The sequence below is a fragment of the Felis catus genome, chromosome A1 (assembly GCF_018350175.1).
Source record: "Felis catus isolate Fca126 chromosome A1, F.catus_Fca126_mat1.0, whole genome shotgun sequence".
Lineage (NCBI taxonomy): Eukaryota > Metazoa > Chordata > Mammalia > Carnivora > Felidae > Felis > Felis catus.
The window spans coordinates 165,188,920-165,261,008 of record NC_058368.1 but is presented as its reverse complement, the minus strand read 5'-3'; the positions used below and the strand labels follow the sequence as shown (position 1 = coordinate 165,261,008).

Sequence of the window (72,089 nt, the reverse complement as noted above, 5' to 3'; positions counted from 1 at the left end):
CGTATAGGGTCAACTGATATTTTTAAGGGTGCCAAGAATGCACAACGGAGAAGGGATACATAGACTCCAATAAATGGTAGTAGGAAATTTGTAGATCCACATGTAAAGGAAAGATATTAATCCCTTATCTTTCACCATACCCCAAAATCAATTCAATATGGATTAAAGATTTAAACATAAGAGCTGAAACTTTAAAACTCCTAGAAGAAAATTGAGGGAAAAAAACTCTCTGACAGTGGTCTTCGCAATAATTTTATGGATATGACACCTAAGACCCAGGCAAAAAACAAAACAAAACAAAACAAAACAAACAAACAAAATGCAAGTGTAATTAAATCAAACAAAAAGGCTTCGCACTGCAAAGGAAACAATGGAAGGAATGAAAGGGTGATCTACAGAATGGAAGAAAATATTTGCAAACTATATATCTGATAAGGTTTTTATTTCCAAAATATATAAGGAACTCTGACAACTCTATAGCAAAAGCACTAATGACCTGATTAAAGTATGGGTAAGGAGTTGAATAAACATTTCTCAGAGTAGACCTACAAATGGCTAATAAGTATGTGAAAAGATACTTTGAATACTAATCATCAGGGAAATGAAAATCAAAACCAACAGGATATCATTTCACACCAACTAGGATAGTTGATATTAACAAAGGTAAGACATCAAGTATTGGTCAGGTTGTGGCAAAATTTGAACTCTTGTACACACAGAGGAGGGGAGGTGATGTAAAGACAGACTCAAAGATTGGAGTGATGTGGCTACAAACCAAGGAATGCTAAGAATTTCCAGCAGTCACCAGAAACAAGCAGAGTTATGGAACAGATTCTCCCTCAGCCTCTAGAATGAACCAACTATGTCAGTGCTTTGACTTCAAACTTCTAGTCTCCAGAAACATGAGAAAATAAATTTCTGTTGTTTTAAGCCACCAAGTTTGTGCTTGTTATAGCAGCCTCAGGAAACTAACAAGAGCCCTTAGCATCATCCTTGTAAGAGATAAATTCCTTGAGTAATAGTAAAATAGTCATCCACAAAGTTAAAAATCTCTAAAAGCTGACACTATAATGTGAATATTAAAAACTGTTTTGCTACTTAACAAAAGTGACCTAACAATGACCAAAACTGATAAGCAACAATTTGGAAGTCAAAACTACCACATCCATCCATTGCAGGAAAGAAAAAGTTTAACCTATTCTTCCTATAAAGTTCATGTCTACATGGTAACTATTGATGTTATAAATAGTGACCAAATTACACACAGGGAAATAGGCCCTCATTGTATGCCTGCTTGTATACATATACAAATATATAAGCATATACATGCTTGAGAATATGCTTATACACTCAGAAGCATAATTATGTGTATATATATGTATATAGTAATATATTAAAAAGATGTTTAATACATTAACAAGATATTTAGGAACTTCAGAAATTGGCATGTCCCTTTCTACTGTTGTGTAACATAATTTCATATTATTTCTTTTAATTATCTCAGTAAGTAGAGATATATTTGTTTTCTTCATTATCATCTGCATTCATTATGTAAACATAATACATACATAATACATTTAGGGAATTTCTCTTTATGCTTTAACTTTCTTCCCATAACTAAGCAACATTCCTGAAAAAAAGGATAAAATTAAAGAAAAAACAAACAAACAAAAAAGAATATATATGGATCCAATGTCCCAAGCTTCTAAGTGCTGAGTCTCTCAAAGCTTTGATTTAATATGGAGGTCAGAGTTGGGCCACAGTCTTAAAAAGGCAGCACAGATATGTTATTTATAGACCCTTGGTGTTGGAACTGCTTTTCAAAGTAACCTAAAGGTGCATTTCTTGAACAATAAGTCCCATGTATAAATTAGTTGAACTCAGAATCAGAACTCTCAACATTACTGGAGAGGAACTTCCAGAAGCCCAAGTATAGAATGTTCACAGTGCTTTGCCTATAATAAAGCATTGCCTAAGAAATTTTAGTTTACTGAACTAATGATGTATTGAAAATAATAAGCTACCAATCTGGGAAATAGTTGTATTCTTGATGGTTCTTAGAGACTGCCACTATGTACCACAGATATCAGTCTCACAAACATGTGAACATCCTCTAGGTGGCAGATATCCTCACAATTTTAAATTTTACTTAATGTTAATTTCCTTAGATTTATTTTAAGTTAACAGTAGGACAATTTACTTAGGACAGTGTGGATTACAATTTTAAGATAGGCCCATTTTGGACAGTATATTGAAATGACACTCAGGTAGACAATTTATCTAGGAGATAATTTAGGAAACAGTTAACAGTCCCACCTACCCAGCAGAACAGAGAGAAAAAGTGTGGGGTGGGGGAAAGATGGAGAGATGGTTAAATATATGAACATATTCTAAATCAGACTATCTATGAGTGGTATAAGAAATAAAATATTTTTTATAAACTCCCTGAGTTACTGCGACATAGCCAGGTAGTTAGTTTGGCAGCACTCTGTGAGGTGATGTTAACATGCTGATGATAGAGATATTAATTCCTTAAAACTGGCACTAAACATGAAAATTTAATGGAAAGACTGAATGAAATTACTTAACAGTGTTCCCGAGCCTATCATCCTCTTCTCCCTCCCAGAGATCACACTGACACCTGACTGCCAGAATCACCCTTCCCAACATCCAGCTTGTTAAGATTTGGCCCTTCTGCACAACTGCTGTTTTTGGTCCTACAAATTGGAGATAAATAGTCACTGGTAGGTATCTATTGTTTTAAAGTTGATTTATTTGTTGACAAAATGTTTTTGTATATTATTTTGTTTAAAATGATTAAAGTACAAAATTCAACCACTAATAAAGCAGACCTATGTCATGAACCCATTTATCATTTAAGTGTGAATTATCACCAAAAGCCATTGCATATGTGATTATGAAATACTACTGAGAAATAAGTTGGCTATTCTTGCGCTGCAAGACTAATGAAGGGTAGCATATCCCCAAGCCACTAAACATGCCAAACCACTTATCTGGCACTTGTATCTGCTCCTTCTTAGCTTTGGTCACTATCCCTAACCCACTGCTGTAACTTCTAATACTTGGTTAAAAACAACACAACAACTGGGGTGCCTGGGTGGCGCAGTCGGTTAAGCGTCTGACTTCAGCCAGGTCAGGATCTCGCGGTCCGTGAGTTCGAGCCCCGCGTCGGGCTCTGGGCTGATGGCTCAGAGCCTGGAGCCTGTTTCCGATTCTGTGTCTCCCTCTCTCTCTGCCCCTGCCCCGTTCATGCTCTGTCTCTCTCTGTCCCAAAAAAATAAGTAAATGTTGAAAAAAAATTTAAAAAACAACACAACAACAAGAGGGCCAATAATGCCTTCTTCCTTATTAAAAAAAGTTTTTAAGTAATAGAAATTTGCATTTTGAAGTTTACAAAATTTCAGGGTATATTCTAACTACGGAGAATCTACTTTATTGTAAATCTCTTGTATTGGATAGCCATAGAGTAGATGACATTTTTTGTTGAGAAATTTTAATAATCTTTATAATAATGTTTAGAGTTTATAATAAATATAAGCTGGGACCTAGTTTATACCAAGTCTTCTCTGAGGAGTGATATTAAACTAGAGATAATAAGAAAAAATGAGGAGACAGCATTATACATAGATGGAAAAGCAAAGGTTATCAGTCAGAATTGCTGTTGAGTAACAGTATTAAAATATTGAAAATATTATAAATGTTAACTTATTTTTTTCAGATACTACATAGTTTGTGGGTAGGAAATAAATGGAATGGGTTCTTCATACATGTTCAAAAATTGTACGGAACTTAGGTATTCATGATTTGCAGTCTTTTCCCCATGGTGGTCATTTTCCTCACACATTCCAAACATGTAAAGGGCTGAGGGAAAGAAGGTGGAAGCATGAACCAGTTGTATTTTTTTTATAAGTAGATGGATCCACCAGGTTTCTACATCCACACCTTTGGTTAGTATTCTGTTACATGTTTATTCATAACAGCAAAGGTGGTTACAAACACAAATACCATCTACTTAGGATGGTAGGACCTTAAGAAGAAACCATTATCAGTTGGAGACAAAAAATATCTGCATTTTCTCTACTGAAAGTATATTGTGGGTAAATTTGTGAGTCACCATTCCTCATCCTTCTTATCCTCTGTTGTTGATTCAAGTTCCTCTCTCCTTTCATTCAAATCAACATGCTGATATGTCCTGTTATCATTAATAGTTTTAAATTATACTGCATTGTTGTCCAAGATCCTCTGCCAAACTCTGCCTAGTAAACATGTTCAAAAGTATTGTCTTCATTTTCTGGATCCACCATTTCTCTTCCCTTTTTCTCTTCTAACATTTCTCCACCAATTAACTTAGCTTCCTCTCCAGCATTTCACTGAAATTACTCTTGCCAAGATCACAAAGACCTCATGTTACCATATCCACTGGATTCACTCCTATCATTTCAGTGAGAGGGAAACAGAGTTTGACTGAGTTGGCCACTTTGTTCTTAAAATTTTCTTTTCTGAGCTTCCTTTACAATAAACCTTTTTTAAAAATATAATTTATTGTCAAGTTAGCTAACATACAGTGTATACAGTGTGTTCTTGGCTTCAGGAGTAGATTCCTATGATTCATCACTTACATACCACACTCAGTGCTCATCCCAATAAGTGCCCTCCTCAATGCCCATAACCCATTTTCCCCCCTCCCGTGCCCCCCCATCAAAGCTCAGTTTGTTCTCTTAGGATTTGCCTCTCTCTCTGTTTGAAACTATTTTTTTTCCCATCTTCTTCCTCTGTGGTCTTCTGTTAAGTTTCTCAAATTCCACATATGAGTGAAAACATATCTGGCTTTCTCTGACTGATTTCACTTAGCATAATACCCTCCAGTTCTGTCCACATTGCTGCAAATGGCAAGATTTCATTCTTTCTCATTGCCAAGTAGTATGCCATTGTATACATAAATCACAACTTCTTTATCCATTCATCAGTTGATGGGCATTCAGGCTCTTTCCATAATTTGGCTATTGTTGAAAGTGCTGCTATAAACTTTGGAGTACATGTGCCCCTATGAATCAGCACTCCTGTATTATTTGGATAAATTCCTAGTTGTCTTATTGCTGGGTTGTAGGGTAATTCTATTTTAAAATTTTGAGGAACCTCCACACTGTTTTCCAGAGTGGCTGCACCAGTTTGCATTCCCACCAACAGTGCAAGAGGGTTCCCATAATTGTTTATTTTAGGCAGCATTCCATAAACCTGACCCTTATGAGTGGAATGGCTCAGTGCTACCCAGTAGGGAGCCTAACTCTTATCTCTTTTTTCTATTTTCTTTCATCTATTCATGTAGTATTAAATCTCAGCTGAAGGCCGGTTAATCCCAAGTGTCTTTTCTACTGAATCATTGACTAACATATCTAACTGGTTACATGTTCCTTTGGTGTACCATTTTTCACAACTTTGGCAAATGCTCTTAGTTTTACCGCCAGACTGCATATTCTCATACAGCTGTAGATCTGCCATTCTCATTCCATATGTTAAGTCATATCACATTCACTTTTAATTATCAACTATTTCCTCAAAATTCTTTGGTGAGTTCTCTTTACAAGCTTTTGCGCACCTGCTCCTACCATCTCTTAAGAATTCTTGATATGTGGTAATTCCATAAGCCAATCCAAGGATGCACATGTACCAGAACAAAATATCTAAATCAATATTTTCAATAATTACATATAATTACATACAAAATTACATACAAAAATTACATACAATAATTTGATATTAGTGACCAACTGTAAAAGAAAAATCATTTTTTGTTTTGGAAGACATTGTGTTTATCTCAACATGTTTCTTACCTACTAGTTTTAATCCAAGACTAAAAATAATTTTTAAAAAATTACAGTATCCCAACATAAATTAGTAAAACAAACAAGGTTGAAAAAATAATTCGGAAGAGCAAGGGAACAGTGGAGTAGGAAAATGGGGATTTCATCTTCTACCACAAACATGGCAAGACAACAATACTGTATTATATCTTATGCAATTCACTCTGAAGTCTAGAAGAATAGATCTTTCACAGCTAAAGATATATGGGAAGAGCCACAGCAAGAAGGGCAGGAGGAAACACAATTGGAAACAAAAATCTTAGTGTGGAAACTCATAAACAGGAGGGATATCACAGGTGCAGAGGTTTTCCTTGAGGAAAGAGAGGATCAAGTCCCAAACCTGGAGACCTGCACAAGAAAGATGTTCTCCCATAAAATCTGGCTTTGAAAATCAGTAGACATTAACTCTGGGACAGCCAAAGGGCTATAGGAAACAGAGACTGTTCTTAAAGGGTCAGCATGCTGTATTATTTTGTCCAAGACTCAGCACAGAAGCATAGGGGAAGGGAAGAAAAAATAAATTATAAGCAGAGAGGGAGGCAAACCATAAGAGACTCCTAAATACAGAGAGCATTCTGAGGGTTGATGGGGATGGGGGGTTGGAGGGGTGAAGAAAATGGGTGATGGACATGGAGGAGAGAACTTGTTGGGATGAACACTTGGTGTTGTATATAAGTGATGAATCACAGGAATCTACTCCCAAAGCCAAGCCTACGCTGTATACATTCTATATTAGCTAACTTGACAATAAGTTAATTTAAAAAAAGGAATACGAAACAACAAAAACAAAAGCAACAGTTTTAAAAATGTCTGGGTTATACACGGGGTAGATTTACTAACTAATTTTGGAGTGTGTATTGGAGAGGCAGGGATCTGTAGGAGCTTTCTTTAGGAACAGTTCCTGGTGGGTGCAATTATTCTTACCTTTCTCAACGTAGTTGACCAGATGTTTGCAAGAGCCATTCTGAGATCCTCTGATCAACCTTGCTAGTGCCACCCACCCCATCCAGCATTCTTGCACCTGACAAGCATCCTTCCAAAGTGATTCCCACTTCATCACACAGAAAGGAAGCCTTGGTCAAGACCTGTATCCCCCCAAAAAACTCCTGCCCTGCCTTACCCAGGAGGAAGCTTCAGTCATGACTAGGTCCCCTCCAAAGCAACTTCTTCATCCCCAGCTCATCAATACCAACTAGAGTTGGGCCTGTTAGCTAAACACACTGAGGGCAGCTCTGCTTCCAAGTGCATTCACACTAGTTGCAGCCACTCACTACAGCCAGCTGGGCTGGAGGCCAGCCCAAATCATAATATACCCAGAACAGTTATAGTTCAGTCACAACAGGAAGGCTCATGAAGTCCACAGTGGGGGATACACTGGAGCACCTGTTACTGATGGCTAGTGGAGTTTGCACTATTGGGTCCCATGTGATGCCTTCTAAATAAGACCACTATTTTCAAGACCAGGAGATGTAAGTGACTAACCTAATACATAGGAACACATACAGAGTTACACAAAAAGACAAGACAGAGGAATATGTTCCAAATAAAAGACAAAACCTCAGTGGGGAGGGGGGGGGAACTACATAAAACCGAGATAATCAGTCTACCTAATAGTACAAAATAATGGTCATAAAGATACTTGCCAGACTTGAAAGAACAGTAGATGAACTCAGAATTTTAATAAAGAGAAAGAAAATTAAAAAAAATAGAATCAGAGCTGAGGAATAAAATAACTGTAATGAAAAAACTACATTAGAGGAATCAACAATAGATTCAGAAGAATGGGTCAGTGATCCAGAAAACAGAGAAGTGGAATGTATCCAACTTAAACAGCAGAAAGAATAAAGAATTTCCAAAAAATGAAGACAGATTAAGAGACAACTGGGACAACATCAAGCACATTAATGTTTGCATTACAGAAGTTCCAGAAGAAGAGAGAGATAGGAGCAGAAAACCTAAATAAAGAAATAATGGCTGAAAACTTCCCTAACATGTGGAAAGAAACAAACATCTGGGTCTAGGAAACACAGAGAGCCCTATACAAGATGTACCAAAGGAGGTGTACATCCAGACATATAACAATTAAATTTTCAAAAATTAAAGATAAACAAAATCTTAAAAGTAATAAGAGAAAAGCAAACATACAAAGGAAAACCCAGGAGGCTATCAGGTGATTTTTTTGCAGTAACTTCAGGTCAGAATACATGATATATGCAAAGGGCTGTTTACTTGGCAATCAAAAAGAATGAAATCTTGCCATTTGCAACTATGTGGATGGAACTAGAGGATATTATGCTAGGGGAAATTAGAGAAAAAGTTATCATATGACTTCACTCATATAAGGACTTTATGATAAAAAACAGATGAACATAAGGGAAGGGAAGCAAAAATAATATAAAAACAGGGAGGGGTACAAAACATAAGAGACTCTTAAATATAGAGAACAAACAGAGGGTTACTGGAGGGGTTGTGTGAGGGGGGATGGGCTAAATGGGTAAGGAGTATTAGGGAATCTACTCCGAAATCATTGTTGCACTATATGCTAACTAACTTGGATGTACATTAAAAATAAATAAATTATAAAAGAAAAAAAAGGCTTAAAGGAAAGAACCTACAACCCCAAATACTCTACCTCATAAGATAATCATTCAGAATTGAAGGAAAGATAGAGTCCCAGACAAACAAAATTTAAAGGAGTTGGTCACCACTAAACAAGTCTTATAAGAAATGTTATTGGGGGGGGGATGCCTGGGTGGCTCAGTTGGTTGAGCGTCCTACTTCAGCTCAGGTCATGATCTCAGGGTCTGTGAGTTCAAGCCCTGCGTCGGGCTCTGTGCTGACAACTCAGAGCCTGGAGCCTGCTTTGGATTCTGTGTCTCCCTCTCTCTCTCTGCCCCTCCCCCGCTCATGCTCTGTCTCTCTCTGTCAAAAATAATAAACATTAAAAAAATTAAGAAAAAAGAAATGTTATAGGGGCTTCTTTAAGCAGAAAATAAAAGGGAGCAAGTAGAAGTAAAAAAATCATAAGAGGAAAAAATTCACTGTAAAAGCAAACATATAGGTAGATCAATTGCTTATCAAGCTAGTATGAGGGTTAAAAGTCAAAAGTAGTAAAATGAATTATATCTACAACAATTAGTCAAGGGATATACCAAATAAAAATATGTAAAGTATGAGGTCATATACATAAAATGGGGAGGGCGAATAAATGTACTGTTTTTAGAATGTGTTTGAACTTCAACAACCATCAACCTAATATACAGACTGCTATACACATAGGTTATGATATATGATCCTCACTGAAACCAAAAATCAAAAACCTGTAATAGATACATAAAACAGAATGGCAAAGGAATCCAATCAGAACATTAAAGAAAGTCATCAAATGATAAGGGAAAAGAGAAAGAGAAGAAGAAACAGAGGAAAATTACAAAAACAACTAGAAAACAATAAAATGGCAGTAAGTACATACTGATCAATAAATACTTTAAATGTAAATGTACTAAAGGTTCCAATCAAAAGACTTAGAGCGATTGAATGGATGAAAAATAAGACCCATCTATGTGCTGTCTACGAAAGACTCACTTCAGACCTAAAGACATACAAACTAGAAGTGAAGGCATGAAAAATGATACTCCATGCAAAAGGAAAAATATACGGTTCAATACTTACATCACACAAAATAGACTTTAAAACAAGTATTGTAACAAAAGACAAAGAAGGGCATTGCATAATGATAAAGGGATAATCAAAAAAAAGGATCTTAAAGTTGTAAATACTTATGCACCCAACATAAGACCACCTAAATATAAAAAACAAATATTAACAGACATAAAGTGAGAAACTGCAATAATACAGTAACCCTAGGGGACTTCAACACCTCACTTACATCAATGAATAGACCATCCAGGCAGAAAATTAATGAGAAAACAGTGGCTTTGAGTGACACAATAGACCAAATGAACTTTACACACACACACACACACACACACACACACACACACACACACACAAACACACAGAACAATCCATCTGAAAGCAAGAAAATACACATATTTTTTCAAGTGCACATAGAACATTCTCCAGTTAGATCCCATATTAGGTCACAAAACAAGTTCAGTAATTTAAGAATGAAATCATTCTAGGCATTTTTTCTGGCCACAATGTTATCAAACTAAAAATCAATCTCAAGAAAAAAAAACTTGAAAAAACATAAACACATGGGGCTCAACAACATATTACCAAACAATCAGTAAGTGGATGAAGAAACTGAAGAAATCAAAAAATACCTTGAAAAATGAAAATGGAAAACAATTGTTCAAAATCTTTGGGACAGACTAAAAACAGATCAAACAGGGAAGTTTATATAACATTGGTCTATTTCAAGAAACTAGAAAAATCTCAAACAATCTAATAGCTAAAGGACTAGACAAAGAAAAAAAAGCCCAAAGTTAGTAGATGGAAGGAAATAATAAAGATCAGGGCAGAAATAAAAGAAATAGATGCTAAAAACAAAACAAGCAAACAACCAAAAACAATAGAAAAGATCGATAAAAAGAACTGGTTTTTTGAGAAGATAAAACTGAAAAACCTTTAGTAAGACTCTTCAAGAAAAAAAGAGGATGCAAATAAATAAAATCAGAAGTGAAAGAGATGTTACAACTGATAATTCAGAAATACTACTTATAAAATTTTAAGGATAAGAAACTACTACAAAAAATTATCTACCAACAAACTGGACAACCTAGAAGAAATAGACAAATTCCTAGAAATATACAATCTTTCATGACTGATTCAGGAAGAAATAGAAAATCTGAACAGATAAGTAACTTAACAAAATTGAATCAGTAATCAATAAACTCCCAAAAAACTAAACTCCCGGACCAGACAGCTTCACACGTGAATTCTACCCAACACTTAAGAGTTAATACTTGTAATTCTCAAACTATTCCAAAAAAAGGAAAGAAAATAAAAAGAGAAGACAGTTATGCTTCCAGATTGATTCAACAGTTAGCATTACCCTGATACCAACACGAGATACATATAAAAAAAGAAAATTACAGACAATATCCCTGAAAATAAGATCCAAGAATCCTTATCAGAATATTAGCAAGCTGAATATAACAATACATAAAAAGATTATTCACCAGATCAAGTGGGATTTATTCCAGGGATGCAAGGATGGTTCATTAGCTATAAAGCAATCAATGTGAGAATGTGATATGCCACATTAAAAATATGAAGGATAAAAACTACAATACTGTCTCGATAGATGCAGAAAACGCATTTGACAAAATTCAACCTCTCTTCATAATAAAAACTCTCAAGAAAGTGGGCTTAGAGGGAACATACCTCAACATAATAAAGGCCATATATGACAAACCCACACTGAACATATTTAATGGAAAAAAGTTTTACTTTTCCTCTAAGATTAGGAACAAGATGTATGTCTACTCTTGCCACTTTTATTCAACATAGCACTGGATTTTCTGTCCACAGCAATAAGACAAGATAAAGAAATAAAAGTCATCCAAATTGGTAAGGAAAAAATAAAACTTCCAGTTGTAGATGACTTGATTATATATATAGAAAATCCCAAAGACTACACTGAAAACTATTAGTACTAATAAATTCAGTAAAGTTGCAGGATACAAAATTCATCTACAGAAAACTGTTGCATTTCTATATACTAACAACAAAATAGGAGAAAGAGAAATTAAGAAAATCATCCTATTTACAATCATGCCACACACACACACACACACACACACACACGCACACAACTGTAAGAAAAAAATTTAAGCAAAGAGGTGAGAGACCTGTACTCTGAAAACTTTAAGACATCAATGAAAGAAAGTGAGTGTAATACAATAAATAAAAAAAAAGATATGTATGTTCATGGATTGGAAAAATTAATATTGTTAAAATAACCATACCTGCCAAAGTAATGTACAGTTTCAATGCAATCCCTTTTAAAATACCAATAATATTTTTCAAAGAACTAGAACAAATAATCCTAAAATTTGTGTGAAACCACAAAGACCTCAAATAGCCAAAGCAATGTTGAGAAAGAATAAAACTGGAAATATCACAAGCCCAGGCTTCAAACTATACTACAAATCTATAGTAATCAAAACAATATGGTACTGGCATAGAAATAGACACAAAGATAATAGAGCAATATAGAAAGCCCAGAAATAAACCCATGCTTACATGGTCAACTAATCTGTGACACATGAGGCAAAATTATGCTTGGAAAAAGGGATCTATTTACTAAGTGGTGCTGGAAAAACCAGACCCCTACATACAACAGAATGTAAATGGAAAACTTTCTTGTACTATATATACAAAAATAAATTAAAATGAGTTAAAGACCTAAATAAAAGACCAGAAACTGTAAAGTTCCTAAAACAAAATCTAGGCCATAAACTCTTAGTAATATTTTTCTGAGATTGTCCCCTCAGGCAAGAGAAACAGAAGCAAAAATAAACAAATGGGACTATATCTAACTGATTTGTTTTTGCATAGGGAAGGAAACCATCAAAATGGAAAGAAATCCTACTGAATTTCTGCCAATTATATATCTGATATTTGCCAATTATATATCTCATAAAGGGTTAATATCCAAAATATATATGAATAACTCATGCAACTCAGCACTAAAATGAAAAAACTCTGCTTAAAAAATGGAGAGAGGATCTGAATAGACATTTTCCAAAAAAGACATTCAGATATCTAAGAAACACATGAAAAGATGTGCAAATCAGTAATTCTCAGAGAAATACAAGTCAAAACCACAAGGATATCACCGTACACCTGTCAGAATGGCTGCTATCAAAAAGACAAGAAATAACAAGTGCTGGCAAGGATGTGGAGAAAAGACAACCCTCATGCATTGTTGATGGCAGTGTGAAATATTGCAGCCATGGTGGAAAACAGCAAGGAGGGTCCTCAGAAGTTAAAAATGGAAGTGCCATACAATCAAGTAATAACACTTCTGGGTGTTTACCTGAAGAAAATGAACACACTAATTAAAAAAGATATATGCACCCTTTTGTTTACTGAGGAATTATTTACATTAGCCAAGATATGGAAGCACCCTTAGTCTCCATCAGTAGATGAATGGATAAAGAAGTCTTTTTACAGATAGATACACACACCACAGTGGAATATTTCTCAGTCATACAAAAGAATGAAATCTTGCCATTTGCAACAACAGGGTGAACCTAAAGGATATTATGTTAAGTGAAATAAGTCACACAGAGAAAGACAAATACCATGTGATTTCACTTGTATGTGGAATATTGAAAACAAACGAACAAACAAAACAAAATGGAAACATACTCATAAATACAGAAAACAAAGTGATAATTTCCAGAAGGGAGAGGATGAGGGGATGATCAAAATAAGTGGTGGGTATTAAGAAAGACAAAACTCTAGCTATAAAAAAGTCACAGGAATGAAAAGTTTAGCATACAAAATATAGTCAATAATATTATAATAACCTTGTACGGTGACAGTTATTATGGTGAGCATTTCATAATGTATAATTGTCAAATCACTATGTTGCACACTTGAAATTAATAAAATGTATGTCAACTATATTCAATTTAAAAATTAATTTTCAGATAAAATTAGAAATTAAAAATATGAGGACACAATTTTGCAATTTAGCTGTATTTTATAAATGAAATTTATCATTGGATACTAAGGACCAGGTAGTCTTCTGGTATTTTATGTGTGTCTAATTTAATCTCTACAACAATGCTTATAAAATTGGCACTATGTCTATCATTTTCCAAGACATTGTATTAGAGGATAAAATCAACTGCCCAAATTTTAATAGCTGTTAGGTTGTGGGCTTGGGTTTAAATCCCAAGATCTTGGGGGTGCCTGCGTGGCTCAGTCATTAAACACCTGACTTAGGCTCAGGTCATGATCTCACAGGTGGTGAGTTCCAGCCCCGCGTCAGGATCTGTGCTTACAGCTCAGAGCCTGGAGCCTGCTTTGGATTCTATGTCTCCCTTTCTCTCTGCCCCTCCCCTGCTTGTGTGTGCTCTGTCTCTCTCAAAAGTAAATAAATAAACTTAAAAAAATCCCAGTATCTTGGAGCCAGGATGCACACTTTAATTTTTTTCAATGTATTATATTACATTGATTTTAAGATTATATTTTTTGTTATTTTGAAATATTTCTTAACGTATTTTTACATTTACTTAATTTATCATTTAATTATATATCTTTCCTTTTTAAAATTGTATACCACATATTGAACTTCCTTATGTCATATGATCTCATAATTTATATTCAGTAAATATAGTGAAACTGTTTAAACAAGACAGGTATTTATTTCTCTCCCCAATAAACTAAGGTGCAGTGAGAAGTCCTGGGCTTGTGACAAGGTTCTTATTCAGAGACCTAGATTCCTTTCCTCTTTCTGGTCCATCATGTTAAGGCACAGAAGTCAACTCAGTGTGGAAGAGAACTACCAGAGCACCAGTTCTAAACATCAGGTAGCAAAGAGGGCACAAGGGCAAAAGGGTATAGTACTAACAGAATAATTTTTGACGTAGTTCTATCATCTGCTTGGCCACAAAACAGTCTGGGAAACTTTAGGTTTTTTTTTTTAATGTAAGTATGTTGCTACCCAAAATACAATAAAGGCTCTTTAAATAGGAAATAAAGGGAGAATAGATATTCAGTAGAAAATCAATTGCTGAGATACAGTCAGATACATCTGGCTAACAACAAGATCCTTTAATAATTTTCCTGCTTTTCAGCTGGAGATACTCACTGCTGGGAACATGATTGATTTTCCAGTAATTGTGAAAATAATTGTGAATACCAGTCATACCAACTTAATTTTGTTGAATTATAATGCACAACCTATCTGTTAATACATAGTAAATTTTATTCCATTCCAATAGTCTACAGGGCATTATTAGATAAATATCAAGTGACAGAGGAAAATATTTCCTCTGAAGCACTAGACTCTTTCAAATGTAATTTTAAATATTTGGAAAACTGCATTTTCTTTTCTCATTTATGACTGATCCTTAAGGAAGAAAAGCAGACTTGCCATTTCAACCAAGACACTATGAATACTTCATAACAGTTTAATCATTAATTATACCCAACTTCCCCTTGAAATACATAAAACACCTCCAGTTTTACAAATGGGATTGCTGAAGTTAAGGAAGGGCCCATTCTTCGTTGGAAAATTCACTCCATTATTATTAATCCTGAAAATGTTCTTGTTAGTAGATGAACTACATAAGAGACTTTCTAATTACCCTAAGTTCCATTAAAGTATTTTAATGCTTCATTAAAGCTGATGGATGGTACACACCTTTGATTATTCAGGTGCTGATTAGTTGTAAAAAACACTCACACCACCAAAGTGTCAGCTAAATAGAATTCACATCTTATGATATGTTCAGGCTGAGCCTGCAAGGAATAGATAAAGTCGGTCTTAGGAGCTCTCTTGGGCATTATTTAAGAACTATTTTTATCATCATATTTTGTTTTACTATTTCCATTAATGTCTGGAAATTTAAACTAGAGAAACTATAAAAAGGCAGTTCTTTGAACTTGAAAAATATATGAATAAAAAAGGCGAAGAACAATGAAACTAAGAATTATAGTGTTATTTTTTTACTTGCTGTAAGCATTCTAAAACACAAAATTGGCATGTCTCCACCAAAGACTCCATTTTACTACTGGAAAGAAATACCTCCTGTTAATTGGCAACATGATCAAAATAAAATAGAGGTAAGAAAAGAAAAAAAAACATGACTATGAAATTTAGTCTGTAAATCAAAACCTTTTCATGAGTATATTCCTCAGAGTCTAATAAGTTGGAATTCCATAGCAACTAGCAATCAATGAATGATACACAATTAAGGATCAGATTATGAAACATCTCCAGCTTCATTGTGCAGTGGGCTTCCCTACTGTTTTTGTCTCCTTGAGATACATGCATGGTATCTTTGCCTTTGTTACACCTTATCTGTTGGACAATTCCAATATTCAATGCTTTTCCCTAATATGTATTGCTTAACTTTAAATGCTCAATATTATCAGTGATACTCATTTTAAATAGATTCATGCATTAAAAAAGGAGTATATCCACATCACTTTGGGGAACATCCTGTGTCACAATGGCTCAAATGTGCCTCAAAGTCATCAGGGATTCTGAGAATTCTCTTTTCTTTTTGATCTTATGAAGAGCTTGTTATCTCTGCAGTGTTTGTGAAGTTTGCACCATTGAAGGGCTCCATGAAATTGCTCATTTATAGCAGCTTACTGTATGGTAGTGTATTGGGAACTAAGTTCTAATGACACAATTTTCAACAACAGTTGTAGCTCAAAAAATTATTTCATTGCTTTAGAACCCACAGAAGACGGGATGTCTCTAAGCAACATGTTTCTAAGATAGCCTGGAATTTAAATATATATATATATATATATATATATATATATATATATATATATATATATATACACACACACACACACACATTATATACATATTATATATATTATATATAATATATACATTATATATTATATATTATATATTATTTTATATATATTATCATATAAGAATATGTTATAAAGTCATTAAGATGGAATTTGAGAGAAGAGTTGAGAGTTGAGAGAAGAGTTGAGAGTTGAGAGAAGAGTAAGAATAGTGGTTAAAAGCATGGGTATAACCATGGATTCTGGATCCAGGGTGGCTGGGTTTGAAACCCAGCTCCACTACTTATTAGCTGTACAGAATTTCTTCCCCCTTCCCAGCCTTACTGAGGTATAATTGAAAAATGTAAGATGTTTAAAGTGTGCAATGGGAAGATTTGATATACGTTATATATTATGAAAGATCACTCCATTGAGTTAATTAACACATCCATCACCTCACCTATTTGCTCTTTTTTTTCCTTCTTGGGAAAAATATTTAGGTTCTACTCTCAGCAAATTTCCATTATGCAATACAGTATTATCAACAGTAGTCATCATGTTATGCATTAAATTCTCAAAGCATATTCATAATTGGAGTTTGAAACCTTTTACCAACCTCTTCCTATTTGTACCACCAACCATCCTGTAGCAACCACTGTTCTACTCTGTTTCCATGAGTCTGACTTTTCTTTTCACTACACATATAAATATTATGCAGTATTTGTCATTCTCCATCTGCTGTCTTTCCCTTAGCATAATGCCCTGCAGATTCATTCATTTTGTTACAAATGACAGGGTTTCCTTCTTTTTCAAGGAAGATTATTCCATTGCCTATATGTTATACCATACCATATTATCTTGATCCATTCATCAACTGACAAATACTTACGTTGATGGCATAACTAAGTGATTGTGAATAATGCCACAGTGAACATGAGAATTCAGATGTCTCTTCAAGATAATAGTTTAGGTTCCTCTGGTTATATACTCAGAAATGGTATATATCTCAGAAGTGGGTGGATTATAAAGTAGTTCTATTTTTAATTTAAGAACTTCTAAATTGCTTTCCTGATTTCTTGAACACTCAATAGTGGACTGACAGTTACTTTTCTGACCTTGCCAACAAGTTTTAAGTCTGTATTTCTTGATATGAAAAACCTTCCTCTTTGAAATGCCTGCAATGGCTTCTGTTTTCCTAAGTGAATCCTGCTTGAAATCCACAAAGTACAATGCTGTGCACACCAACAAAATATATAGATTTAAAATACTAGAATGGGTTGGAGATATCTGAAACTGGAATGACATAAATGTAATTTAAATTCAAATATGACTCTAAAAACCATTCTCCATTACCCACCAAAGGGATTTTTTGTTGATATTTCTAGCTACTTACTATTTTATGGTAATTAAAAAATAGATACTTAAAATGCAAGTAGAAAATACATTTTCTTGTAGCCAATGATAAATGTATTACATATTAAAAAAAAACTCTTACCTGAATTAAGTTTAAAAATGTACCAAGGCTTCTCCCATAGGGCTAAATACCCAACAGGTGGCCAGGGCACTACCAAAATTTGGAGGAATCTATAAAGAGGATATTTTACTCTAATCACCGATATCATAATTCATCTAAAACTTGTGTGTGTACATACATAATATTATATATATGCACATATATATCTATATGAAATATACATGTGTATATTGTTTTATAAATGTAATATATATATTACGTAATATTGAATATGATGTAATGTAATATTGAATATTATGTAATGTAATGTAATAATGTAATATATATAAATGTAACATATATATATAATGTAATATTGAATATGAATACCCTGTGTTTCCAGAGTCTGGCCATAACCAACAAAATGTCTCTTTAGAGAAAGGATTCTAGAGAAGAGTAAGGAGATGAGAGAATGGGAGAAGACAGAAAGGTACCAGCTGCGTGTAGAATGAATCATCTGTGTGATCCATAAAGATTCATTTTGTTCTATCCCAGAATATTTATGTGATTGGACTCTGTCTGTGTGTGTGGGGGGGGGGGGGTGAGAGAGAGAGAGAGTGAGAGAGAAAGTAACAAGAGCGAACCCACGAAACCTGTGCACATGCCAAAGAATAGTAGGAGTAAATTTTGCTTTCACACTAATTCAGGCAAAAGTTAGTTGGCTTGTGAGAACGCAAATGTCAGAAGCACAGAATAGTTTGAAAACATGCCCTTAGGAATCTGCAGATACTGAGGAGAGTGCTTTGGACTTCTTTAGATCACGGAATTCAGGTCAGTTTACCTGGACTTTTCACATGAATATTTACATGGTTACACATCTCTAAGCTAGACCTGAAGCCTGGCCAAAGTACCAGTAACAAACTTTTTCCCCCCACTCTACATCATTAGTTGGCATAAATGTTATCGCTTGTTATTCTCATAAATCATTGTAGAAATATAAGTAGTAGTATTACCCTGGTATTGATCTTTTAGTTTATAATTAACTATATATTTTTCCTTTAAGTCACTTGATAATCCTGTAATGAAGTTTAACCTCAATTTAAAAGGATGATACAGAGTCTTTTGTTAAACTACCTGCTTCAGATTAAGAAAGTAAATGGTAGAGGAATTACAATCACCTTGCTCTTTTTACTGTAACTCAGTGTTTCATTTTTTCTGTATTAAGGGGGTGAATTGAAAGGTTTTTTATTCACAAAAAAGAAATATAGGGGGTGTAAATACACAATTTATATTTTCACTCTGTCAAAAAAATGACTCTTTTGATGGCAGTCATTTAAGTCACTGACAACCAAGTTGGTGTTTTTGTTTTATTATATTTCATGGTCAGTCGTTATTAAAATTGTTCACTAAAATAGGGTTTCGAATATAATTCCATGTTTTGTCTCATGCAAGAAAAATTCCATCTCACATTCTGACACAAACATATTTCTCTTCTCAAAAGACCAGAAAATTAAACCCCAAGACCTCAGACAAAATATGCAGCAATGTTTTTGAAATCTGTAAGTGGTTTTGTAAAGTGAGATTTATAAGTTTAATATTTTTATGTCCTCATTTTCATAAACTTCTAGAGTAAATATTCCATCAAGGGGATTTTTTAAAATGAATTCACAAATGCTACTTTTCTGTTTGCCCTTTCCTAGAGTGAAGGTATTTTACTCAGAAGATTGGTACTCTTGCAAATAGTACTTTTAACTGCCATATTATCAATGATAATACATATTAAGACAGTTTGTTTTGATAGTTGTTTCTAAGTTGTTTTTAAGATTTCTATTTTTAGATAATTGTTAAGTTGAAAGAAATGTTACAAAAATTATACAGTTTTCCTATAGTATGGTTTCACCATCTTCAAATGTTAAAAACTTATAAAACCCTAGAATAATCATCAAAATCTAGAAACTTGCTTCTCTTGGTGCTAGAGTAATACATAGTTAATCTAACCTTTAAGTACACAATCTTGGAACTTTATCACAAATAATACCAGATAAATAATAAAGTTTAAATCAAGTTGTTACTTGGTTGTGTTTTTCTTTTAATCTTTAGTTTATGACTAATTTATTTATCACACAGCACCTGATAGGACACAGGATATGGAAAATAAAAATTTCTCTTTCTGTGTAAAATAAAAAATATATTCCCTATTTATTTATTTATTTATTTATTTATTTATTTATTTATTTATTTATTTATTTTAATTTAACTTCCTGTTAAAATATTTAACATAGTCTGAACAAGCAGCTAATTTAGGTGGTCCGCTCTTTTGATCACATCTCTTGGATGAGATACCTTGGAGAATTTCTCCAGATAAATTCCCCAAAGTGAGAACTATTAATGTCTTGGAAGCAATTTTGTATGAAACTGTTTTCCTCCACTGTGTGAAGTTTATCAGTTCATCACTGAATATATACACTCTAGATATTCCTGTCCAGTAATACATATTTGTGAACAATTATAATGAACACATATGTTGGATCACTACAATAAAAAGTAGACCTGTTATAATTTTATTTTTAATTTGATGAATAAGTTGCCTGAATATTATGAAGAAGTCACTGTAGAAAATATTCATTCATCTGAATAATTTTGCACTATACTAGATACCTTCCATTCACTCTTCCAGACTTCGCTCTAAATGCAGTACCTATTTTGTGAGTATATGGACAATGACCTTGGGGTCTGTTGCTCTATGGCTTCTGGGAGATGGAGGTAGCCAGTGGGAAGCACAGGGGAAAAAATGAGACATAGGAAAGTAAACTCAAAGTAATCCCTTGACTTCTGTGAAGGGTTGCTAAAACTGGCTGCTTTTGTTTAAAGGATGGCCTTGACTTAGCTCCCTCTCTCTAGGTGCAAATAACTATTGCTGTCCTCCAGCCCTGTTCAGGTTTAATATATCAAAGCTTACAATTCTTAGTAACCCTATGACAGTGCACTGTCCATATTTTGCAGTCTGTGTGTTTGTGTGTCTATGGAGATAAAGAGAAAAAGAGAGACAAAGAAATACAAGAAGAAATAGAAACAGAGACAAAGGTACATGTAGAGTTTTCAGAATCAAAGCTCTAAGTTTCATGACCTCAGATAATAGAGATAAGAGCATAAACAAGATAGGCCAAGAAAGGAAGAAAATCTGATCAAAACCAGTGGCTCCTGAGCTAGTTTAAAATAGTAACAACAAAAAAAGAGGCATTGGACAGGTATAGGACCTTGAAAAAAATAGGTGAATTAGGTGATATTTCACTTTTTTATTCCTGTCTCTATTTCTTGGTTGTGGTACACATCTCCTCAAGACCAGACTGCATTCCTATAACTCTCTTCTACCTCCAGTAATCCAGGACTTGCTTCTTAATGAGGTCCCATTCCAAAGTGTAACCTCGGTAAATCACATTCTCATTATTTTCCTACTTTCCCAAATCAAGTTATTTACCCCAATGTGTGTCAATATCGCAACTTTTTAACTTATTGCTAAATTTAAGGACATATTTCTGTAATTTGACCTATAAGTAAAATTATCTTTAAAATATGCTAGTGTTTAACACGCTATCAATAAATTCAACTCCCTCCCAATTAACATGATTATATTTCAGCAATAATTTTCTAAAGACCTAAACCATGGATGATGAAAATCTCAGGCCCTGGATGTGAATTGAATAGAAGGACTGAGGGGGTAGAGTGCTACATTCAAAATGGAAATAACCTAGGAGTACAGCATCCTAGGTATGTATTCTAAATTATAAAGTATTTGATAAAAGCAAATATACCTCAGCTACCACGGTCTTGAAATCCACATTGGCAAAATGAGATGGCCTTTAGGGAAGTTCTCTTGTAAATATATAGTTAATTTCTATGCAGATTAGAATGTCCTGTCATCCTTGAAATCATCTTTCTGTTCTTAATATCTATGTCTATCTAGCCTTGATGGTCTCTGCCCTCAGATGATTTTGCATCAGGAAGGAGTAATTCTCTTTCTGCAAAAATTTTTCATGCTCTTTGGCTAAATAGTTAATCTGAAGTGGAAATCTTGGAAGAACATCCTGGGGTCAGTGGTAACTGCTGAATAAAGGATGGCAAAATAGGATTTGGAAGAAGGAAAGGGACTGTTGATTAGGATACAAAAGCTCAATTCAATTTTGGATTATGCGCTATCAGTTCTACTCTGCAAGTAATTTCTACTCTGAAGAAATTCTACACATATTAGTCAAACTGGTAAGAAAAAAATTATGTGAAGGCCAAAAATTTATGGGGAAGAAAAAGCAACAGGAAAAATACCAGTGAGGTTGAAAAGCGAAATTTGAAGTTATATCATATCTAGAATAAAGATATTCATAGAACATGGTAATATGGTAACTATTGATAATAGGCCCCATTAAGACCTACGATGACAGATCTCCAAGTTATGTAAGTAAGGAACAGGTATAGAATCAGGTTGAAAAATACATTTAAGTAAAAAATATTCAAAGGAAAAAATATATAAATATAGAGTGAATGCTCAGGATATGAATGCTAGACAGTCCAAGAACAATTAAAATCACTGTACACAGTAAGAACTTAATAAAAATCAGTTTAATTTGTTGAGAAATTCCATGAGTACTTCTAACAGTCAAATGATGATCCTTGTGGTCCCATTATGAGAAAACCAAGGGTAGTATATTGAGAAAGCCTATTTTCATATCTGGCTAGACTATATCATTTGGGATTATCAGTGCCAGTGGCTAGTCTATCTTTTGCATAAAGGGGAACACAATTCATCATCTATTATTCCAAGAAAATAAGTTTTGGGGTTCTTTTTTTTTTTTGCTTCTCTGTTGTTTATTTTGCCTATTAGAGGATGTGGTTCCAAAAGAGCTCATCTTGTTTCCAAGAGCCTGCCCTAGTTTGTGTGCCCTCTTATCTGAATTTCTTACTTTCTGACTCAGAGGAGTAGAGAAGTGTTGGTAGAAAACAAAGTATCCTTACTGTATGTCTATCATATGTTCTGCACTAAGTACTATCTAAATACTTAGTATCTAAATACTTATCTAAATACTTAGTATCTAAATACTTATCTAAATGTCTATCTAAATACTTATCTAAATACTTAGTATCTAAATACTTATCTAAATGTCTATCATATGTTCTGCACTAAGCACTATCTAAATACTTAGTATCTAAATACTAAATACTATCTAAATACACATCCTCTTCTTTCACACATGCATGTGTGCACACATGCATGTGTGCATACACACACACATACACACACACACACTTTTCACACATAACAGTACATGATTCAAAAGTATGGTAATTTGTCTAAAGTTACCTAACAAGTAAATATGGACCTAAGATTTGAATTCAGGTTCTTCCACAGCACATTTGTAATAGGGAAATTAGGATACAAATCACATGTTTGTAATCTACTATGATATTATTTTCAAGTAAATGGGCTATTCTTTTTAATATGTCCAGCAGGGTAATTTTCATATGGTCACTTCTGTTAATACCTGTCATTCTATATATGTGCTACTGTTACATTCCACATTAAAATTTTTAAAAAGTTCATGTGTTTATATTTGTCTATTAGAAAAGGATAGTTAGGAACCAGCTCAGTATAAAAATGTGGGCCTATCGGTCTAACTGGCAAGACACCATATGTTTCTGTAGATGGTTGTTATAGCTTAAAAACACATCTTCCTAGTAATAAAACCTTTATCAGACATTTACATTCCTCTTAAAGTTCAATATTTTTAACTTTCAATGAGTTTCAGAGATGTACTCCTTAATATAAATCAACGTTTTGACTGGAAAAATCTTCAAAATGCTTTTCTCACCACACTAAAGATTATTTCATTTATAATATAAATGACATGCCATCAATAAGGAAGGCTGAGTTGGCAAAGACAGGCCTCAGTCCCAGTACAAAAACATATGTTACTGCTTTATCGCACAATTCATCAAAATGAATTGATTTTAATTTTTTTTCTCCCATCACTGCCTTTTTTCATGCTTCATTGAATCTCCTTTTCCTTTCCCTTAACTACATTTTGCAGTTTTCATTACTTTGTGTTCATGTTCAAATATGTAAGAAGATTAGTCATAAGTTTAAAAATCAACTCCATGTTCAATTAACATTTGCTTTTCCCCTTCCATTTGCATCTGCCAGGCTTTAGCAAGAGGGACTTGAGAGGAAAGGAAGAGTGGACTCTTTTCTGAGATGACTCCTCCCCTAAGTTCTTCTCTTCTTCCTTTTCCTTCTCTGTTTTCTGGGTTTCTGCTCCTCAAGCATGTTCATGTGCGAAGGAGGAATAGATCTGAGAGGCAAGTACCTTCTTCATATGTGTTTGTCCACTGCCATAGACAGTGCTATTGTTTCTCCTTTTGTTAAGACAGGCTTGGTATCTGTGTTTTCTGTGAGTCAGGGAACAGGAAGTAGTTTATCAAATGGAGAACACATGTGAATATTTCAGGGGACCCTGCAGGCAAAGGACCCTCTGAACAATTTCCTGGTATAAGAAATCCAATCCGGCATGATCTCTTCAATTCCACAACTGTCTATACCACAGCCTCTTTACTCATCAGCTGGCCTCTTGTGTGGTGGATCATAAGAGATTTCAAAGGTTACTCTTTCAATGGGGTTGAAGATGAGAATTCCTCACCTTCAGCATTCTAAGCAAGCATAATGCTGGCTATTCCATAGCTTTTCCATATCCACATTCTCCATTCCAATGATCATTTTTTTTTCCAAGTTCAAATAATAAGCCCAGAAGATATATCAGTCAATGGGGTGTATAAACAAACATCCAGTCAGGGAAAGACAGGCCAGTCATAGTTCTCTTTAATAATACAAGATAATTATTGCCTATTTATCCTCAGTTATAAATTCTAGCAGTCAATTTTGACATAATAAGGAAAATCTAACTCAATATGACATGAAACATAGAATCAATATAAAATCACTTTTTTAAAGAAATAAAAGAAACTCTGTAATGCTAGAAGCCAAAGGGAAGAAAAAGACAGAATTATATATATATATATATATATATATATATATATATATATATATATATATATATATATATATATATTTATATACACACACACATACATGTAATTAAACCTTTGTGGCCTACAGAGATATAATTAGAAATATATACTAGGGTTTTAAATGCTATCTAGAAGGGAAGATTTAGCATTAGGTCCCACAGAAACAGGAAGCTAGAACAAAGTCCTGCTTTGCTCAAAGATTAGAAACCAGGATATTTGATCTACACTTGAAGTCATGGGAGGAAAGTCAGTCATGAGAAACAGAAAATTAGAACCTTTATCACCCATGGATAGTAGATCTGGAATTATATTTCTACTTGGGCATAGGCATCTAACACCATTATAAAATAAAAACTTCTAACATGTCCAAACTCAGTTGATATGGGGCGTCTGGGTGGCTCAGTCAGTCAAGCATCTGACTTCGGCTCAGGTAATGATCTCATGGTTTGTGAGTTTGAGCCCGGTGTCAGTCTCTGTGCTGACAGCTCAGAGCCTGGAGTCTGCTTCAGATTCTATGTCTGTCTGTCTGTCTGTCTGTCTCTCTCTCTCTCTCTCTCTCTCTCTCTCTCTCCCCTACCCCTGCCTGTGCTCTGCCTCTCTCTCTCAAAAATGAAGAAATGTCAAAACAAAACAACACAAAAACTCAGTTGATAACTTAGAATAATGTAAGCTGGAGATGCAAAACTGATTCTAAAGGAATGTTTCCAGATATAAGGCCTATGAAACTCTCTACAGGAGGAAACACCAAAACAACAAAGACGCTGTCCCTCAAAGATAAGCTCAAAAGTAAAAGGCCACCTGATAAGGAAATAAGCTACCATAAAGGAGAGCACTTGTTATAAACAGGAGAGTTAGCACTTTCAGAAAATAAATATAACAGCAAACCTAAAGGAGATCATGAAAGAAGTATTTAAACATAACCAAAAATATAAAAAGACATAAAATCATAAATACTATTTGTTTGTAGATAATATAAAAAATTTGAAGAAATAACTCAATATAACTTCTAAGATGAAAAAAATATGGTAATTTTTAAAATTTAAAAGTAGCTTTAAAATTATATAGTTTTATACAACAGATTTGAGGTAATACACCCTATAATGCCATACTGGGATTTTAAAAGGAGGAAAATATGTATGATATATTGAAAGTGCTAAGGACATAGTAATAAAATCCAGAGGAAAAAGAGAGAAAGAAGTGTAGCAATATTGTAAGACATACATGAGTGTTTTCTAGGTTTAGGGAGAATGCTAAATCCTTACATTGACTGTGCACCCAGTTTTCAAATGTTATAAAAATCCAGTCCTTACCCGTACACACCATAGTAAGAATGAACATTAAATTGAGAGAAAATAAAAATAATGCCGAAAGGGTGACAAGTGACTTTTCATTAATATAAATACCTGAAGACAAGTAACAAGAAACAATAACATGTTTGAACAGCTGAGGGAAAATCTAGCTAGCTGTCATTAGATTTCTGTGTTCATCTAGATTGTCAAAGAATAAGAAAAAATAAATAAATAAAGAGGGATGCCTGGATGGCTCAGTCAGTTAAGCAGCCCACTCAGTCCAGGACATGATCTCACGGTTTGGTTTGTGAGTTTAAGCCCCTAATCCATCTCTGTGTTGACACCTCGGAACCTGGAGCCTGCTTCATATTCTGTGTCTCCCTCTTTCACTGCTCATCTCTCTCTCTCTCTCTCTCTCTCTCTCTCAAAAATAAACATTAAAAAAATTTTAAAAAAATAAAAAAGAGCTTCTATATTACACTCAGAATTTCATTAAAAAAACTTAAGGCAAAAATTTCAAGAAAACAAAAGGAAAAAAATCACACTCGAGAAAAATAACAAGTTAAGAAATTAGTAAATATATTCACTAATGCATTACCCATTTGCTGAAAAATTAATAAAGAGGAGTTAAAAATTAGGTCAGAAATAATACACCACACAAAAGATAATACTAAATACCAAAGGAGAAGATCTGAGATAAGATATTTAATGGTTCTTGCATTGTTTAAAGGTAACAAGTGTATTGATCAACTAATTTTATTGCAGTCAAGTATGGACATTAGTAATTTATAAAGAACAAATAAAAACTGAAATAGCTAATTTTTTTTAAAGGAAGAGAAATAAAGAGAAATAAAGAAAACCTCATGCATACAGAGGAAGGTAAGACCTGGAAGAAATACAAACCAAAATGGTACACAAAGGAAACACAAAATAAAAAGTCTAACTGTGTAAGAAATAACAATACATTTAAGAAACTTGAACTTACCTGTTAATAAAGTCACAGATTAGATTTTTAAATATGGTGCTGATTGATATATTAGGAGAAGTTTAAGGGCCCAGAGAATGAATGATTCTTAATGAGGTTAGTAAGTAGAGTACAATGGAAATGAAGAGTGAGAACTACATGCATAGTTGAATTTAGGTAATAAGAGGTTTGAATTTAAGATATCAGACTAGAAGAGTTGACAGTGATTAAGATATTCATATATGGCCACAGAATGTGAATAATATGAGGATCAAGAACTCAAAAGGTTAGAATATAGGGACATTTGTCTACGTGGAGCTTTTAATTCACCCGGACTAATTCCCACTATGGGGCTAGTAGGGTGGAGTTTATCTTTAGGTGATGAAGTTGAGTCTAATAGTTTGAATGGAGGGAGGTTTTGTTTGTGGATTACCTCCAACTAAAACATTACCCTATGCTTTATCTATATATCAGAAGTAGTTCTACTTACAGACTAGATCAGAAGTAGTTCTACTTACAGACTAGATCATCAGATGATCCACATCAGCTGGTATATAATAAAAAGTAAAGACAATAGGAAAAAACAAACAAGATCAGTTGATGCTTTCTTAATTTGGAGGCAATAATAAGAGTATAGGTATGGACTAGAAGTATTCTACTTTAGTTGATTAAAACATGTAAATCATTCTCCTTATGTATACATTGTGTATTTTGTCTTCACTGCAGACTTAAAAATTTATTTGTTAAATATAGCTGCTTTTTTCTGTTCATATCACAGTAGATTTATCTGAACTTTGGCATGCAGAATGCATGAGGCATATTCTAAATATTTTAAATAATTCATGATGCATGGGAGCACAGCATAGAATGTATGAGGCACACAAGTGTTTTCACTTCCAAAAATTACACTGATTTTGCAGACGTTAATAGAGGACTTTTATTTTCCTTCTACATCATGAACTTCACTTTATATGTCCCTATGCTTCATTTAATTCAATGGTGTTTACTTTTTTTTTCAAATACATGAAAGCCTCATATTTGATCTCTCAAGGAAAAAGAAACTTGTCTATATTGATATATAATAGTGACATTTTATACGAATTCTTTGGTGGTGGGATTTCAATGGTGGTACATGTAGTGGAATCAATAAAGGGCAGAAAAAAGATTCCTTTAGCAAACATGACAAGGAAATGGTAAAAATGTATATCGTAAAGTAGATCTTATCCTTGATGTCATGAACTCCTGCCATATGGAGGTGATGGACTATTGACATAATAAATCTTTGATTGAAGAGGTCAAAACACTTGAAAAAAGCTCCAAAATCTATTTGCCACTGATAGCAAAGACGTTCTAAGACTATGATATGTTACTCTTAGGCTGATGTGTAAAACTTTCTAACAGTAAGCCAACCTTCATGAATCATCTCAAATAATGTTTAAGTTTATTTTATAACACAATCATAGACAATAAATTACAGGTAAGAATTTTGGAAATGTATTATAATGGATTTAAAGAAAGCACCATGCATGGGTATAACGGAGAAAATATTCACATCAACAATATGTGCTTGTGTTGAATCTACTGGCTGCTGTTTTCTTCCACCGAAAAGGAAACCAAACCAAACCAAACAAACAAAGAAACAAACATCAGGGTTAAGAAAATTCCCAAGGAGTATGAAGGACACAATGGGAAAGGCTGTAGAAACAACTAGTACGCTTTAGTCCTAAAAATGGTAAATTATTAAGTATATCAGTTATTTGACTTATTTTCTGATATTTTTCAATAGTTACTGATATCTTTAACCAAAAGAACAAATCAGAGAATTTTGTGAAATAGTTCCATCACTTATATTTAAAAAAAAATGGAAAAAAGGAGAGTACAAAATGAACAGAATAAAAAATAATTCAATGTAATCATGTATGGGGAAAATGGAAACATAAAGGATATTAAAAAGAAAAGTGGCATGTAGAAAAATTTCTAAAATCAAGAAGTGATGGAATACACAGTTGAGAATCTAAGAAACACCAAAATCAGGTGACTTTTTTTCATCATCTCAATCCTGTATCATGTTTCAATTCAATACCTAATTAACACTGCTTATGTAAACATACCATTTAGTAACTCATTCACCAAAAATGCTTTTTAAAAATCTCCAAGAAGGCCAATAAAAATATTTAGAAAAAAATGAAAAATTTGTTATATTTAAAAACAGTCACCTCTTTCTATGCAAGGGTTGGCTGAAAATGGGATAAGGAAAAACGGTGTAAAGGATTTTTTGGAAGACTGCCAAGAGGGAAGATCCTGAGCTCACCTTATCCTACACATGCACCAAGGCTGCAACTACACATAGTGCAACACACTCAGAGAACAACCTCAAAATTAGCAGAGCAGTCTTCCACAGCTAAAGATAGAAAGAAAAGGCCACACTGAGAAAGGTAGGAGGTCCTGAGATTGCAGTTGGGGAGCAAACCCTCTGTGCAGGAAACCACAGCAGGAGGGATATCACAGGCACTGAGGTCCTCCTTGAGGAGTGAGAGGTTCAAGCCCTGCATTGGGCACCCCTCACCATGGGGATCTGCATGAGGAAAGTGAGTCCTCAGGATATCAGGCTTTGAAAATTAGTGGAATTAATTCCAGAAGTTTTAAAAACCAGTGGGGCTTAACTCCAGGAGCGCCAGAGGGTTGCAGTAAACAAAATCTGCTCTGAACAAGCCCATGAACAAAATCACTCACCCTGAGATCCAGGACAAAAGCAGCCATTCAAAAAGTGCCTGGGCTATATCTATTCACTAATTTTAGGCCATGTGCTGGAGGCATGGAGATCTGTAGGAAATTTTTCTGAAAATGTTAGAGCTGGTAAGCACCACTTTTGGTTGCCCTCCTTCAAACCAGCTGTCTGGACACTGAAGGAGGCCAGTTTTGATGTTCTCATCTACTTGCTAATACTGCTTACTCTGCCCAAATGTTCCCCTACAGAATTTCTCCACCACCCTGCCAACCCTAGCAGGCACCCTCACAAAGCAGCTTTTACCACCTTACACCCAGTGGGTAGCCTTTGTCAAGACACGTATTTTCACTAAATCAACTCCAGCCCCAGGGAACGGGGCAGGCCCTGACCAACAGCACACCTACAATAGTCACAGTTGCACCAGGAGCTAGCACCGCCCATGAACAAGACAGCAGCAGCTGCAGCCAGACCTCATAGTCAGCCACGCCAAAGAGTAGCCCCTTTCACTAGTGTGCTCACCTTAGTTGTGGCTGGTGTTTGCAGCCAGCCAGACTGGGGCTCACTCTTTCCCACCAGTGTACTCACAGCAGATGTGGCCCAGTCACAGTAAGAAAGCATATGCAGCCATGGAAGGAGACACCCCTGGAGTGCCTGGTTCTGGTGACCAGTAAGCACTGTTCTACTAGGTGTGACAAGACGCCTTCTATGTAAGGCCATTACTTTCAAAAACAGGGGATATAACTGATCTACCTAATACAAAGAAACAGAGCCAGACAAAATTAGCGAACAGAAAAATATGTTCCAAATGAATGAACAAGACAAAATCTCAGAAAAAGAAACAAATTAGAGAGATGCAATCTACCTAAAAAAAGAGTGAAAGTAATGGCATAAAGATTTCACCAGACTTTTAAAAAATTTTTTTTAAGTTTATTTATTTATTTTTGAGAGAGAGTGAGAGAGAATGAGTATGAGCAGGGGGGGGGGGGGCGGTGCAGAGAGAGAGGGAGAGAGAGAAAATCCCAAGCAGGCTCCACACTGTCAGCACAGAGCCCAATGCAGGGCTTGAACCCATGAACCATGAGATCATGACCAGAGCTGAAATCAAGGTCAGATGCTTAATCAACTGAACCATCCAAGTGCCCCTTTTTACGAGAGTTTAGAGCAGAGTAGATAAGGTCAGTAAGAACTTCAAAAAAGAGAAAATATAAAAAAGAAACATTCAGAACTGAAGAATAAAATAACTTAAATGAAAAATACAAAAGGGAATTAACAGCAGATTACAGGATATAGAAGAATGGATAGAAAATTAGGAAAACTAGAGGAAATCAAGGTCAGCAACATAAATAAATAAATAAATTAATTAATTAATTAATAAAATGAGGATATATAGAGAAACCTCTGCACCATTAGGTATAACATTCATATTATAAGGGTTTCAGAAGAAAAGAGAAAAAGATAGAAAACTTACTTGAAGAAGATAATGGTTTGGGGCACCTGGGTGGCTCAGTCATTTAAGCATCTAACTTCTACTCAGGTCATGATCTTGCAGTTCCTGAGTTCAAGCCCCATGTCGCGCTCTGTGCTAACAGCTCAGAGCCTGGAGCCTGCTTCAGATTCTGGGTCTCCCTCTCTCTCTTCCCTTCCTCTGCTCATGCTCCCTCTGTCTCAAAAATAAATAAACATTAAAAAATTTAAAAAAAAAGAAAAGAAAAATAATGGCTGAAAACTCCTAACCTGGGGAAGGAAACAGACATCCAAATCCAGGGATCCCAAAGAGCCCCAAAGGTGAACCAAAAAAGGTCTATAATAAGACACAGAATAATTAAAATGTAAAAAATTATAAATAGTATCTTTAAGGTAGCAAGAGAAAAGCAACTATTTGAATATAAAGTAAAGCCCATAAGGCTATCAGATGACTATTCCATGGAAACGTTGCAGTCCAGAAGGGAGTTGTATGATATATTCAAAGTGCTGAAAGGAAAAAAACCTATAATCAAGAATACTTTACCTGGAAAGTTATTCAAAATTGAAGGATAGATAAAGAATTTCCCAAACAAAAGTTAAAGCAGTTCATCACCACTAAACTAGCCTTAAATATATATGTATGTATACATATATATACACATATATATATATATATATATACATATATATATATATATGTCAAAGGGACGTCTTTTAAGTGATAAAGGAAAAGCTACAAATATAACTAAGAAAATTATGAAAAAAATATTTTTACCAGTGAAAGCACACCATGATAAAAGTGGTAAATCAATCACTGACAAAGCTAAGATGAAGGTCAAAACATTAAGGTAGTAAAATCAATTATGCCACAAAGATTAGTTAAGGATATATAAAACTAAGAGATATACAATATGAGTTCAAATACATGAAATGTGGAGGGAGTAAAAATATATACTATATATAGTGTTGCATAGTGTGTGTGTGTGTGTGTGTGTGTGTGTGTGTGTTGTGTGTGTGTGTGTGTGTGTGTATAGTGTTGTATAGGAACCTTATGGTAACAACTAACCAAACACCTAAAATAGATACACAAAAAATAAAAAAGAATGGAATCCAAGAATAACACTACAGAAGGTCATCAAATCATAAGCGGGGGGAAAAAAAACCACAAGAAAGAAACAGAACTACAAAAACAACAAAATGGCAATACATACTTGTCAATAATTACTTTAAATTTAAATGGACCAAATGCTCCAATGAAAGGCTGTATAATGACTGAATCAATAAAGAAAGCAGCACCCATCTACATGTTGCCTGTAAGAGATTCATTCCAGATTCAGACTTAAAAAAAACATACAGACCTAGAATGAAGGGATGGAAAAGATAACCCATGCAAATGGAAGCAAAGGGGGAAAAATAGGATAGCAACACTTAATTCAGACAAAATAGAGTTTAAAACAAAGACGGTGGGGAATCTGGGTGGCTCAGGTCTGATCTCACCGTTTGTGACTTTAGGCCACACATCGGGCTCTATGCTGACAGCTCAGAGCCTGGTGCCTACTTCAGATGCTGTATCTCCCTCTCTCTCTGACCCTCACCCACTTGCAATCTGTGTCTTTCTCTCTCAAAAATAAATAAACATCAAAAAAATTTAAAAACAAAGACTGTAAAAAGAGACAAAGAAAGGCATTACATAATGAAAAAGGGATCAAAAGAAGATACAACAACTGTAAAAACTCATGCACTCAATACAGAAGCACCTAAATATATAAAGCAAATATCAACTTACATAAAAGACTTCGGCAGTACCACAATAACAGTAGGGTACCTGAACACCTCATTCACATCAATGTATACATCACCCAGATATAAAATCAGTAAGGAAACAGTGGCTTTGATTCATTAGATATGATGGACTTTACAGGTATATAAAAAACATTACATCTAAACAAAGCAAAATATACATTCTTTACAAGTGCACATGGAACATTCTCCAGGATAGACCACATGTTAGGCCACAAAGTTCAGTAATTTAAGAAAAATGACATCATGCATCTTTTTAGGACAAAATGGTATAAAATTAGAAACCAATCACACACACACACACACACACACACACACACACCTAAAAAGTAACCTCATAAACACATGAAGGTTAAATAATGTACTACTACTGAACAAGCAATGGGTCAACCAAGAAATAAAAAAGAAAATCAAAAGACTACCGTAAGACAAATGAAAATGAAAACACAATAGTTCAAATAGGTGGGATGTAGTTAAAGCAGTTCAAACGGGGAAGTTTATTGCCATCCAGTACTCAACTAACCTCAGGAAACAAGAAAAATCTCAAATAAGCAACCTAACCTTACACTTAGAGGAACTTCAAAAGGATTAAAACAAAGCCCAAAGTTAATAACTAGAAGGAAATAATAAAGATCAGAGGAGAAATAAATGAAACAGAGACTAAAACAACAACAAAAACAAAACAATAGAAAATGTGGACAAAACTAAGTTTGTTCTTTGAAAAGATAAACAAAACCAAAAAAACTGTTGCCAGACTCATCAAGAAAAAGGAGACAGGATTCAAATAAATAAAATTAGAAATAAAAGAGCCGAAGTTATAACCAACACCATACATATACAGAGTATAATTCTGCTCTACCAACAAAATTATACTCCAACAAATAGGACGACTTAGGAAAAAATGGATAAATCTTCCAAGACTGAATCAGGAAGAAATAGAAAATTTTAACAGACTGATTACAATTAATTAAATTGAATCAATTGTCAAAAACTTCCAACAAATAAAACTTCAGAATCAGATGACTTCACAGGTGAATTCTACCAAACATTTAAATGGGAGATAATACCTATGATTCTCAAACTATTCCAAAAAGTTGTAGAATAAGGAATACTTCCCAATTTATTATATCAGGACAGCATTACCCTGACACCAACACCAACGACAATATAAAAAAAGAAAATGACAGATCAATATTTCTGATGAACAGAGATGTAAAAATCCTCAACAAAATACCAGCAAAATGAAATCAACAATCCATTACAAGAATCACTCAGCACAAAAATAGTGTGATCTATTTCAGGGATTCAAGGATGGTTTAATATATGAAGTTAGGTTGATATGATACACCACATTAAGAAACTGAAGGATAAAAATGATGAATATCTCAATAGATGCATAAACAATGTTAGACAAAATTTAGCATTCATTCATGGAAAAACTTGAAACAAAGGGGATATAGAGGGAACATACTTTAATATGGTCCATAAATGACATAACTAACATCCTACTTGCATAAAAACATGCAAGTTTTTTTTTCTAACATCAGGAACAAGACAAGGATGTCTACTCTTGCCTCTTATTCAACATAGTACTGAAAATTCTAGCCACAGCAGAAAAGAATAAAAACTATCAAATTATTAAAGAATTAGTAAAATGTCCCTGTTTGCAGATGACATGATATTACATTTAGAAAACCCTAAATACCCCACCAAAAAATTCTTAGAATAAGTGAATTGAGTAAAGTTGCAGGATATAAAATTAATGAACAGAAATGTTTTGTTTTTCTGTACACTAATAACAAGCTATCAGAAAGAAGTTAGAAAACAATAACACTACAATTATATCAAAAAGAATAAATACCTAGGAATAAATTAACCAGGGATATGAAGGATCTATACTCTGAAAAATATGACACTGATAAAAAATAATTGAATACAATACAAATTAATGTAAAGATATCCATGCTCATGGGTTGGAGAATTAATGCTCTTAAAAATATCCACACTACCTGAAGCAATCTATAGTTTCAATTCATTCTTTTTTTAAATTTTTGTAACATTTATTTATTTTTGAGAGAGCAAGAGGGACAGAGCACAAGTGGGGAGGGGCAGAAAGAGAGGGAGACACAGATTCCGAAGCAGGCTCCAAGTCTGAGCTGTCAGCACAGAGCCCGATGTGGGTCTTGAACTCATAAACTGCAAGATCATGACCTGAACTGATGTTGGATGCTTAACTGACTGAGCCACCCAGGCACCCCATCAATTCATTCTTTATCAAGATACTAATATTTTTTAAACAACTACAGCAAATAATCCTAAAATTTGCATGCAACCACAAAAAACTCTGAATAGCTAAAACAATCCTGAGCAAGAAAACAAATCTGGAGGTTTCGCAATCCCAGATTTCAAACTATACTACAAAGCTATGGTAATCAAAACAATATGATCCTAAAACAAAAACATGTACATAAGTTACTAGAACAGAATAGAGAGCCCAGAAATAAACAAATGCTTATATGGTCCATTAATCCACTACTACAAGAATATACAATGGGCAAAAGATAATTTCTTCAGTAATGGTGCTGAGAAAATTGGACAGCTACATCCAAAAGAATAAAACTGGACCACTTTCTTTACACCATATATACAAATAAATGCAAAATGTATTAAAGATCTAAATGTAAGACCTAAAACCATAAAACTCCTAGACATAGGCAGTAAACTCTTGGTTATCAGGCTTAGCAATATTTGTTGGATTTGTCTCCTCAGACAAGGGATACAAAAGCAAAAATTAAATGACAATAAATTTCATATATTAAAAAAATAATAAAATCATTCACACAAAGAAAAACAAACAAAAGCAAAAATTAAAGAAAATTGGGACTAAATAAAACTAAACCCCTCTTGCATAGTGAAGGAAACCATCAACAAAATTAAAAAAAAAAACAACCTCTGAAGGGAGAATACACTTGCAAATGATATATTTGATAAAGGGTTGAAATGTAAAATATATAAAGAACTCATATGTCCCAATAACAAAAACAAATTCTAAAATCTGAAAGGATGTGAATAGACATTTTTCCCAAGAAAGTAAACAGATAGCCAACAGATGCATAAAAACATGCTCTCAATATCACTAACCATCAGGGAAATGAACATCAAAACCACAATGAGATATCACCTCACACCTGTCAGAATGGCTAGATTCAAAAAGACACACAAAAAAAGAAATCATATGGTGAGAATGTGGAGAAAAGGGAGCCCTCAAAAAATTAAATATTGAAATACCATACAATCCAGTAATTCTACTAAATTTACTGAAGAAAATGAAAACCTCAATTCATTTTTTTATTTTTATTTTTATTTTTATGTTTATTTATTTTTTATATGAAATTTATTGACAAATTGGTTTCCATACAACACCCAGTGCTCATCCCAAAAGGTGCCCTCCTCAATACCCATCACCCACCCTCTCCTCCCTCCCACCCCCCATCAACCCTCAGTTTGTTCTCAGTTTTTAACAGTCTCTTATGCTTTGGCTCTCTCCCACTCTAACCTGTTTTTTTTTTTCCTTTCCCTCCCCCATGGGTTCCTGTTAAGTTTCTCAGGATCCACATAAGAGTGAAACCATATGTTATCTGTCTTTCTCTGTATGGCTTATTTCACTTAGCATCACACTCTCCAGTTCCATCCACGTTGCTACAAAAGGCCATATTTCATTTTTTCTCATTGCCACGTAATATTCCATTGTGTATATAAACCACAATTTCTTTATCCATTCATCAGTTGATGGACATTTAGGCTCTTTCCATAATTTGGCTATTGTTGAGAGTGCTGCTATGAACATTGGGGTACAAGTGGCCCTAGGCATCAGTACTCCTGTATCTCTTGGATAAATTCCCAGCAGTGCTATTGCTGGGTCATAGGGTAGGTCTATTTTTAATTTTCTGAGGAACCTCCACACTGCTTTCCAGAGCGGCTGCACCAATTTGCATTCCCACCAACAGTGCAAGAGGGTTCCCGTTTCCCCACATCCTCTCCAGCATCTATAGTCTCCTGATTTGTTCATTTTGGCCACTCTGACTGGCGTGAGGTGATACCTGAGTGTGGTTTTGATTTGTATTTCCCTGATATGGAGCGACGCTGAACATCTTTTCATGTGCCTGTTGGCCATCCGGATGTCTTCTTTAGAGAAGTGTCGATTCATGTTTCCTGCCCATTTCTTCACTGGGTTATTTGTTTTTCGGGTGTGGAGTTTGGTGAGCTCTTTATAGATTTTGGATACTAGCCCTTTGTCCGATATGTCATTTGTGAATATCTTTTCCCATTCCGTTGGTTGTCTTTTAGTTTTGTTGGTTGTTTCCTTTGCTGTGCAGAAGCTTTTGATCTTCATAAGGTCCCAGTAATTCACTTTTGCTTTTAATTCCCTTGCCTTTGGGGATGTGTCGAGTAAGAGATTGCTACGGCTGAGGTCAGAGAGGTCTTTTCCTGCTTTCTCCTCTAAGGTTTTGATGGTTTCCTGTCTCACATTTAGGTCCTTTATCCATTTTGAGTTTATTTTTGTGAATGGTGTGAGAAAGTGGTCTAGTTTCAACCTTCTGCATGTTGCTGTCCAGTTCTCCCAGCACCATTTGTTAAAGAGGCTGTCTTTTTTCCACTGGATGTTCTTTCCTGCTTTGTCAAAGATGAGTTGGCCATACGTTTGTGGGTCTAGTTCTGGGGTTTCTATTCTATTCCATTGGTCTATGTGTCTGTTTTTGTGCCATGAAAACCTTAATTCAAAAAGATATATGTACCTGTCTGTTTATTTCAGCATTACTTATAAGAAGCCAAGATATAGAAGCAACATAACTGTCCATCAAGAGATGAATGGAAAAAGAAGATGTAGTATATATACACAGTGAAATATTACTTAGCCATACAAAAGAATCTTTCCATTTGCAACAACATGGATGGACCTAGAGGATATTATACTAAATGAAGTAAGTCAGAGTAAGACAAATGCCATATGATTTCAATTGTATACAGAATCTTGAAAACAAAATGAATGAACAACAAAACAAGTGAAACAGATTCATAAGTGCAGAGAACAAACTGGTGGTTGCTAGTGGGAGTGAGGGGATGAACAAAATAGGTGAAGGGGATTAAGAGGTACAAACTTTTAATTATAAAATAAATCACAGAGATAAAGTACAGTAATCACTAATATTATAATAACTTTGCATGGTGACAGATGGTAGCTACAGTTGTGAGCATTTTCTAATATATGTATATATGTTTTACACATAATATATATTATATATAATATATAACAATATAAATAATATATGTATATAAACTTATTGTATGTCAACTATGCTTCAATTTACAAAAACAAAAGAAAGAAATGGGCTGTGTTACTATTCTCCCTTAATGGAGTGAGATGCATTGCTGTAACTTTCTTGTGAGCAAACTGAAATAACATGACATGGCAGAATTGTTGTATCCAGAATATATGTCTTTTGATTATTTTTTGTCACACACTGCACTATGTTAAACGTATGTGTATGTATATATATATATACACACATATATACATATATATACATATATAAGCATATTCATACATGCAGATGCACATAAGTTGTGTATGTATATGTATACTGCATGTATGCATACACTGTATGTATAAATATAGCATACAAGTTATGTATACAAATTGTATACATATTTATACATGCAGATGCACACAAGTTGTGTATATACATATATACTACATGTATGAATATATACCGCATGTATGAATATAATGGATTATATACATATGTATACATATATATTCATATATGCAGATGCACACAAGTTAATGTCAACAAGTTGCCTTTTCTTTGGCAAATTATATATATGTATGTATGCATATATGAAAAATATGAAATACATAGCAACCTTTTCCCACATCTATTTAATTAATCAGAGATTGTTTTTCCTTACTTTGTTTTTGCTATTGGTGGTACAGGGAGTTAAACAATGACTCTCATTACCTGCCTAACATTTTAAAGCAGATGAATTCATATGGCTTCTGTACCAAAAGTTTATTTGAAACAAATAGTGTATTTGGAGTCAAAATGTTTAAAGGTTTTACTACAGTTGTCTCACAATCATTGAGTTTTTTAATAGGAGAATTGCCTGGTAGAGTAAATTAAAATTGGAAATTGAAGCTGCAAATATTCCCAAAGGAATCGGCATATGACTTTAAATTGCCAATAGTCTAGTTTAACATTTTTGTACTCTGTCATCACAGCAACTTCAGATTCATCAACAGTGCTGCCCAGCAGGAGCATTATAAGGAGTCTGGAGAAGAGGGGCTGGTCAATATTTTATAGTTTCATCTACAACTTGTTCACCAGATAAATACTATCTTGTATTTTCGTCAGTTTTGCTAATAATAAAAATGGGATGTTTCAAAATACTTTGGCTTTCCTCATCACAGGTTTTAATAAAGTGATAAAAGCCATAATAATTTTATAACCTCCACGTAGAACAATTATTAGAAAGGGATATGCCTTATTAAGAAAATATGAATGTTCTTTGATGAAGTTAGAGGTTAAATTTAGAGGAGTGTAGCTATTTAGTCAACACTAACATTTTAATGCATTTAGTTCACTAGTGTGAATATTGAAGCATAGGGTGTAAAAAGTTTACTAGGTCATATGTTTTTCTGTTTAAAAAATACTTTTAATAGAAATGAATAGCCCTAGTGTGCCATTGGGGGTAATTATTTGTGTTCTCCTCTAAATTATGTAAAGATTAAGGGTATTGGCTCCAGAACTAGTCTTTGCTCTTGAATCCCACTGGTCACAATTACTGCCATTACTGCCCACAGAGCCACTGACGGTATTTATAACCTCTATGTGCTTCAGATTCCTCATCCACAAAAATGAGAATAAAAATAAATTTAATCCTTATAAGGATTAAATAAGTTACCTCACACAACTAGAACAACGTATGTTACCATTATTCTCTATTATTATTATTATTATTATTATTATTATTTCTTATTCAAGAAAATAAAAGGAAACTATGATTATAAAATATTTGTCATTGCAGATTGTTTTAGAGTAGCTTTTAAACCTCTTAAAGAGTACTTAAAGAGTAAATTGTTCATTGCCACAATTCCCTTTCTTCAAAGGGAAGAAAAATTAAAAAAAAAACACATAAAATTGAGTATTTAATTTAAATAGTGATATTCAGTTTACAGAAGGTTTTCTCTCTTCTAATACACTATTTCCAAGACAGCACATGTAAGTACCTCTTCATTTTCAATGATGGAGTTCAATAAGCACTGATGGCTAAATAAGAGCCATACTTAGAAAAAAAAATATTTTCCACATAATCTGATGCTTATAAAACCTTTTCAAGATTTCCATACCTAACATAAACTAGTTGTAGAAGCTGATGACATGAATATTGCAAGAATAAACTGAAGCCAAAACAGCACTATAACTATGAAATTCTTCCCTAAATTTTGCAGTAACATCACTTCCCTTATTCTTGATTCTGTATACTCTCCAGTAAACTCTACTTGCTTCCTACTGATAAAGTTGAAAGTTCTGGAGCCCCACTAAGTAATTTTGGCATCTCCTGTACTCTCAGAAGCAGGAGAATAAAATCACAGAGGAGGTGACACAAGGTCACATTCTTTCAAGACCAAAAAGACTGAGTTTCATTTAGTATGTGTTGTCTTTTCTATTTTTATTTATTTTTGAGAAAGAGAGACAGAGAGCTTGAGTGGGTAAGGTGAAGAGAGAGAGGGAGACACAGAATCCGAAGCAGGCTCCAGACTCTGAGCTGTCAGCACAGATCCCAATGTGGGGCTGGAAGCCACAAACTCAAGACCATGACCTGAACCAAAAGTTGGAGACTTAACCTACTGAGCCATCCAGGAGTCTGTAGTATGCATTTTCTACAGTTTGAGAGCTGTGCAGTTGACTGAATTAAGCAAAAAGATGCATTTCTGCAGTTGTCTTATATAGCAAAATTATTTCTAAGCCATTTCTATATTGGTTCTCTCCATAATTCTTCAAATATTTTACCTTATTTTTAAAGAATATTTTTTCTCAATTTATTATAAATTCTTTTATTAGTGATACATTATATTTCATGATTGGAAATTGTTTACATAACCTATAAACCTACTTGCTTGACTGACCAATTATACTATTATTTGAATCCCTCAATAGTGAATAATATTGGAAAATTTTCCTAAGATAGAAAGTTATTCTATATAAAACCAAATTTATGTTTAGATATCTAACTCGATAAAACCATGTTCCATCATCTGAAGGGAAAAATTCATCCATCCATCCATCTATACTCTGATATTTCTTTTTTACCTCGAGAAAAAAAATATATTTCCTTAAAATGGTACAAATTTGTTCAGGAACTCTAGATAGTAATTGCAACCAATTTCTAACAGATCCTTTTGTTTTTATCACCACACAACAGATATATTTGTTTCAGTGGATCTAAAACACTTTGCCTCCTCAGTGCAATCATCTTTATGGCTGATGCAGTAATGACAGATTCTAGAAATTCTACTTTCATTATTTCATAAAAATGTGTATGGTTTTGCATATTTGTGTTTTATGGCAAGGGACAGTTTTTCTACATAAATGGTTTTAGAAAGCAAAATTTCACCTTTTACCACTTCCCAACCCTGATTGATGTTTTATTTTCTTGGATATAATTTGAAAAGTATTTGTCCCAAAGGACAAAGACCCCATGCTAATTATAAGCAGATCAATTAAATTTAGGAAAGTTTTTCAATATCCTTTATTAAGCTAAAGTTTTACACTGCTTTACTCATTTTTATATTTTTTCTAATGGTATAATACAGAGATGGAATTAAAACAAATGCAGATTTCACTTAGTATTTAGAAAGCTTCAAATAACATTGCTCTTGTGCTAAACAATGAAAATAGCCAGGTATTCCAAAAAATGTTTTAAGTTGGGGGGGCCTGGGTGGCTCATTCTAGTTAAGCAACTGACTTTTGGTTTCAGCTCAGGTCATGACATCATGGTTTGTGAGTCTGAGCCCCATGTTGGGCTCTGCACTGACAGTGCGGAGCCTGCTTGGGATTCTCTCTTTCCCTCTCTTTTTGCACACCACGCCCCCATCAAAAATGAATACATAATCATTAAAAAAATTCTTTTAGTTGAGTAAGATGACAATATTTTATATCTCCAATATCTTGTGGTTACACAACTATCCACCATTGTCAAAATTCATTGATCTGCACATCTAAAAAGGGCAAATTTTATTGTAAATTACCATTATAATATTACTGAATTAAGTAAATGAAAGAAAATAATAAAAACGTTATGACATATTTAGCATTTCTAATGCCCCTATTCTAGAACTTGTGAAATTAATAAACTCATTATTGATATCTCATAAGAAAATCATTGTGTCATTAAAGTCTATATGTATATCAGGGCACCTGGGTGGCTCAGTTGGTGAAGCATCTCTCGATTACAGCTCAGGTCATGATCTCATGGTTCATGACATGAGTCCTCCATCCCATGCAATGACTGCACGGAGTCAACTTCTGAATCTCTCCCTTCCCCTTCTTTCTGCCCCTCCCCCACTTGTGTGCACATGTGCACATACACACTCTGTCTCTCAAAATAAACATTAAAAAATAAATCTATATGTATAATTTATCTATTGCTGCATAACAAATTACCACAAATTTATCATTTTAAAATGACACATATTTGTTATTTCACATTTTCTATGGTCCACTTTCTAAGCTGGCACAGCTCACCTGGGTCTTCTGCTCCAGCGTGTCTCACAAGAATGCAGTTAAGGATTCCCCAGGTGAAGGCCTGACTACAACATGATCTACTTCCAAGTGTGTACTGTCAAGATTCAATTTCTCATGGACTGTTAGATGGAAGTTTTTAGGTCCATGCTGGCTATTGGCTGGAGGCAGCCCTGTGTTCCTCGCCATGTGAGCACCTACACTATGGTGACTTGCTTATGAAAAGTAATCACAGGGTGATATTCTGTCACCTTTGTGGTATTTATTGTATACCTAGTATCAAGTCACAGGTGCTACACTCCAAGGGTGTTAGTAACAGCAGGTAGATGCCAGTGGGAGCCTATGTTAGAAACTACCCACGGCACCAAATTAATAGAAATGCAATTAATTTGTGTGTAAACATAATATTTAGAAATTCAGGGCCTAAGTACATGAAGATAAGTGGCATATTAGATAAAAATTTAGTTAAAACTATTTCATATATTACATATTTTTGTTACATATTATAGTCACAAATAAATACTAGAAAATCAAATGTTTACTATGCATTCCATTATAGTCATTATGATACTAATTTTCTTTCCACAAATGTATTCCTATTTATGTTTCAGAATATTTAACATAGTTCTGTCCTGACTCAGGCATACCATATGTTCAATTGGTCTTAATTTCCTTTATTATTATGTTTATAGTATCTAAATTTTGTATCTTAGAAGTTTTATCTTTGAAGACAATAGTATCTGTCATTATATTTATATGCTGGTTTGTGGTTAGTGATTTAGCATCTGATTTTAATTAGTATCTAGTTAAGCAGTTGTCAAGAATTTCACTAAATTCATTAGCTAATACCAATATGTGTGAAAACAACTTAAGCCCACTCTAAAACACTAATTCAAATTCAGTCAAAAAGTGTTACACCATATACTCAAAGGACTTAAGCTAAATTTTTAAAAATTAATATTCAGTAGTTTTTGATATTTTATTTTGATTTATTTTTTTAAAGAGATACATTATAAAAATGTAATAATTTCTTTCAAATGCTTATTTAAGAGAATATATTTAATTTCTACTTTAAAACTTGTGTTATAGGGGAACCTGGGTAGCTCAGTTGGTTAAGTGTCCAACTTCAGTTCAGGTCATGATCTCATGGCTCATGATTTGAAGCCCCAAGTCAGGCTTTGTGCTGACACCTCAGAAACTGGAGCCTGCTTAGGATTCTTGGTCTCCCTGTCGCTCTGCACCTCCCCTACTCTCTCTCTCTCTCTCTCTCTCTCTCTCTCTCTCTCTCAAAAATAAATGAACATTAAAAAATTTTTTTAAAGACTGAAAAAACGTTGGGGATGTCATTGCTGGCAATCGTTTCCTGTATGAAAGGGAAGCTCATAGCAAAGGTTGCTGGGAGAAGAGTAACATGTTAAGATCCTGGAAACATCATGAACAAGCTGTCTATATTCATTTCTTATTTGGTGCTATAAAAAGGTAGCACACACCTAGTGGCTTAAAACAACACACATTTGTTATCTCACATTTATGGAGATCAGAAGTACATCAATCTCATTGGCTAAAAGCAAGGTGTCTCCCGGGCTTGTTCCCTCCAGAATATTTTAGGGTAGAATCCATTTTCTTGCCTTTTCAGCTTCTACAGATCATGTGCATTCTTGGACTGAAGACTCCTTTCTTGCATCACTGCAATTTTTGCTTCTGTTCTTGAAAACATTTCCTGTTTCTAACTCTGATCCTCCTTCCCTTATGATTACATAGGGCCCACTCAGATAATCCAGGATAATCTCCCCATTTTAAGATTCTTAAATTTTTATGTTTATTAATTTTTTGAGAGAGAGACCGACCGACCAAGTTGGGGCGTGGCCACGAGAGTTGGTGTTTCTGGTGATGTTCTCTGGTCCTTTCTAGTCTTTATTGCTTTTGGTCTTTTTTGTTTTGTCTTTTTTCCACTCAAAGGGTCCCCCTTAAATTTATTGCAGGGCTGGTTTAGTGGTCATGAACTCCTTTGGTTTTTATTTTTCTGGGAAACTCTTTATACCTCCTTCTATTTTGAATGACAGCCTTGCTGGATAAAGACTTGTTGGCTGCACAGTTTTTCCAATTCAGCATGTTGAATACAACCTGCCAATCCTTTCTGGCCTGCCAAGTTTCTGTGGATGGTATGAAGCAAACCTGATCTGTCTTCCCTTACAAAGACTTTTTCCTTTACTGCTTTCATAACTCTTTCCTTGTCTGTTTATTTTGTGAATTTGACTATGATATGCCTTGGTGATCATCAGTTGTTGTTGAATCTAATGGGAGTTTTCTGTGTTTCTTGGATTTTGATGTCTGTGTCCTTCCTCAGATTAGAAAAGTTTTCTGCTATCATTTGCTCACAGGAGCCTTCTGACCCTTTTTCTTTCTCTTCACATTCTGGGACTCCTATACTTTGGATGTGATTCCTTTTCTTTTTCTTAATGTTTATTTGAGAGAGAGAGAGAGAGAAAGAAAGAGAGGGGGAGAGAGAGAGAGAGGGAGGGAGAGAGAGGAAAACAAACAAACAAACAAAAAAAACATGAGCAAGGGAGAAAGAGAGACAGAGGGAGACACAGAATCTGAAGCTGGCTCCAGGTTCCGGGCTGTCAGCACAGAGCCTGAGGTGGGGCTTGAACTCATGAACCATGAGATCATGACCTGAGCTTAAGTTGGACACTTAACTGATTTAACCACCCAGGCAACCCAGATGTTGTTCCTTTTTACTAAGTCACTTAGTTCTTTAAGTTTTGTACTATGATCTTTTGCCTTTGTTTCCCTCCTTTTTTCTGCCTCAATATTCTCCTTAATTTTATCTTCTCTATCACTGATTAGCTGCTCTGCTTCCTCCACCCTTGCCATCGTGGCACCGATTAGAGATAGCATCTTGGTTATAGCATTTTTAATTTCATCCTGATTAGATTTTATTTCTTTTTTCTCCACAGAAAAGGATTTTATGTTTTTTTCAACCCCAGGTTATTGTGATTCCAAATTCTAGTTCAGACATTATGCTTATATCTATGTTGATTAAGCCCCTGGCTATCATTTCTTCCTATTCTTTAGAGTGAATTTCCTTGTTTTGCTATTTTGGAAGAAGAAAAAAATTAATAAAATTAAAAAAAATAAAATTAGAAAGTAAAAACAAAACAAAAAAAATCAAATAAAGGAAGATATATCCTAAGTGTGTTTTGGTCTGCTTATTGAAAAAAGCTTGATAGAATAGAGAAAAAAGGGGGGGGGAGGTAATATAAAAATAAAAAATAAAAAATTATATGATAAAATAGAATAAAATGAAATAGAATGAATATGAAAAAAATAAAAAATAAGGTAAAAAAAGAAAAATAAATTTTTCTCTTTCTGTATGCATAAAGAACGAATGGAAAAAAGAACAATTTAAGCGAAAACAGAAGTAAAGAAAACAAATAAATGAACCAGCAAAGTGAATGAAACCCAAATGAAGTTACATCTACTTTCCCCTAGAACTGAAACTATGAAGCCCTCTATAGACTATACTCTGAGCAGATGGAGTGACTTGTGCTGTTCTTCTAGGGGATGTGCTTGGAGGGTGCAGTTGGGCAGGGTTTGGTGTAATGGTTCCATTTTCCACTAGGTAGCATTACTCAGTTTAGCATACTGGAGTGAATCAGTGTGGTGTGCATGAACATGAGTGCACATGCGCATGTGCAGGAGAGGTGGAAATGGCTTCATCCATGGGAACTTTTCATTCTCACCAACCCATTATCAAGCACCCCTTCATTGTTTCAGGACTCGGTCCACTCCCTGCCTCTACCCTGTGTCCAAGCTGCCTGCCTACCAGGTGGCACCTCCCTTCAGAGTTTTATCTCCAATGGGGTTGTGTTTCAAAACCACACACTTCAGAGACCCCTGTGGCTTGGACCTGCCAATTCTCTTGGGGAGAGTCTCACTGAGCAGTAGCTTGTCCCAGAAAACATTCAGGCAATCACTCAGCTGCAGAAGTTCAGAGATTATGGCAAATCACAACACAGCCAGTGCCAGGTTTCACTGTACTCTTACATCTTTGTCCCAATACCAGACATGTGGATGCTCTCCAGGGGGTCCACCAGCACCTTTGACTGTGGGGAGGCCATATGGCCTTTATCAAATTCACTCCAAGCAGGGGAACCGCTTCTCTCCATGTGGCACATGAGTACCTCAGACCCTGCTGCCTGTTCCTGGGGATTTGCCCTACTTCCTCACCAGAGCACTGCCAGGCACAGAGCTCTAAAACTTCAGACTCTGAGCTCCACTGTTTATAGACTCCTGGTGGTATTGAAGCCCTCTCATTTCTTCCCATCAATGGTTTGGGTAACAGATTTCTTGTTCAGTCCCCTGCAAGTGTTTTCACTCTTTCTCTCCAGCTACTTTCAGGGAGTGCTTTTCTTTCGTGACCCCAATGTGCCACACTCTCCCCCCTTCTCTTTCTCTGTCCTCTCTTTGCAAAAACAACTCTCTACTTTCCATGCTTTGCTCTCCCCCAGTTCACTTCTCCACACCATGTACCTGATTAGTCTGTGGCTCAACTTATGCCGATTGTTGTGTTAACCCCAGATCAGTTTCCTAGATGTTCAAAATAGTTTGGTGCTGATCTAGCTGCATTTCAGGGACAAGACCAGCTCAGGGTCTCCATGCCACTCTGCCATCTTAACTCGTCTCTCTACATTTAATGTTAACATTAGTCTTTCTGTGTCAGATATTTATTTTAACATTCTTTGCAACTTACTCAGCTTTTACATATAGATACTTCTAAGTCTTTAATGATTCTTGACTATTGCTCCTTAATTGAGGATCTATTCAGTAGAAAGACTGTGGATTATAACACACTTTCCTCCAATTAAAAATTGCTTAATGTTTCAAAGCATTTTATTTTTCACTATTAAACATTTTATCTTGTAAAATTGTATTTTTATAATTTCAAAGATATATGTTGCTTTAACTACACAGCCCACTTCAGGAAAGCTGAGACAAAGTATCTACTCCATTGTATTATTTATAAGCAAGGGTTTACTTTATATGATCAATTTACTTCCTGTTAACCTTTTGTCAACATATCAGAAAAAAAGAAGTTGCAGCATTAAAAAAGACCAGTGCGTTGTCTGATGCACACTGAATTATTTATTTGACTTTTTGGACTATAAGATACTTATTCTTTTTTAACTAGATACAATTCAAATTACGTGTTAGGTATTTTTTTTCTCATTTTGGAAAAGTGTTTCAGGATAAAACAGAATGAGGCTGTTAGTTTTCATATATATATATATATATATATATATATATATATATATATATATATGTGTATGTATATTGATTCATTTCATTGGAAGATGTTTACTGATTTATGTAATCATTTATTAACAGGATATTTACTGAATGTGTACTACCCGCCAGATACTGAGGATAAAAAAATTAAGTAAAGCCTTGCTGTTATGGAGCTTACAATCTACTGTCTAAGAAGTATATAAATACAAATCTGTCAAATAATTATAAAATACCACAAAGATAGAGCAAATGCACAGAAAGTAGAGATCTGAGAGAAGAAGGGGTAACAATGTTTACAAGTGCTTTCAATAGCTTTTAAAATCATTACTGAATTTTAGGTTATATAAGAGAATTAAGAGATCATTAAATAAAAGTTCTTTATTTTACAGATGAAGATATTGCTTCCCAAAGTTGGGAGTGGAATAAATCAGCCAAGATCTTATTAGATCTATATATTGTCTAATTTAACTTAGAAGCCAAATCATGTATTTTCAAATGCAGTGCCTACTTACATTACTAACTTGTTACAGAATGTTCCAACTTTGCTCCTGAATATTATACCTGAAGTAAAGGCCAGAACCTTTTATCCTGTACTCCTCTATCACCATATTAAAAGGAGTATTGCCCATTCTTTAAGTTTTTTTAATAGTATTTTTTTCAGATATTTCTTACACTTTCTATCACATTATTTCTTACTCTACATTTATTCATTTGGACTTTCATGACTATTTAACACTGGAGAATAAAGGATGTATTAATGTGTGTGTGCATATGTGTGTGTTTGTGTTTATGTGTGTGGCCACTAAATCAAGTAGTTTAGTATAGAATAAAGAGTTGACACCTAAAACACATTTGATGCATTTAATGAGGCACTTTCTCAGCCAAGACTACTGTAAGAAATGTTCCAAAAATAAAATAATTTACATATATATTTTGACTCTGTGTCTCCTGCAGTGCATTCACTTGAGCCCCAGAAAGCACACATTTAAAAATTGGGGAAGAACTCTGGGAAAGATGAGGAGAGTTGAACTGGCTCATTTCTTCATGCTCTTAAAATATGAAAATGAGTCTTCAGCTGTAAATGAGGATTGAAATCTCCACTGACTTCAAGGGTACATCTGGGCTATAAGGCCGTCATATGGGCTAAAATTTATCCTGAGTATAAATTGGAGTTCCTAGCTGTGAGAAAAAAAAAATTGGGGTAACTTAAAAATATAATCAGTCAACTGGAAGCTTATTATTGTGTAGTCAGTAACCATCTGTAGTCAATAAAAAACTACCAGTTGGCCTAAAAATGTAGAAGCACACTGGTCACTTGTGTTTCATCTTAGATTTGGTCCTATGCCCATGTGCACCTGTTTATCCATGCCCAAACAGTGTCATGTAGATTGCAAGAGGTAATAAGTGCAATGCTAATGAGATACTCAATACACCTGCAAGCAAGCATGTTCAGATTTTTATCCACATTTGCTTTAGAATGAAGGTTCTACTACTCGGTGAAGGAATGCCAGGAAGTTTATATCCGCAAGCCCAACTTTAGTCACAAAAATGAAAAATAGAAACATACAGATGAATATGGTCTACATGTACCTTTATTTCATGAAAATTTAAGTTTAAATCAGGGTTGCAAAACTTTATAAATTGTTTCAGGAATTACAGTGATTCAATATAAATGAAATCACAGCTGGCATTCATATAAGACTGCTGTGAAGAATAGCTTTGCTTAAAGGTGCCACTATCACTTGGTCAAGGGTTGTTTAAAAGTAGGAGAAAGGTCTATGGAATAAAAATAATAAATAGTGGAAATAAATAAAAGGGAAAACTATTGATATAGCATGAAAAATATAAAATCCATTAAAGTAATAACAGTTCAATCTACAAAAATTTCTCAAGGTATCCTGTAAAATAGCTCTGCATGATTTCTCTTATTTTCAGGCATGATGCTCTATATAAATGGGTTCAGGTTCTGTTACTGGATGGTAAAGTGAAAAGCTTTAACCACCATCAGAAAACCTGCAGTTGTCAGAAAACAGGAGTTGTCACTAATGTGTGAATTTGAGAAATTTCTTTACCTCTGTGATCAGCAGTTTCTTAATTAATAAAAAGAAATCACAGAATAATAACTCAAATACCTTTACTTTAGAAGTGAAAAGACTCAGCTCAGAGATAAAGTAATTTGCTTTATGTTGTCAACTGAAAAATTACAGCTGAGGCTAAAGTTTACATTTCCAGACGTTGAGTTTAATGGGTTTTTTCAGGACTTTGCTATTCAAAGTATGGTCCCTGAAGGAACAATATCAGTGTGACTGGTGAGCTTCTTAGACATGCAGAAAAGCTGTCTAGATCCCAGAACTAGTGACTCAGAATCTGCATTTTAAACAGATCTTCTGAGTTGGAAAAGCAATACCTTGCAATTTACTGCCTTCTCACTCCGTGGTTGATGTGGGGGAACAAATGAGTTGATAAATGTAAAACAAACTATGCTCAATACAGTTATAATGCAATATAACTGTACTTAATGGTACCTCTAAAAGTGCTTTTAATTCAAAATTTGGAATTGAGTAAGAATTCCATTGTATAATTTTACCAACATCCTCACATTTATCAAAACCCCATATTCCAATGAATTAAAATGTTTTTCCAAGTCAAACTGACAATAACTATTTTAATTAAATATTCACGGAGTATGATGCAGTATTTAATCTACAAAAGATTTCATCCATGAATGCTAGAAGAGTTACAGAATTTATATTTTCTCTCCATCTCTCAAAATTTGTTTTATGATTAGATGCAAGCAAAGTTATAATCTGAGAAGCATGAGGAAACTGTGCAAGAAGGTAGCAGTGGAAGTAAATTTTCACACACCCATTTCTGATATATTCAAAGGAATTTGTTGTCCTTAAAGTGATAAGAATAGTGGTACCAATTTTAAATTCTCACTTTTTAGATAAAGAAACTTAAATATGGCAGTTGCATATTCTTTGAAATAAGCATCTTAACTTCCTTTCTGCTGTGGGCTCGAGTGGCTGGTGTCGAGATGGGCTGGTGTCAGGAAGGTGGTGCCAGTCTGGACCAGACACTATTCTGGACACAAAGTGGTCATTGTGAAGAACATTGATGATGGCACCTCAGACCATCCCTACAGCCATGCCCTGGTGGCTGGAATTGACTGCTATCCCTGCAAAGTGACCGCTGCCATGGGCAAGAAGGAAATCACCAAAAGGTCAAAGATCAAGTCTTTTGTGAAAGTTTATACCTACAGTCACTTCATGCCCATAAGGCACTCTGTGGATATCCTCTGGTACAAGACTGTGGTCAAGAAGGATGTCTTCAGAGTTCTTGCTCTTAAATGCAAGGCCCAAGAAGAGGCCAAGATCAAGTTCAAGGAGAGGTACAAGATCAGCAAGAACAAATGGTCCTTCCAAAAGCTGTGGTTTTAGATATGTTCTGTTTCAGTCATTAAAAATAACAACAACAACAACAACAACAACAACAAGAAATGCATTTTAAGTGCCAAACACAGTACTTGAATAAGTACCAAAAAATTCTTTTTTACAAAAAACTGGGGGGTAGGGTGGCATGAGGCAAAAACTTTTTTCTTTCTCGTCACCTAATAGAAGAAGGAAGTAAATGGGATTGGAACACTGTTATCACCAAAGAAAAAACATGACTTCTCAACAAAACTGAAACTTAAGATTCCTTTGTCTTAATCCAATTTTGAGAGGAAGAGACATTCATTTGAGAAACACTGTACCACTATGACTAAAAAGAGGTTTCTGCTCTTCAAGATACTGGACAGAATAAAGTAAAATGCAACATAATCTTTGTTGCCAAAGATGCAGTCAAAAATAAAAAGAAAAAATAAAAAAAAAATACATAACAAGTTGATGCAAGCTGGGATCTATTTAATAGTCTTAAGTGCAAATGTATGAATATGTAATAAATAAACTATTTTAAGTGATTTTGTTTCTGGAGTGTGATAAACAGAATAATGTCTGCACAAAGATTTCTACTCCCAAATCCCTGGAATCTATGAATATGTTGTATAATATTGCAAAGTGAACTATGCTGATATAATTTAAGTTATGGATTTTAAAATAAGGACATTATCCTGGATTATATAATTTATCTTATATTAAAAAAGCAGATTTTATGTGGATGCCAGATTGCTATAAGAATGACATACCTATAGACTTTAATATGATTTGAGAAAAAGCAAAATCATTACATGATAACATAAAGCAAAATGGAAGTAAAAGATCTAAAGCTGGAAAATGTAATGCCAGCAAAAGATAGTTTGATAATGTTAAAAACAGGTTTGGCTTAAAAATGTCAAGCTAACAGGAGAAACAGCTTCTGCTAACCAAGAGGCAGTAGATGAGTTCCATTAAGACAAGACACCATTAAGATAATGACTGAAGAGAAAGGATATTGTCCTGAACAGGTTTTTAATGCAGATGAAAGCATCGTATTCTGGGGAAAAAAATTCCACAAAGGACACTTACTAGTAAGGAAGAGAAGCAAACACAAGGTTTATGGTGGGGATGGGCTAACTCTACTGTTTTGAGAAAATTCAGTCTGGGTTATGATCAGGACTGCCTTTATGTAAAGCTACTAACCCTTCAGACTTGAAGGAAAAGATAAACATCATCTACTAGTCTTTTGGTTGTACAAGACAACCTGGACAATGAGAACCATTTTTCTGGATCAGTTTCAGTGATGTTTTGTCTCTCAAGACAGGAAGTACCTTTCCATTAAGGGAACACTTTTTAAAGTTCTTTTGATATTGGACAATGCCCCTGGCCACCCAGAACCCCACAAGTTCAACTCCATGGGCACCAAAGTAGTCTACATGCCCCCAAACACAACATCTCTAAGTATCGAGGGGTTACACCAATGAAGATGCCATAGTATTTAGAGAAAAATCCATGAAAGCTAGAAAGACTGAAATACATTTTTTTTTTCCAGGAAAAAAGTGTGTCCAGATGTTGTGTATGACTTCACATGAATTACAACAGAGCCAATCGAGGCAATCATTAGGGATTGTCAATATGGCAAATATGATTGGGAGTGATAGGTTTCAAGATATGATCTTTGAGAAATACAAGAGCTAATAGACACCACACCAGCATAATTAACAGAAGAGTGACTTGATGGAGAAGAGTAGTTTTGGACCAGTGCCAGATGAGGAGAAAAAAAAAAAAAAAAAACCAGAAGCAGTGACCAGAAGCAAATTGACATTAGACAATACGGAAGAAGGGTTCTTTCTGTCCAGACTACTTTGACTTCTTTAACAACATGGACCCATCTATGTTACAAGTGCTGAAACTAAAGCAAAAAGTGGAAGATAGCTTGGTTCTGTACAGAAACATTTTTAGAGAAATTAAAAAGCAAAAAGCCACATAGAAATTACAGTGTACATCTCTAAAGTTATATCAAGTGTGCCTGCATTTCCTGCCTTCCCTTCTATTTACTCCCCTCCTTTTTGTTTTTTGCTTCTGCCACCCCTGAGACAGCAAGACCAACCACCTCTCTTCCTCCTCAGCTACTCAGGGTGACAATGACATGGATGAAGACCATTAACATGTTCCACTGCCACTTAATGAATAGTAAGTGTCATGCCTTACAGTTAATAAACATCTCTTGTGTATGGGATTGTCTTCATGTGAAAATCAAGTAACTGTACAGCAAGAAGTGGAAGAGACATTTTTGAGTCGTCATCATCATAATTATCATGTATTCAGTGTGTAGGACCTTATGTTCAAGGCTTGTATAAAAATGGATAGCCTATCTTTACATAGGTGTGAGGTGAAAAATATTCAATATAATGTGTTAGTTTTCTTAATGTTTTGTAATTTTGCTTTTAGGGAATTAAATTACCACCCAGGAGTCTCTCTATCTCATAATTCAAGAAACTGTATATCAGTCTGTCGTCACAGGTAAGTGTTTTTTAAAAAAAAAAGTAACATTTTCAATATTGTATCATCAATGTGACTGTAATACAGTATCCATAAAAGTTTATATCAATGTATTTATTAGTATATAGGCTAGACTACCATGAAGCAATTGTATTGATTATATTAGGCTACCATAACACATTCATATTGCTACTTTATCATTAATGAATGAGATATTATACTTGTAAATAAGCATAATTTTCTTTTTATGATTATCTTCTATTTTTGAGTTATACTGTTAGCATTATATATAAAATCTACAGTGTTTTTAATCATATAGGATAATATAGATATAGGTAATGGCAATGTATCCTGTAAATACATGGCAAAATCACAGTATGAAACTCACAGTATCAATTAACACAGTACAGTATGGTAAATAAATGGCAAATCTTCCTTATGATTTTCTCACATATTCTTTTCTGTAGCCTACTTTTCATAATATAGTATATAATACATATAATATACAAAACAATATGAATTACTAATGTCCCCATTTGTCAACTAAGAAGTTAGAGATGCTTATTAAAATGTTGAATAATTTTTGAGATATACTAATTTCTACAAATACCAACTTATAATTTAATAAGGTATCTTGATAAAACTGATAACAATGCTTGGACTCCCAAGTGTGTATTTTTTGAGTACTATTTGCTCAACACTGCACTACATTCTTTACAAAATGTATCTTAAACAATCCTCAAAACCTTAAGAAGTAGGTATTTTTTTCTATTTAATAGACATTGAAAGAAGATCGAAATACGCAATTACTTATCAGAAGCACCACAGATCCATCCAATTCTGACTCTAAAATCTAAGCTCTGATTACTAGTACAATGTTTCCCTGCAGAATACACTGCTTCGATTTATATAAAAAGTATTTCACGGGATTTATTTATGTCAGAATACTGCCAAGGTCTGTTATCTATGAGAAACCCTAATTAAATTAGGGATTTGGGGCCATTTAATGAATGATTACTAGGTTTTTTTTAATTGAGGGCATTAAAAATGAATAAATAAATTGATGGCATTAAATGTAAATATAAGCGAATGACATCTGAGTTATGATGACAGATTATTCCAAGTCCTCTAAGATATATACAGGAATATCCTAAGTAAGAAATATTTTGTTAGTGTAATGCTCTTCCCCATTATACTTGATGACCAAATAGCATTTAAATCTCTAAATGATTAGAAGTAGGTTTATTTTCCTTGAGGATAAAAATGTAATAATAGTCAAAATTAATTATCCTAAAAGGCACAATTCTGTATTCTCTCCTCAGAACCACATGTCACAGCTATGAATAGGCACTTCTCAGGTAGCCTGTTGCAGAGAGAATGGACTCCCAGCTCCAGCTGCCACCCATCAGAACCTCCAACGACATCTGTGCTGACGCCACATCTCCACCTGCAAATTTCTATGTATTGTGGGGCTATTTCTACTCTTCTTGGAGCCTTTGGTTTGATGACTTTCCATCAACCTGGTTGATGGCTGCCTGTGCCACCCTCCTCTCCTTCTGGTCTTTTCTCACAGGTGTCAGACCTTTTGGCAGTCAATGGGCTCTCCTTGCCTATCCCTGCTCTCCTGCCCTTTACTCTTCAAGGAGATCTATTGTCCTATTCCATTCTGGTGAACACATTGCAGAGTACCTGAACTAACACATTAAGTCAATAAATCCTTTCCTAGGAATAGGACTGGAAATGAGTCAAAAGTGAACTATTGAAGTTTATTTTGAACATCATTTCTAAGACCATTTGTTGAAGGTAGGCACTTGGAAGTAACTTGAAAAAGAATCTGTTAAACTGCCTGATGAATAAAGTGTTCACCTCCAACCTTGAGAAAAATATGTGATTCTTACAGGTCAATCCTCTTACGGGGAAAAAAAAGCCAGGCTTTCCAAGTTCGTAGTGACTCAGGTTAGGGGTGGCAGTGAGGGTTAAGGGGAGGGTGAAATGATTGAAAATGCCCTTCACATGATATACTGCACTGTTCACAGGAAAGAGATACTGCTCAAAAATTGATTTCACATATAAACCTTGTGAATTAAACTCCTTTTGCTAAGAAAAAGAAAAATATCAACTGGGCTTTGGCTCGAGATCTAACTTAAAAAGTATAGTACTTTTTATGTGCTTCAAAATTAAGTTGGTTATAAAGTAGACAATTTGGAACTTTTTATAATCAAATTAACTTATCTATGCATCCAGTTATTTATTCACTCAACAATTAGTGAACTAGTTGGGGAACACAATCTGCAAGGGATTTGAAATACAGATGAAATAAAACACACTTCTTGTCACAGTCCAATTAAAGTGTCAGACACCTCAGTGAGCAATTTAAATAGTGAGAAAGTATTTGTGGTAAGTAAAACATGAATGGAGCAAATTATATTTTTAAAAACTGTCTTCTCATTGATTTTCCCACTGATTTCTAACAATTACATTGTGAGATAGGCAATGTATTCTTTTCTTCATTTTATTTTTCAATATTTGGGAGGGTGAACTTGTACACTGGTATTTATCAAATTTAGTACATTTCCAGTATTTCATATAGCAATGTGCACAAATATAGCATAAAAGAAGTAATAGTAATAACAAATTTTGAATTCAATACCCAAATTAAGGCAGGTATGTTGTAATAGTTTCATAAAGTTATTTTTAGCTATAGTGAGACACTAGCACTTCTGAAAAATATGGTATGTCACACATTTATATTTTAATTTGGAACGTTTGTTTTGAGATGAAGCTGAAAACCATGCCCCTTCCCACATGTGTGACTAAAAATAGCAATACAATCAATAAACAGCCATGAAAGAATTTTATCTTGAGGTTACCCTTCTTAATCAAAACAAGTCTTTGAATGGATTCCGTACTACGCAAAGATAGTTAAAAAAACTGGTATGCAATATGGTGATGATGATTATGCATTTTCCCTAGTAGGTTAAATATAGTACAGAATCTTGTTCAGGCAACTAAATAGGCAATACAACTTCGTAAATAATTAAATGTTCTAATAAGTCTGCTCAAGGTAAATCTAAAACTGTGATAATTCAATGAAATTATCCTGAAGACTTTGAATTATCAATTTGACTCCCAAAACTTCCTCAGTTACACAAAAATTCACTCAGTTTTCTGAAATTATTTTTAATTTTGACATATTTCTAGATTAAAATGCAAATATAAGAAATAATACAGAGAGATAAGTATGCTTCCCCATTTTTTTTTCTTTGCCCAGTAGTAACACCTTGCAAAACTATAGTACAATATTGTGATCAAGATACAGCTGTAGACAGTGAAGATAAAGATTTCCATCCCCACAAGGTCAATTAGTTTGCACTTTTATAACCACAACCACTTCATTCTAACTCCCATGCCTCATTAACCCCAAGCAACCACTAATCTACAACCTATTTCCATAATGCGGTCATTTCAAAAATGTTGTATAAATGGAATCATACAGTATATAAATTATTGGGATTTCACTCAGTATAATTTTCTAAAAATGTATGCAAGTTACGGCATGTGCTAATAGTTTGTTCCTTTATATTGCTGAATGATATTCCAGGATAGGGATGTACCACAGTTCCTTTCACTATTCACCTATTGAAGGGTATCTGAGTTGTTTCCTGTTTTTAACTATTATGAATAAAGTAGCTGTAAATTTTATGTGTGTTATGGGAACATATATTTTCATTTCTCTGGGTGAAATTTCTGGTTGTACCTTAGTTACAGAAACTTCCAAAGTGCTTTCTAAGTGGCTCACCATCTTACATTCATTCCTAAGTACCAGTTCCTACAAATGTTCATCAGAATTTGGTGTTATTACTACATCTTAGTTAGCTTTTCTGATAGATGTGTATCTCGTTGTGGTTTTAATTTCTATTTACTAATGGCTAAAGATTTCAAAATCTTTCATGTGCTTATTACCCATCTGTGTCTCCCCTTCAGTGCAATGTTTATTCATGTCTTCTGCCTGTTTCTAACTGGATTCCATGTTTTTTTTAAAGTTTTCTGGTTTTTTTTTTTTCACATCTTCAAGATAGTGGTCTTCTGTTGGATATATAGTTTGCATGTATCTTCTCCAAGTCTGTAAACTATATTTTCATCTACTTAACATGTTCTTTAACAGAAAAAAAAAGTTCTTAATTTTGATGCAGTCCAATTATTAATTTTTTTTCTTTCTATGGATTGTGCTTCTCATGTGAATTGTAAGTACTCTTTGCTTAGGTCTAGATCCCCCAAAGTTTTTTTCCTAAAAATTTAGAGTTCAATATTTTATATTGAAGTACACAATTATTTTGATTTGACTGTTGTATAACATGTGAGACTTAGATTGAGGCTTTTTTTTTTTTTTTTTTTTTTTTTTTTTTTTTTTTTTTTTTTTGCCTATGGATGTCCAATTACTCCCACCTCATTTACTGAAAAGGCTCTTGTCTCCACTAAATTGCCTTTTAAATTTTGTCAAAAAATCAGTTGAAAGTATTTGTGTGGATATTTGTGTATTCTGTACCCCTGATTTATGTTTCTATCACTCCACCAACACTATATATTCTTGATTAACATGGCTTTATAAAAATCCTTTACACTGGGTAGACTGATTCCTCCAACTCAAAACTTACTCAAGTGTTCAAGTTTGACTTTCCATATACATTTTAGAATAATTTTGTCCATGGGTCAAAAAAAGTTTGCTAAAGTATTGATGGGAATTCTGTTAAATATATACAAGAATTTGGGTACAGATGACATCATTACTATGTTGAGTATTCTCACCTATAGACAGTATCTCTCTCCCTTTATTTAGATCTATTTTGACTTCTTTTGTCATTATGTGTTTTCAGTATAACAAGTCCTGTACGTTGTATTTTTTGTGTACACTGTCATTATGAGTTTTCAGTATACAAGTCCTGTATAAGTATTAGTATGTATGCATCTAATTATTTCATTTAGGATTGTAAATGATAGTTAATTTCTCATTCCTGTGCCCACTTATCAATAATAAAATTGGACTTATTAGTTACAACTCAGAATAGTTGTCATTAGTAATTGTTTTTATAAATTCTGTGAGATATTTCTGATTGGACTAATCTACCATCCTCAAGTAAGGACACTATTATTTCTTTCTTTACAATCTGTGTTTTATTTCTGATTCTTGCTTTATTGCACTTGCTAGAATTTCTATCACTATATTGAATGACAGTGGTAATAATAGCTACTCGTGGGACTGACCTTAGCAGGAAAGGATTTTATCTTTCAAGGTAAGCTGTAGATATTTTATAGTTGCCATCTACCACATTGAGATGCCCCATGTTCCTATTTTTCTGAATGGTTTTACCAAAGTGGTGAATTTTATTTTTTCTCATTCTTTTGTCTGCATTGATAGGAGTTTTCTTTATCCTCTTAATATGGTGGGATACATGAATTGATTTTTGAAAACGTAACCAGCCTTGCATCACTGAAACAAATCCCACTCAATCATGATGTATAATTGTTGGCTGCTATTTGTTCTTAAAGATCTTTGCATAAGAGATATTGATCTATATTCATGAGCAATAAAATGGTGGTTCTCTTTATTTTTTTTTATGTCTGTTTTGGCATTAAGGTAAGGCTTTCTTAACAAAATGAATTGAGTAGTGTTCTTCTTATTGAGTTTTCTGAAGAGATAATTTAGAATTCGAATTATTATTCTTTTATTCTTTTTAAAATATGAATCATGAATCATTTATTAATGAAGAGAACATTCAATGCTGGCAAATGAGATTGGCACTCTCATACATTGGTCTTACTGTTTTTGCAATCTTTCTGGAAAGCCATTGGCAATATGCATCACAATCTTTAAATGTTAGAATTTTTAGCTCTAAACTATGTATTCATACAGTCTCAGTGTATGTTCAAAAAGCATATACATATAAAAAGATGAAAAGAAAAAATATTTAAGATGGTTATTTCATCTCTGGGTAATGGGATTCAATTTTTTCTTCCATGTGTTTTGAAAATATTCTATGAAATATATGCATAGCAGTTAAGGTTTCTAGATTATACAGAAATTGAAATACAAGTTACACTCATTACTGGGAGTATGGTTTTGGACACGTTTCTTAAATGTTTCCTCACATATCAAATAGATAGGATATTTACATGTATTTGGTTATACATGCATATATAGTAATGCTGTATTTGGTAATACATGTAAAGTGCTTGACTATTATATTCTGAAAAAGGTAATTTGAAAAAAAAATCTTTAACTGGTGGACTGTAAGGTGTTACATCCCAGAAAGAGGTTTTTAAAATACAACTTCATGTAGCAGTTGATGAATACCTTTTACTTCATTTTAATGTCTATTTTCAGCAGCAATCCCAGAAGAAAATGTTATTTTAGAGTTTGTTTAGATGAAAAAGCTCATTTTTCATTTACATTTAGGCAATCATTCTCTTGACAGAAGGTAAGCAAACTAATGTTGCTTGATAAAGCCCCCATCAAGTATCTCATACTGAAGCACAGATTCCAAACCATAATTTGTAGTTTTTGATGCTTTCATCCAAAAGTATTTTATATCCTCTGTGACACATGAAATCTCTTGCATGTTCAGGGTAATGGAAAAGCAAACAACAGGACAGAGATTAGACTATGAAATGTTAAAGAGTTTGGAGCCCCAGATATTCTGTATGAAAACCAGTAGGCTCATGTTTGCTGCTTATTAATAAGACCTTGGCCTAAAGACTCATTTTTTTCCCCAGAGATTATAATTTTTCAGTTCCAGAATTGGGTCAAGAGATGGCAGCCATGTGGTCCATCCACCTGAAAGGTGATGGCTGTGGATTAGGACCACTTCTTGGTGACACTGAGATGGTCGGGGATGTGGTACTGTCCACATCTCTCAGGAGAACCCAGTCCTGCCCCACCCCAGTAGACAGGATGCCCTTCTTTAATTTTTTATCATTGAATAATGTGCTCTAATGCAATTCTTTATTCTGAAGCCTACTTTATCTGATATCAATAAAATCACTTCTGATTTAATATTTTCATGATCCATTTTTTCATCCTGTTTATATTACTACATTTGAGGTGATTTTCCTATAGACAGCATATATTTGGGAGATTTTTAAAAATTTATTCTGCCTTTATCAGTCTTTTAATTGGTATATTGAGACCATGTACATTTAATGTAACAGGGATAGGTTTGAGCTTAAGTCTGTTTTATTTTTGTTTTGTTTTTTCTATGTTTCTTTCTGCTTTATTTTTGCTGCCTTCCTACGGGTTAAATGAGTTTTTTGGACTTCCATTTGGGTTCATCCAGAGTGGGTTATTTTTTAATTGAAGTACAGTTGACACACATTACATTAGTTTCAAGTGTACAACATACTGATTTGACATGTTGATACATTATGCTATGCTCACCACAAGTGTAGCCACCATCTGTCACCACACAAGCTATTGCAGTACCACTGACTACATTTCCTATGCTGTGACTTTTATCTCCATAGTGTTTTCTGAGTGTGTAACTGAGTAGTTGTTTTAGGTATCAGATACATAATTTATTCACAATCTACTGGTATCATTATAGCAGTTTAGGTGTACAAATATTACACCCTTTGTGTCCCTTCACCCTCCCCCACTTAAATGATCTTAGATATATGTCTGCTATATAAAGTGAGAACCCCTTCACAAAGTGTTTTATAATTTTTACTTTAACTGTCACATATATATTAGGAGCATCGAGAGGATAAAGACAACCAATTTTATTACCCATATTTTTGCTTATTGCATTATTTTTCCTTCATCATGTTCCATGGTTACTTTGTTACTGTTTTCTTTGTTCTTTACAACACTCTCCTTAGCATTTCTTTTAGAAGAGGTCTGCTGGCAACAAATAATCTTAGTTTTCTCTCATCTGAGAATGTCTCAATTTTTCCTTAATTCCCAAAGATATTTTTATTATATATAGGCTGACATTTCCTTTCTTCCACCCCTTAAAAAATGCCATGATTGTTTCTTCTGGCCTCCAGGATTTCTGATAAAAATCTGTTATTTTTTGTTTTTTCACCTGTAGGTAATACACCTTCTTCTCCCTTACTACTGTCAAGATTTGTTTTTCTTTATTTTTAGAAGTTTATGACATATGCCTTGATAAGTATTTGAGTTTTCCTATTTGGGTTTGCTCAGGTTCTTGAATTTATAGGTTTGCATCTTCTGCAAAATTTGGTAAGTTTCCAGCCATTATTTATTTCAGTAGTTTTTTTTAGCCCCGTCCTGTTCTTCCTATCCTTTAACTCCAGTGACACAATTATTATTTTAGCTTTATTTGCACATATTCCTGTAGAAATAGGTCTGGGTTTTTTGTTTATTTTTGACTATTTTATCTGTTGCTCCATTGTTGTATTTTCAAATTCACCAATTCTTTCTTCAGTCCTCTCCACTTTCATGTTGAGACCATCTATTATTTTTGTTTGTTTGTTTTGGTTATTATATTTTATTTACAAAATTTATGTTTGGCTATTGTTTACAATTTTTTTCTGACATTTCTCTGCTCAGGCTATTTTTCATTTTTAATGCTTGTTTATAATCACATATTAAGTTTATTTTTATGGTGGCTGCTTTAAAATATTTGTCAGATAATTTTAACCTCTGTCATTTCCATGTTCGCGTCTATTTATTGTCTTTACACTCCATTTGACATCTCCCTGGTTCTGAGTTGGAGAGTGATTTTTAACTGAAATATGGACAGATTTAGTATTATGCTGCAATGCCCTGGCAGGAAGTTTGAGTGCCTTGTTGTACCTTTCATGAAAGTCTGTGGCTTCCCACTCAGTCTTTGCTGTCATGGATGGGAACGGGACCGCAGTATTTTCTGTGGTTTTTGGTTAGAGTAGTTATTGCCTAAATATTTTGTCCTGCTAGGCTGCCCCTTTCATGGTTTTTGTTTGGAAAGAATATGTTTTTGTTGAGGCATTTTTTTTTGTCTGCACGCTTTGACAATTCTAGGTTGTAGGCTTCTCCAGCACTCTGTCTGGGATATGTAAGGCAAAAAACCCCAGGAAATTTACCACCATCTTGTTGCTTAAGTCTATATTTGCAATCTAACAAATTAGCCTGCTATAATTTTATGTGTTCAGTCAGTGTCCATGAGACTTGCGAATCAAAGCCACAACCATTTTCATAGTTACCAGCATAATTCCATCAGTTCTCCTTGCATCCCAAGAGTAGAGGGGCGATGATGGATGGGCCCAGATGGATGCCTCCTCTTGCAATGGTGAGCAGCCATACAGGAAAGCATCCATGAGCTGATTAGGGAATCAGACTCCACATTCTTTCCCTTTGCTCTCCATATACTGTCTGTATCTTTCAAGGTTGTTAATTATAGACTTCCTAGAAAAGGTTATGTGGAGCAAAGGGCAGTCAGTGATAATACATGCTACTCTGTGGTGGCAGATTTTGTTATCATTCTATTTTTGTTGTTTTTCTCCTTCTCCTACCAAGTTTCTATGAATATAATACTGGGTCCAAAAGCCAAATGCAGAATTAGTTTTTTCTTTTGTTTCTTTTTATTTCCATGTAAAAATTTTTTTTTGGTTCTTAGTAGATGACAGGAGTTTCTTATACAAGATGATATTTAGTATATTGGAAATCCAGTCATCAGCTTTGGTTACTCCTACTGTAAATCTCTTGATTTCCAACTACCTTAGGTATTGAAGTTTATAAATGGGTGCACTTTTTCTGGTGGTTTTTTTTTCCTCCAGATATTCTCTAGCTCTTAGTTACAGTGACTGACATATACTATGGTCATCTATCATTTGGGTCAACTTAAGTCTTCTTTAGCCTATAGGAGTCAAACTCCCTAAGGCCTACGTCTTCTTACATCTTGGAACCCAAAAGTTCCTTGGTTTCAACCCCAGATGGTCTCTGTGTTCCTGCTTATCCCATCTTTATTTTGTTTATCATTGTGGTTATGCATTTTTAATTATTATAAAATGTGCTTCTCTCATATTTTATCTGTGCAGTTGCGGTGGAAGCAGAATTTAAGACCAGTGCTGACAGTGCCATTTTACCCTAGAATTTTGTTTTACTGTTCTCATCAGAAACAAAACATAGATTTTTACTTTTGGGGGAAAAATCCAAAATCATCATCTCATTAGACATGATGATATAATTATTGCAAATTGGACATAAAACTATACATAAATAAATATGCTAAGTAATTTCCCATAGTAATGTACTATTGAATGTCCTATTTAATGGAATCCTTTCAAATGTTAAATATCATCCTTGGATTTCTTTTTATATAACTTGTGATTTTCCTTTGTGTATTTCTGTTTAAAACAGAAACTCTGCTGATTTAGAATTATCTATTCAAATGTTAATCCATAATCAGATATATATTGATTAATTTTCACATGTCTAGCAGCTTACAAAATGTTGTGAGCAATTAATACATATACATATAAGCGAATTCCTGTCCTCAAGAAACTTATGAATTGTTTATCTTAAAATGTAAATTTTCTGATTATGTAACAGGCAAATCAGGAGGATCATAATTGTGCACTTTGACAGGTATCAAGTATAATATTCTCTTTGTTAAAATGTCTACAATGGCAATAAGACTTAGAAATATTTTAGCCTTATTTTATACCTCTGGACAGTATGACAGCCAAGTATAGATAGGGCCATACAATTTCTGTATCATTTTGCTAAACAAAAATAACATACTGCAGCATTCTCCCCTTTGAAACTTTGGTCTCTAAATGCCTTGCTATTTCCTTTTCCTCTTAAACCTATTAAATGTACTCCATGTTAACAATCTCCTATAATCCTGCCATGAAAATAATATACAATCATTGAAACAAGTGGCTTTTCAATGAACATAAATTTTATTTCAAATCTTCTCCCCTAAGGACTTGTTTTCTATAATACTGTATGGGAGTATTTAATATGTATAATAGGAAAATAAATTACATGTCTCTTCTATTGAAACTTGCATGGATATACCTATAGCATGTTTTGATGTTCATTGTATCTGATGTAGGGCTATTATCAATGCAGAAAATCAGAGAAAACATGCCAAATATTATTTCTCAAGGTTTTAGCTTGCTTTCCTTTGTTAATATATGTTCACAAAGGATCTCAGGCAACAGAAGACACTATGTTTCAGAGATAATAAATGATAATTCAACAGATTAGTTGAACTTCCATAGATGTAGATACATCTTGCAACATTCTCCAATCATGTTAGACACAACTGTCTGTTTGCAAACATTATACTTAAAATCCTATAATAGTCCTCCATTTATGTATGATTTTCTAAGTCAAGCAAAAGTGAGGTCTTTTAGAGGTAAAAAACAAACAAAAAAAAAGCCAAGAGAAAAAAAGGTTTAGATGACACTGGCCTCACTTTTACCTAGAATGATTAGATTACATATTCTCACTTATTCTGACAGGTTTTATCTAGAGGTACATCAGCATCCTTTGACAGTATAAAATCATCAGACAATATAAAGTACAGGCCTATTATTTATATGCAGCACAGACATATACAGATCTTGTTGGTATAGTACTTTAAGAATCCGTAATCACCAAGATATTGTGCTGTTACCCTATTTCCTGGTAAATAAGAATTATATATGAAATCAAATTAAGTGAAATATCATTATCTATACAGTCCATGCATAATTTTATAGTTCTTTGTGAGGCCAGTTCTACTTGAATTGCTTTTTTGTCAGTGTCTTACACAACTAAATACTACAATTTCTTGTTGGCATACCAATCAGTAAATGGTATATAGTATTACCTGGAAAAAATGAGGCCTCTCTTATTGCTTGTGTGCTATTATATACTTCAATTTAGTAAACAATTGACCGGAAAAAAACCCTAAATTGCATAATTTCTTATAGATGCAAAATGTATCAATGTAAAATTGAATAAAAAGAGAACAAAGCAGAATTGGTCAGAATTGTGTGGTCAGTTCACCTAATAATTCAGATGGACCACAACCAAATTACCTAAGTCAAAATTTCAGAAAGATCATAAAAATATGAAGTGATAAAAATTACTTAATGATTTCTCTGTGCTGGGTTTGATACAGCCTGGGCTGGAATAAAATGAAATGAAAGCAGACACTATTAACTAATCAAGTTGGGACAAGTTCAGATGATTTCCACGATGTGCTGTTTATGACTATGGCTCTGCTCATGTATTGGAAGCTAATTCTAATAGCTCTATATATAGGCTTGTAATAATTAAGGAAGTTCAAAGACATCAATTCAATATACATCTAAAGCTAAAGGTCAAATAAATTCTAAGTATTATCAAGTAAGTATTACAAACTAAAAAAAAAGTTTAATAGTGATTATTAGTTTTGTATGTTAATATGGCTCTGCCATGTTGCACAAATATTTCTTCAAAGATCATTATAGAGGTCTATAAAGGTGTTTTTTTTGAGGAGATTAACATTTAAATGGGTAAGGCAGATTACCCTTCATGACATGAATGTGGGTGCCTCATACAATTGAAGGCCTTAATAAAACAAAGACTGACCTTCTGTGGAAATAAAAGAAAGCCTGCCATCAGTCTTTGGGCTCAAATTCCAACTCTTCCCTGGTCCCCAGCTTGCCAGCCTATCCTACAGATTTTGGATTTACTTAACCTACACATTTTCATGACCTAAGTCAAATAAACCTCAATGTCTCTCCCTCCATATATAAATGTGTATATATACATATGCATATATATACACACACATACACAAACTTATGTTTATATGTGTGGGTATATAAACATATGTTTACACACATGTACATAACCTGTTGGTTCTATTTATCTGGAAAACCTTAATACAGATTTTCATACCAGGAACATGGGTGCTGCTGAAACAAATACCAAATTATGTGAAGAGGCTTTGGAACTGGGTAATGGGTAGATGATGGAAGAGTTTTAAGGTACATTTCAGAAAAAAAACCTAGATTGTTTGCAAAGACTGTTAGTAGAGAACATTGTTGTGAAAGGTGCTTCTGCAGAGGTCTCAGATGGAAAGAAGGATTATGTTTCTGGACATTGGATGAAAGGTGATCTCTGTTAAAAAGTGGCAAAGAACTGAATTGTGTTACAGTGTTTCATTGAAAGTAGAATTTGTAAAAGATACAGTTGGATGCTTAGCTAAGAATGTAGAATGTGTTGAAGCCTGGTTTCTCTTCACTGCCTGTAGTAAAAACTGAGAGGAGACTTATGAAGTTAAGGAATTGTTAAGCAAAAAGAAACTAAACTTCAAGATTTGGAAAATTCTCAGCTAATGCACAGTGGAAAAAAATAAGGGAGCATGTCCTGAAGAGAACATCAAGGTTGTGCTTATACACTCAGTTGATAGAGAATTCATGATTTAATCAGCCATCTTATCAGAAAACAGAAATAGAGTTTTAGCAGCACCAGTAGAAACCGTGCTAGTTTGGGTTAATGGAGACAGAGATGACACCAAATGAAAGAAGGCTGTTGGACTTTCTCCTCTTTAGTTCTGCCTCCTTTCTTTCAGAGGACTAGGCTACTGCCCTGTGGGTTTGGAAGTGGTGGCTTCTGGTGGCTCAGAGGACAGCCTTCAGACAAAAAAGATTATTCTTTATACTTCACATCTATGATTTCACCCCACTAGGTGTTGGATTTGCTTGGTTCCTGTGACCCTTTATTTCTTTACAATTTTTTTTTCCTTTTGGAATGCAAATGTCTATCTTATGCCAGCACTACCACTGTATTCTGGAAGCAAATAACTTATCTGGTTTTCCCAGGTTCACAGTTGGAGAGGAATGATGAGGAATCATACCTTCTGTGTCTCAACTATATTTTAAAGTAGATGAAGTTTAGGCCTTAAAATCCATGCTGGAATTGGTCAAGACTTTTGTCTTGTTGGAATGGAATCAAATTTGCATGGGAGAAGGACATGAATTTGGGGGGTTAAGAGGGTCAAGTGTTATGCACTCAATTTTATCCCTATCTCTCAAATTCAGTTAAAGCCCTCACCACCAGTACCTCAGAATATAACTGCTTGGGAGAGAGGGCCTTTAAGGAAGTGATTTTGTTTAAAAATGAAGCTTTTAAGATGGGCTCTCATCTAATCTGACTGCTGTCCTAAGAGGAAATTTTGGCACACACAGAGACAGCAGGGATGCACATATAGAAAAGACCATGTGAGAACACTACATGGAGACAGCATCTGCAATCCAAAAGGAAAACTTCATAAGAAACCCAATCTGCCAACACCTTGATCTTGGCTTTCCAGCCACCAGAACTGTCAACAAATTAACTTCTGTTAAATCATCCAATCTGTGGTATTTTGTTATGACAGCCCTAGGAAACTACTACAATCATTGTAAAATTGGACAATGGTCAACATTAACTTAGAAACTTCCAAGAATTCCTTGGTTTCAGGACCTACACTCCATCAGAGAGAGACTTCAATTTAAATGTAGATTTGATCATATTAAAATTCTTCCAACCAAAGCTTTTGAACATGAGTACATACTTAAATCAGGAAGTTCTAAGGTTAGCTTCTCTCTAGGAACTTGAAGTAATGAAGTAAAGTATCAATTTATGCAATTGACCAAAATATAAATAAAGCCATTGCCTTAAGTACTAGCATTCATTGTGGAGGATTATAAATGATTACTATGGGAAGATTGGCATATTTTCTGTACATCCCTAATCTCTGAGACAGGCACTGCTGAGGACAATGATGGTGTCCAATAAAACATCACTTTACAAATTTTACAAAAGAAGAAGAATGCATTAACCATCGACTTACACAGCACCAAATTTCTGAGATTATTTAGCTTAACTTTTTCTTTAGCTTCCTCTTCCCTCACCCTATGAGTCACCATAATTGGGCAAGCTCTATACATAATTCTTCTAGTGAATACTCAAAATTATCTTCCTGTGGAATTTGCCACAGGGATTTTACATATCTCATCAAACTTTAAAATTATTTTGGCAGCTGATAGGGAGTGTGGAAATGAGAAATCAGATACAAAGTTGAATATGTCAGAAGATCAGGTCACTCTAGTCAAAATTAAAGGAAGAAAATTATAGATATTTAACTTCCTTTGAAGTACTAGGAGAATTTCAGTTAAATAATTTTACTAATTCAGTCTTCTTAATGCTATTTAAATTAATTATTTTCTTGTATTGTCATCCACCTAGCTAGCCCTTGTTCCTATCTCATTTTTTTACTATTTTCCTTGCCTTATCAATTTTCTAGTATTTACAGCCATGTACTTAAAGGCATCATAGTACTTGCCCTATCAATTTCACACTTATTATCAGTAATGTATTAAGAATTCCATATAGTAATTTGAAAGAAGTTTTATCTTTTTCAAGTTGTTTACTCACATCATAAGACATGGAAACAAAAGTAGCAGGTGCGAGGTAAAACTCCTACTTGTCAAATAACATTAATACCTGAAAGGAGTGTGGTGTCATTTTACTGATGGAATTTATTTTAGGTGACTAAAACATACTGGGGCTCAAGAACTGAAGATAAATCTGACTTCATGGATGATTAAAACAATCATTGACTTGTCTTAGAAGGGAAAAAAATGTTCTTTTTGTAGACTACCTGTGTGAATGAGAATACATATTTGTGGGTTTTTCCTGTAGATAGTTGAAATGGAACTCAGGAGGCCTGGTGGTATAAAAGGAGAATCATTCACTTTAGTGTAGTAAATGAAACAGGATCAGTAAAGAAAAAAAAAAAAAACCAGAACAGATATCTGGATTTATGGGTACATGTGCATTAGTTAGTAAGAAGGAAGAGTGAAAGCACAGCCTGCACCTACTGTGGAAACACAAAAAAGTAAAGGTCATTTAAGTTGTAGAACAGGCTTATGTCCAAGAGCCACAATAGGATAAACCATCGAGAACTGTACGATTGGTAGTATAAAGTCCTGTGAAGTGATCTCTAACTAGGTGTATGAGGGGATCCCATAGACCTTAAAATGAAAATGAAAATGGACAAGTTCACGAAAATAGAAAATCTGTTTCCTGACAAGTTACTTGTTTTAGGAAAGAATGGGGAACACATGTTTTTACTGCATGTAGACTCCTCAGTGTTAACTTGCCAACAAGTTCATAGAAGATGATAAAAAAAAAGTACTCAAAGTTGTCTGCATTTCTTGGGATATGAACTAAATCCTTGGGGTCTAGAAAAGGATATCTGATTAGTTAGAAAAAGCGATGCCTTATCTACAATTCTAAGGTCGTGGAAAATCAACAGGCATTTAATATTTCATTTTTTATTACTACCTTTTTCTAGAATTTTCTTCATAAGCAGGTACATTTTCAGCCCCTTTTTGTTTATAAAGCAACATATCCCCTTAGGGCAACTGGGTGGCTCGTTAGGTTTAGTGTCCCACTCTTCTTGATTTTGGCTCAGGTCATGATCCTGGGGTCGTAAGATCGAGCTCTGTGTCAGGCTCTGCATGGAGCCTGCTTAAGATTCTCTCTCTCTCCCCTTCTCTAGCCCTCTTGCCCTGCTCACTCTCTCTCATGCTCTCTCTCACTCTCTTGAGAGAGGGAAAAAAAACACAACATATCTTTAATTTTTTTATAAAATAAAAAAATGGAAAAAACACAATTTCCTATGATTCATTAAGAATGTCCATTTAAAATAATTAGCATCAGTGTAAATTAATGTGTACCTTTTAGTGATTTTGTGGCAGGACTAATAATTTGCATACTCTCAATTTATGCAAATAAATAGGGTCCTTGTTAAATGACTAGATAGAAAAGATGTAAACTATTAACCTTAATGAGGGATTTTATTAGTTTTAATTTAGAAATAGGTGAATGTAAAAAAATTTAAAACATAGAATGATATGCATGGTTATTTTGTTATTTTAAAATGAATTTATATAAATAATTCTAAAACATAATTATTTTGGCTACTACTTTTGGTCAATAAATATAACATCTTTAATAATTTATGAACCATTTGTTTTAAAAATTTCCGTAATATTTTTAGATTATTAAACATTTGTTTCCTTTTTTTTGTTGCCAACTTCTGAAAATATTAATGAATCTTCTTGGTCATATTCAGATGAAATAACCTTGTGCTGACAGCATAATACTGAAAAAAAGCTTTTAAAATAATATCAATTTTCCATAATACATCATGCATGGTGTAGGATAATAAGTCACTCCACAAAACAATTTTTGATGTGATCTCTTTTCTTTCATACCTTTTTAAAGTTGATGCATCATCAAAACATTTCGTTTTCTTATGTGTTTCAAAAAAAGAAGGTAAAAAAATCTTCTGACCTTCTCTGCAATTGGCTGAAACTTTCATGCCTTTCATTCAGGTTTCCATTAGTCGAAAGTGGTTTTAGCTAGCTGTACTCAAGCATTTCAGTCAATTACCAGCTTTTATCTTGTTGTTATCATAAAGGGCCATTTCTTTCCTAAAATGGTCAATTAAGTTCATGGAAATAAATGGTGAGGAATATACAATTTGTTAGCCGTACTGTCAGTAGTACACTGGTCGTAGGGAAAAACATTTCAGGGGATTTCTTAATGAATAGAAATAGCTTTCATCAGACTAGATGTTTGTTCACATTTCTTTTTTCTCTCCCCACAATTCACAGTTAACAACGCAGTAATTGAGTATTTGAAAGCTCTTAAAATATCTACCGTATACTTAAAGAAAGGTCCCATATTTTTGCTTAACTACTCCATTTGTTTCCATTTGTATAAAGTGCATTTTAGAATCAATTGAGGTAGTAGGTTTTTTTTTTTAAAAAGCATCAGGAAAAAGGTTATTTTTTTTTTAATCTGGGAAAAATGGAATAGAAGGACAAGCATTTGGAGAAAATTAATCAGAGGACATACTCTATACAGAAATATTACAGCAATGACCGCAAAACCTGAAAATGTGAGAACAAAAGTGATAGACAGCAGCC

The 72,089-nt window shown here is 34.1% G+C and overlaps 1 protein-coding gene across 1 annotated transcript; it reads left to right on the top strand.

Annotated features, from left to right (window-relative positions):
• Window positions 1-30,290: 30,290 nt before the first annotated feature.
• LOC101092736 (60S ribosomal protein L27-like) lies at window positions 30,291-51,650 on the top strand. Its single transcript, XM_045034775.1, has 3 exons — window positions 30,291-30,457; window positions 50,146-50,257; window positions 51,234-51,650. Exons 1-3 carry the CDS (start codon window positions 30,291-30,293, stop codon window positions 51,648-51,650), a joined length of 696 nt encoding a protein of 231 aa, XP_044890710.1.
• Window positions 51,651-72,089: the final 20,439 nt, after the last annotated feature.

Bases quoted from the DNA above. Each gene is read 5' to 3' on its own strand.
- LOC101092736 (XM_045034775.1), top strand. From the start codon at position 30,291: ATGAACAAGACAGCAGCAGCTGCAGCCAGACCTCATAGTCAGCCACGC. The intron at 30,458-50,145 runs GTAAGAAAGCAT...TCTTATTTTCAG, and splicing joins GCAGATGTGGCCCAGTCACA to GCATGATGCTCTATATAAAT. The intron at 50,258-51,233 runs GTGTGAATTTGA...TGTGGGCTCGAG, and splicing joins AAACAGGAGTTGTCACTAAT to TGGCTGGTGTCGAGATGGGC.